Raw genomic sequence first — 72,089 nt, 5'->3', positions numbered from 1 at the left:
GTGATCAGAAAAACAGCAGCAGTATTTAAAGATTATAATGTAATCGTTGGCTCGAAGGGCTAAAAATAAATAATTTAGTTAAAAATACCCAAAGAAATATTTTAATAAGACAGCCATTGGAAATGCGTGGAGAGACAAATAATTTAAAAATCCAATCCCTTGTCTGTCAAGAAATATTATGATTGAACACAATGTATTGTTGTTAATAGGAATAACTGTGAAAAAAAAGGCTCATTTATGCTATATTTATTTTATAGCAATTTGAAATAAATGCAGCCTATAATTTCAGATCTAGGTCAGAAGACTTAAAGAAGATCACTCTGGTTGACTGTATCCTCATGACTGCCAATAACACAGATTGCTTTTAGGATCACTCAATAACCATTTCATATGGTCTCTTCCCACTTATAATGGTTTGAGTTCTTTATGTAGCCCTACAAATAAGCTACCTATGTGCCTCATTTCTTTCATATCGTGTTTCAAAATGCCTGCCAGATCTGATGCAGAAGAAATGCTACTGACCCACAGGGTAAGCTCTTCCCATTCTGATTTCAGTGCACGTGAGAAGAGGGTTTGAGCACGAGACTGTTTCTCGCGATCCTTGCACATCCACAGCAAAAGGTCTTTCGAGTTCGCCTTTTTGGACAAATGGCTGGATCGTAAGGAGTTAACATAGTTTAAGACTTGAAAGAGAAAAATGTTCCCAGCAAAAAAAAAAAAAAAAAGGCTTACAGCAAAATAATGAGTGCCAAGGTTGAAGCTGCTCTTTCTTTGCTTTAGTGCTAAAGCTGCATTATTCACAACTGCCAATCAGCTAATCTGAAAAGAATTTGTTCTTTACTGCATTTCTCCTTTATTGCTCCCACCCCACTGGTCTGGTGTACATTGCCTCCAGCTAGGAGGGTTTAGAAATAGCTCCTAAACAGACAACAAATGCGAGTCTGTGAATCGAAGGGCAGTGGACACTGTGGAGTGAAAGGGCTTTTGCTCACCCCCATTTCCTTTTCACATTTAGCCTTTGCTACTGCAGTCCTGAAAAGCTCAGGCTACCGCGAAAGGAGAAATTGTCTGTCAATTTCTGAACATTCAACACCGAGCTTTTACTGAAGATTCAGGGTGCGGGACTGGTTGCAGCTCCCTGAGATATTGGTGGTAGGGAAAAAAGAAAAAAGAAAAAAAAAAACCTTTTTAAGTCCACAGGAAATGAATTTTAACAAATTCTATGGCTACTGCCTCACCTGCACACCATTACGTGTGAAGTGAGGGAATTAGACATCATGATTTACAGTTGAAAACAAGGGCAGTACAAATGAAGGTGAGATCCGTGTTCTGCAGTGACCCCCACATACGCCCCATGTGCACATGGAGGCGTGAATGAGCAACGTTAGTAGACATATAAAAACAGATATATGTATGTATAAATCATTGGAGATGGATCTTTTAACCAAGCAAAGATAGTATCTTGGCCAATTTGATTAATGCCCCAGGGTACTTTTTCCCCTTTGGTGTATATTCATGAAGCACCAGTTAAGAATGTTGGAATTTGTGCAGGTCTACTGGGGAGTAATTATCACTCAGTGCATTAGCAGTGAAAAATCAGAGATCATTGCCAGCTTTCCTCACTTCCAAAGCAAAGCCAAACATTCTCCCAGATTGAGTTAAATGGTTTTTTGTTAATTTCTTGCACTAACTCACCAAGTATCGGTACAGGAATGACACTGGCTTCTGTTGCAGATATTTCCATACTGACAAAAACAGGGCTATGAGAGGCTCTTCACGCTGAGCCAGGAATTGCCGCGTGCTCCACACAGGTGCACACCCAGGGGGATGTCTAGCTGGCAGGCCCCCGGGGGGGATTGGGTCTGAGCCGGTTTGCTTTTGCTGCTGCTGTTGGTCCCTGAGCTGAAGTACATAGAACCAGTCAGATTATTCGGCAGGCTGAGGTGTGGATGGCCAGTACCCTTAACTCAGATGCATGGGCTAGGTCTATTCCCAATCTCACATCAATCCAAGTAGAAGCTCATCTTCACTGCCAGCCCCAGGATCGCTGTCAGCCCCTGGTGACAGACCCCGCACCCCTTCTCTCAGCACAGCCCTCTGTGTTGCCAGCTTAAGGCTGCTTTTACTCCTGCCCTGCCACATTTACTTAGGCCTCCCCATTCCCTTACCTCAAGCCCATTGATCTGCTTCCTGTCACTCCACCAATCCCTTTTCACTCCTTAGCATCTCAACCTCCTAGAAAGCAGTGGGAGCCTGAGGCCATCAGGCAGTCAGAGGCATTGCAGACCATGGGTACAAAGTGTCAGATACAACTCTGCTTCAAGTCAGCCAAACCCCACTGTAGCTCCTAGGAATGGGGCAAGAGTCAACGGGTGTGGCATCCACTTGTCCTAACAAGGAAATATAAACGAATCGTTTAACAGACCCATGGCTCCTAAAACAGTGAAGCCATTCTATTTTTTGGTCGGAGACAGTTCATTTGTCGAGACATGCTACGGAGACTCTAATGAATGCATCGTTTTATCCTTCTGGAAGAATTTGCTTCCGTTGCCACCATGACTCTGTGCATATATAATGCCATTTAAATGTGGTTTTGTTACAAATGAACTGCATCCGTGTGACTTAAGCGCAGACGCGTGTGTGTGCGTCTATAAATACAATACCTAGAGAGGTAGAGAGTGAGAAGGGAAGGGGCGGGGACGTGAGGAAAGCTTGAGAGCGCAAGCGCAGGCGCTGTACTAAAAGGGCAGGGGGAAAAAAATCCAAAGGACTCTCTGCAATGCAGTTTTACATACAGGCCTGTAGGAGCAACCGGAATGTTATTAGACCATAAAAGCACATCAGGCTGATTTATGGTTTCTGATCAAGGTTTCTGCGAAAATTACTCTGCATCACCGGCTCAAGGTGACTGCTACCATTAATGTGTGGAAAATAAATGAGATGGGGAGGCTGATAGCACAGGAAGGAAGGGAAGCGCTGAGGCAGTTTATACAGCACAGGCTCCCCATTTTGTTTTACAGTGCAGAGAAGCCTGTCATCAAAATGATTGCTGTGGGGCAGGAGAGGCAATTCTTGGTAATTAGATCTTATGGCATGTAGCTGATGCTTTCGTACAGCGAATAGATCAGGACGGTGGGAGGAACGCCTGCTCTCTGCGTGCCGCCTTTTCGGTTTTCCGTTCATATCCGGATAGCAGAGTTTAAATTTAGGAGGAAAAACATCGCCGTTACTGTTTTCCCGACTCTATTTGTTTCTACTCCTGTTCGTTGCCCCTCTCCTGTGTTCGTGACTCTTGTCTGTTTCTCATCTCCCCCGAATAAAGAATTTTCCGAATTCGAGACTTTCCGAAAGAAGTGAGGGCTGGAAACGCTTCCTATCGTATCTGATTGCCACAAAAGAGTTCCGCTGGCTTTGCATTCCTGCCCTGTTGATAATTTCTCACCAACGCGTTTCACAGATGGAATGCTCCGCTGCTGGTTTCAATGTAAACAAATACCATATATCCCAAGATTTTCATGTGAGATAGTTGCTGCAAAATGTCTAAAGGCTGCTTGCTTGGGGAAAAAAATGTCCTTCTCTTCTCCTTTTTTTTCGTTGCTCTTTTAGTCATTATGAACTCTGGTTGCGCATTTGCTTACATTGGGCATCTCTGTATTGACTTAGAGTTGGGAATTAGAATCTATTCCAGGACTTTGACTCTATATGCAAGTAGAGAACCCTGCATTTTGGAATGCCTGAGATGAAACTGAATAGATTAAAGATTTCAAAATCTGCTTTACTGCATCCCTTTCCTCAGCTCTTAAAACTTGCCCTCTGGTGCTTCTGTGTAGCATTCCACATCTGGAACGAGTTGGTATCTGTTCTCACAGCTGGCTTGTGCTGCGGCGATGGCCATTAAGAGACACAGCTTCAAGGAAACCCACAGGTCCAGAGAACACTCAGCCAACCTAGCCAGGAAAGAATGGAGACCTGTATTTCTCTTACCCTACAGTTTAAGTAAATTTTTCAATGACACTTTCCACTCTAAATGCCCAGCTTTAGATTACAGCAAGGCTAGATTGACACTTTCATCCCTGCACATGCGACACACACACACACACACACACACACACACACACACACGGGAATATTAATTGGGACAGATATTCAACACTGGTACTTCTTAGGCACGTTGTCAAGGATTCTGTTTCCAAAGCTCAAACACAGTGGCGACCCTACTCCCAAAACACAAACTATAAAAAGGTTTAAATGTGGCAAGGGATTCTAGTATCCAGAGAGCACTTCAAATTCTTCCAAAGCTTCCACCTCACATCATACCATTTGATCATCACGAGAGTGCCAAGAGATCACTAAGATTTTCGTTATGAGTTTGTTACAGACGGAGATACAAACTCGGAGAGGCGAGGTGTTTTGCCTGAGATCGTTTCATTCACGGTGCTGGATCCAGTCTTCATTTTCTTTACCTTTATCTAGACTACCATTGTGTTTTTTGTTTTGTTCCCTTTTTGTTTTTTAAATCACTGTCTTGGGAGAAAACAGACTGCTGTTCTAATAGTGACTCTGATGTGGAGGGAAGACACTAGGCGAGACTCCTACGTTGGTTTCTTTGGTTTGCTCAGAAACAAACTCCTACATTGGTTTCTTTAGTTTTCTTTATATGGACTAGAAAGTTTCTATAGCACCTTCTAGAACTTTTTTGTTCTGTTTTCAAAACCTTGCTCCTCATGAGCCACATTATTTAGGGATGAAACACCAGTCACGATCAACACCCTTGAGAGAGAGAAAGGAACTCCCTTGCCAGTTACTATATCTTTCATCTCAAATCTCAACACGTACATACACACATATATGTGCCCTCTGCCACAAACACCACATTCTTTTCAAAAGAGAAAACTTGAAGAGAGAATCTGGAAATTCTTAGGAGTATATGGACATCATAAGACACCTGATTGATTTTAAGATGAACATTTAGGTCTTAAAATAGTTACTGAACTCCATATAGAGGTAAAGGCACAACTAGAGGTTCTAGAGGGACATCTGCCAAAGTAGAGGGTCATCTGAGATGTTGTCAGATTTCTGTTGCTTGATGGCCTGGTATAAGCTGAATGGATCTAATATATCTCCCTTCATATGGGGTCATCCCCCCATCATGGAGCTTCATTTAATTTGGCAGATGCTACCTTTTACAGAAAAAGATTCTACAATTTGCTAATTTCTTCAGCTTCGAAAGAATTGCTTAGTTGATCTTTGGAAAGGTCCATTTGTAAACTCAATTATAATAGTAGGATATTAGGAATTCAGCCATCTATGAGGATATGAAAATGTTAGGGAGAAAAAGGCACTTCCTTCCTTTAAAAGAAATAATGCTTTGCTTGAGAGTTGGAGAGTTGATTGAGCACAATTCTTCCTCTTTCCAAAAAAATCTATTTCCCAAACCTGTCCCCTTCATGACCTTAATGTAATGTATTGGATTTCTGTAGCTTGTTTCAACTACAAAACTTGGTCAGTGTTTCAGTAACTATACTAGGCGTGGTAGAGAATTTTGAGTTCCATATGTGGTAAAATCTCTACCTCATTTCTATCTTCCCCGACCAAACCCTCAATATCTCCTACTTCTTCTTGCCCTCTCTTCCTCCTAGAAGATGAAGTACTTAAGGCTCAAAAAGAAACCAGGGCGCATGGGTGGCTCAGTTGGTTGAGCGTCTGATCCTTGATTTCCGCTCAGGTCTTGATGCCAGGCTTATGGGAAGGAGCCTTGTGTCAGGCTCTATGCCGAGCATGGAGGCTGCATAAGATTCTCTCTCTCTCTCTCTCTCTCTCTCTCTCTCTCTCTCTCCCTCCCTCCCTCCCTCCCTCTCTCCCTCTCTCCCTCTCTCCCTCTCTCCCTCTCTCCCTCTCTCCCTCTCTCCCTCTCTCCCTCTCCCTCTCCCTCTCTCTTCCCCACAAACAAACACACATGGATACAAAAAACAGAAACATTGAGAAAAAAGACTTTCAGTTGCACCGAAAATACTTGGAAAGGCCTAGGGTGGGATCACACTGACTCACAGTCACAGCCAGGTAGAGGGACAAATGCAATGCCACACTAGTGTCACATCCCAGTGACTAGCAATTCTGAAGTCAGCCAATTATGCTCAGGATGCTGTGTGGATTAGAATTATTACTATTTTTTTTTGGTGAAAAATAATGGACACTGAATATCTGACTTCCTACAAAAGACAGTAAAACCTTGTGCATGGCTAATAGAACCCCACATATGTCCCATAGGCACATGTGTGTGTGTTTTCGAGTATCTAGCAAGCATCAGAGGGAGACCAGCTATAGATGGGGACCACCTTTCCTTCTAACAAGACTTCAGCCATCTACTCTCATTTGCCCCAAGACAATCAGCAGAGTAGCTAAACTGCTCAAATCTTCATTCTTCTTCATGCACAGAGCAGGCATCATCTCCCTTCATAGAAACACCCTATCTTCTCTTTCAGATAATTGGCTAGAAATAAAATGCCACATTTTCTCTCCTCGAAGGAAATGCATCATGGTACACGTGTTTAAATTTAGGGCACTTGATGAAATCAATTTCCCTCTCAGTCCTTAAAGCCCAAAGCCCCAAGCCCAGTCATTTCCTCGGAGAATCAGTGCTTACACAATGGCCTTGTGTTTTGTTATTTTTTTGCTGTAAAATACCTAGCAATTTTTTTAAGTACTGTAATTTTGAAAATTTCCATTTGTTCCAGAAGACATCATCTAGTGGCCAGACAAAAGAAGCAAGCAGAATGACAAAGCCCTTCAATAAGCTGATCAGAATCTTTCCAAACTTTACATGATAAACACAGTTTACCTCAAGGAAGATTTCATTTGCCATGTGTCCCTTACTCAGTTTAGTAAACCTTTACAGAAAACTTTCGCAGCTATGCATCTCTTTTGTGTATAAGAGAACCAGCCTGATAAAGTAGAAAGACAGCTCACTGCTATTAGCCATTTTAGGACAACTAATTGTTACTTGTTATGAATGTGCAAGGCTGTTTTAATACAGAAATGAAACTTTAATTTCCTTCCTGTGTTGCATAAGTGTAAGTTTGAAATTAAGCATTCCTTGCCTTCAAAGAGAAGAAAGTCTATTTTTTCGTTAATTTTTGTTACAAAGGCTCAACAAGATTTGTTGCAAAAGAACCTGGAGAATAGCCAGGCATTATGGAGAAGGCAAAAGAGAAAGGATCCGGGTACTTACTACATATCTTAGACAAAAGCATAGAGGAAAGGACCTTTTCTGTCAACCTAGAAAGAAATTCTTCCTCGCCTTACCAGAGAGAAAGGAAGAGTGGCAGGGGTATGCCTAGGAAAATAGGCATCCTTTGTCAATGCCTATTTCACAGACATGACAACGTGACCCGTAGGGAGCATTGCATCTTCCTGACATACACTATTTGACCATCCAGAAGCTGTCTGGAAACTAGCTCAACACAGCAGATTATACAACCATCATGTGCACCAAGTGTCAAGATGGTATCCTTTCTATTATTTCTGAAGAGGATTTTCCTTTACTTCCAAACAACCACTTGCCTAGAGATGGCCTAGCTGGAGTGATGCTTATTTAGTTCTCAAATATGCTGGATCCCCATTAGACTTACCCTGTACAAACCTCACCATTCTCACACCACAAAGATCCTGACCACCTGATGGCTCAACCTGGGCATCATGGCTTAAAGGCAGCAGTGAATATAAATAGATAGAAACCCACTAACACTAAGGTAGTACTTTCACTTCTAAAGGAAATGAAATTCTTAGAATTCACAGGTAGTACAGCCCAGTTGTCAAGATAGAAGAACCAGCTGGGGCTTAAGAACCAAGAATATTCACTTGCCTTGAGATTCTGAAGTGCATATCTCCATTGAAAACCCACTGACATGAGGCTGAACCATAAAAAATGTCAAATTGTCAAACGTTCAGCCACTTTGAGCCTATTAAAATGGAAATTTTGTGTCATCTAACATAATGACAGAATATTCAGGGACTTGGGAAGCCAGCCATGATGGCTACACCATTTCTATGTAAGAAGAACTAAAGCGTATTATTCTGGTGGAGGAGGGAGGGGACATAAAAGGAATTCACAATGAAACTTCATGTGCTTAGCAAACATGCTGCTTTTACTTAGATCCCTGTCCTCCTGTTCTCACCTCACCATCCTTGCCACTGATATTGATCCTAACTACTCTAGCTCTTTCTATCACATACATAAATACATACATACATACATACATACATACATATGTGTGTGATTTTTTTAAAGACTTTGTCTTCAAGCTCTTTATTTTCCTTCTCTATTTTTTCTTGAATCACAATGGCTTTAACTATCATACCAAGATCTAAGATTCCCAAATCAACATCTACGCCTCCTATCTTCCTAAACATATGGACCCACATTCCTTCAGGTACTTTATAAATGATTTTATCTTTAAACTCAGCATATCCCATTTCAAACTCTCTAGTTTCTTACTTTATTTGAGCAGAGAGAAGTTCACTCATAGCCCCATTACACAGCTCTCAAACGTATTTTTTCTGAGCTAGGTATTGCTGATTGAATGGAGATGTGACCTGATTGCTCACATCACTCCTCTTAGTCACCCACATGTGGAACTTCAAGTCACTTGTGATTTCTCCCTACCACCCTCTGCACCTGGTTACCAAGTCCTAAATCACCCTCCATCCACAAATCTCTTATGTCTTTTTATTAATTCAGCAATAGTAAGTGCTTTCTATGTGCCACTCTCATTACTAGCTATTTTCTATCTTTTCCTTCCCCTGGATGCTGCTGCAGTTCAGGCCCTTATTGGCCTCGATTTCTGTATTGTTTTCCCAATTGTTTATATCAAATCATCCGTACACTGATGCCAAATTAATATTTATCATTTTTACATTTTAGGAATCTGACCCAAAGATGATTATTTACCCAATAAGATGGGGGGGGGGGAGGAAGAAAAATAAGAACTAGCATAAGGTTGGTCACCAAAGCAAGACAGGACACCACAGTTACTGGGAAAATCACAATGTCCATAGTATTCCAAGGGAATGTCAAGCTCAGCCAGGATTCAGGCATAGACAGCACAAGAGTTTCCAAGAGTAACAGCCAGGTTTTCAATCTGATGTATCAGAAATAAAAATGAGAATGATAGGTAACTCCAGAGGCCATGGAGGGGTAGCCAAAACTAAGCTCCCCCGGATTTTGGGGTGAAGATGCTGAGTCTGTTGAAATATTTCATACTTTTTACTTAGTCTAGTGTGAGAACTTGGGCAGGATTGTGTTTTGAGGAAGGAAGTTAAGTAGATCCAGCCTTGTGGAACTAGGGAAATAATGCAGAGGCTGATAACCCTCCTATTTTGTTGTTGTTCAAAAACACTTGCTGACTCTTTATTGCCTTTAATTGTCAATGAAATCTTCACCATGTCCCTCAACCTACCTTCCTGGCCCTGCTTTCAACAACTCCCCTACATACACCTTGTAATCCATCCAACCATAAAAATGCCTACACTTTTCCACTCCATGCCTGACTGGTTCCCTCTCCCTGATCTGCTCTTATTTCCTCACTAGTGCTATTCAGAATACAATCCGCTAGTCAATTTCTGGCTCAGATCCTACCCCCTTCCTAAAGTGTCCCTGAATCAGAAAGATAGGTGGAGCTGCTTCTTCTTCGGACTTTCCACTTCTCATGTTGCACGCCATGTTGAAGACAAATTCTAAGGATATAACTAAATACTTCTACATAATATTCAGAAAAAATATATTGATGTTATTTTGTGCTTGATATCCTACAGTGAACACTTTTTACTCATCTAGTCCATTCTATGAAATGATAAGCAATTTTCTAGACAGAGGCCATACATCAACTAATCCTTTATGGAATCTATCGTAATGCCTCCTACAAAATAGGCTTCAATCAAGATTAATTTATTAAATTGTCTAATTGCAGTTCACCCTTAATGACATGAGTTTGAACTACATAGGTCTACTTATACATGGATTTTTTTTTTTTCAGTAAAAATATTGGGAAATGTTTTGGAGAGTTTCAATAATTTGAAAAAACTCAAATGTTGCCTAAAACTATAAAAAAAAATTAGGAAAAGTATGTCATGAATGTACACATGTATACAGATACTAATTTATCATTTCCTACCACAAATAGATACAAATTTATTTTGGAAAGCTAAAATTTATCAAATCTTACACACTTACAGACTGTACATGGTGCCATTTGCAGTTGAAAGAAATGTAAACAATGTAAACATGCAGTATTAAATCCTAACTGCATAAATTGGACAAACTGTATTACTATAATAATTTTGTAGCCATCCTCTGTTGCTCTTGAGGTGAGCTCAAGTGTTGCAAATATCAGCTTAAAATGCCACGTGACACTAATCATGTCCGCATGAACAGTTCATATCTCCAGTAAATTGCATAGCACAGTAAAAAGTTCTCTCTTGTGGTTCTTCTTATTTCCATCCTGTTTAATGCAATGCAATAAACCTTGAATAATACCATGGGACCCACAGGAAGTACCACTGGTAATGTTGGAAGTACTCCCAAGAAGCAGAAGAAAGTCAAGACATTGCAAGAAAAAGTTGAATAGCTTGATATGTACCATAAATTGAGGTCTACAACCATGATTGCCTACCATTTCAAGACAAATGAAGCCATCGCAAGGATCATTTTTGAAAAAAGAAATTCATGAAGTCATCATTGCAGCTATGCCAGCAAGCACAGAAACATTGCACGTTTTGCAAAATGCCTTTTTATCATATTGAAAATAGAGCTTTTGTGGGTACAAGATTGCTATAAGAAAGGCATATCTAGGGGCGCCTGGATGGCTCAGTCAGTTAAGAGTCCAACTACGGCTCAGGTCATGATCTCACAGTTGGTGAGTTCGAGCTCCGCATCGGGCTCTGTGCTGACAGCTCAGAGCCTGGAGCCTGGTTCAGATTCTGTGTCTCCCTCTCTCTCTGCCCCTCCCCAGCTCACACTCTGTCTCTCCGTCTCAAAAATAAACAAACATTAAAAATGTTTTTAAATATATATATTAAAAAAAGGCACACCCATGGATTCACGTGACTCAAGAAAAAGCAAAGTCGTTAAATGACAAAGCAGAAGGAAAGTGAAGAATCTAAAGCTGGAGAGTTTAATGTCAGTAAAGGATGGTCTGATAATTTTAGAGAAAGGTTTAGCTTAATACTCATCAAGATAACAGGAGAGGCATCTTCTGCCAACAATAGGCAGCAGATGAGTTCCCAGACACCATTAAGAAAGTCATTGTGGAGGCCTGGGCAGGTTTTTAATGCAGATGAAAATGCCCTATTCTGTTAAACAAACAAAAATGCTACAAAGTGCATTTATTAGGAAGAGAACACCAGGATTTAAGGCAGGAAGGCATAGTCTAACTCTGTTTTGTGTAAATGCACTGAGGTTTATGATCAGGACTGCCATTATCTATAAAGCTGCCAACTCTTAAGCCTTGAAGGAAAAAGATAAACACCAGCTGTTAGATGTTTTTGGTTGGACAACAAGAGGTCTAGACAACAAGAACCCTTTCTTTGGATTTGTTCAATCAATCCTTTGTCCCTAAAATCTAGAAAGTGCCTTTCCAGTAAGAGACTGCCTTTGAAAAAGAGTTCTTTTGATACTGGACAGTGCCTCTGGCCATCCAGAAACCCATGAGTTCAACACTAAAAGTGTTGAAGTGGTCTACCTGCCCCTAAAACACTAAATTTCTGATTCAGCCTCCAGATCAGGGAGTCATAAGAACCTTTAAGGCTCATTACCCATGGTACTCTATGCAAAGGATCGTTAAAGCTATGGAAGAGAACCCCAGTGGAGAGAACATCATGAAATTCTGGGAGGATTATATCATTGAAGATGCCATTATTGTTACAGGAAGAGCTGTGAAGGCCATCAAACCTGAAACAATTAATTCCTGCTGGAGGAAACCGTGCCCAGATGTTATATATGATTTCATAGGACTTAAAACAGAGCCAGTCAAGGAAATCATGAAAGAGATTGTGGATACGGAGCATTAAAAAAAAAAAAAAGGTGAGAGGTGAAGGGTATCAAAGATACAGATGTTGGAGAAACTCAAGAGCTCAGAGACACCACACCAGAGGAATTAACAGAAGACAACCTTCTGGAGATGAGTACTTTTCAACCAGCGCCAGATGATGAGGATGAAGGCATAGAAGAAACGGTGCCAGAAAACAAGTAGACATTAAACAATCTGGAAGAGAGGTTCTGATTATCTAAGACTCCTTTTGACCCCTTTTACGACATGAGCCCTCCATGATACAGACAGTGAAACTAAAACAAACGGTGGAAAAAAGATTGGTACCTGCGGGTTCGGCTCATCATGTCAAAATCACTGATCGTGGGTTCGGCTTTTGGTTTGATCCAGCAAAGCCGAGGATGGAAGAACGGATTATTCAAGACTCCACAAGTCAGGAGAAGTGAGAGGGAGGCTAAGGGAAGTCTCCCCGAGCTGCTCTCAAGCATACATTATAGGGGAAAGGTTGTGCAATATGTCAGTGGCTAAGTGCCAGTAAGGACGTATAGAAAGCACAAAAAAAGAGCAGATGCCGAAAGCACGGTGGAGAAAAAGATGAGATATTCCATAGATAACGTGGTCTAAGGAATTCACGAGCACAGGCAGGACCCAACTCCTATATTCACGTTCATTAGATACTGGGGGTCCACTGTTTTCAGCAGGGCCAGAAAGCAGTGTAATGCACTCTCTACAATCTCCTTAACCAGGACATAGCTATTTGACTCCCCACAGTATCATATAGGAACATTTTGAGAGAAATGAAAAAGCAAAAAAGTCAGAAATGGTGAGGGATTTATGTAAAGTGACACTGAGTGTGCCAGCCTCTCCTGCCTCCCTTTCCACCTCTGCCACCCCTGAGACAGCGAGAGCAACCACTCCTTTTCCTCCCCCATCTATTCAACATGAAGACAAGGATAAAGACCTTTATGATGATCCACATCCATTTAATGAATAGTAGGTAATCATCATGCTGTACAGTTAATAAACATCTGTATGTGTGTGAGGGCCTTCAGGTGAATAATAACTTGACAGCAAGTACTCTGAGATGTTTTTGTGTCATTGCCATCATTGCCTAAGTAGTCATCATGTATAGCACCTGTAGGGAAGTGGCTATCCTATCTTGACATAGGTGTAAGGTAATATTTAATATAAAATGAATCATGTGTAGGGGTGCCTGGGTGGCTCAGTCAGTTAAGCATCTGACTTCGGCTCAGGTCATGATTTCACAGCTTGTGAGTTCGAGCTCCGCATCGGGCTCTGCGCTGACAGCTCAGAGCCTGGAGCCTCCTTCGCGTTCTGTGTCTCCCTCTCCCTCTGCCCCTCCCCTGCTCATGCTCTGTCTCTCAAAAATAAATAAATGTTAAAAAATTGTTTTTTAATTAATCATGTTTGTCTTATTATCTTTAATAACTTTGCTTTCAAAGAATTATATTACCATACAGTATGTCCCTTTTGGGTAATCGGAGAAACGATGTCAGCCTATCATCACAGGTAAATGGTTTTTTAAAAGTATAACAGTGTTTCTAATACTGTATTGTGAATATGACTATAGTACTGTATGGCACAAAATTTTATAATGATTCATTCATTAGTGTAACCCAGGCACCTGCAAAGCAGTCATATCAATTATACTAGACTACCATAAAGCTATCGTGTTGCTACGTCATTATTAATGCATGAATCGCTATACCTGTAACTAAGAATTTTCTTCACATTACCTTTTCATTTTTGATGTATAGCATTAGTGATACATATAACATTTACAGTGTTTTATGTCATATGAAATGATATTGACGTAGGAACTGACAGATTATTCCTCTTGTAAACAGATGATATAAACTTATTGATAAACACAGTAGAGTATTATAAATGTATTTTCTCTTTATGGTTTCTTAGCATTCTATTATCTCTATCTTGCTTTATTGGAATAAAACAGTGTATAATACATTTAATGTATAAAATATGTGTTAATTGACTGTTTATGTTATCAGTAAGGCTTTTGGTCAATAGTGGGTTATTAGTGGTTAAGTTTTGGGGGGGGGTTAAAAGTTATACACAGAGTTTTGACTCTAAGACAGGTCAATGCCCCTAACCCCAGTGCTGTTCAAGGGCCAACTGTATATATTAAATTGCATAGCTCAAGTATTGAGCTTTCTCTAGATGATGAGCGTAAATGTATCACCATTAATGTTCACAAATACCAGTACCCCCACCTCTTGAAGGAGGGATATTCCTTTTACAGAGAACCATTAACCAGCATTCCTGAAAATCTCCAACAGTGCCAACGTGTCCATGATTCTTGACGGTCCCTGAATGCAACGGCTTCCCAGTAAGGATCGTGCAACTCAGACACCACAGTCCTACTAAGGAGCCATTCAAGGCTTGAATCCTACTCATAACTTTGTCACCGCCACTATCATAACTGGAGATCAGAAATCCTCATCGCTGGTTTTTGAAGTGAGAAGGAGAAACCTTTTTCGGTATTATGCTTAACTGATAGTGGAGGTGGGGGTGGGGTGGGTCCTTCAATCAGGCCACAGAACTACAAAGCTTTATGGCAGCTATCAACAACTTTTGCTCACTATCACAGCTAGTGAAACCATGACGTCAGCTCAGGCTCAGTTAATTCCATAGATACATCATTCACATCTAGCCATCTGGTCTTGCTACTGCCTTTAGGTACCTGATAGCCTTACACCTCCGCACCATGGCTGCTGTCACCACTGCTCCCTCCATAGCTGTTACCCATTAGTGTCACCACAACAGTGACTGGAGCTGGTGAGTCAATGACACCACCAGCAGTCTCTGGGTCCATCTGACATGAAATAGTGCTACTTGACCAAGCTGCCTACTGTACCACTGTAATGCAGCCCTTCACTCATTGACCTGGGCAAAGACGGCATGGGGAGAAAGCTTATAATTGTTCTTTTATATTCTCTTAGAATGTGTCCCAGCAAAGTTGTCTGAGTTCCATTCAGCTCTTTCATGTTGTACATGCACATAGCTACATTCTCCCACATTTTCTCTGCACCCCTTCCTTATCCTATCTGTGGCTGAGTTGGGGTGAGTTCTGATATCAGCCACCCAGCTAAACTAAAATCAATACTACCTTTCTCCCTTTGGCCTACTCTGTCTGGCTCACTGTTTCAGTCTTCTTTTATCATTAAATTTCTCTCAGGGGCCCTATTTCCTTTCCTGAAAAGGCCTCCATTAGAGTTACAGCAGTCTATTTGATATGTGAGTATACCCTGGAACCTCATTGGTGTCCAGATCTAAGTCTTTTATTTTGTCCCATGAGAGCTCCCATCCCAATATAAATTAGTGAAGGCAAGTGATATGGGATATAGGCAGTGGCATTTGAGCCCTTTATCCTGACCGTCCAAGACATGTGTAATCACTCCCTGCAAGAAACTATTTTAAAAGTCTTCTGAATTCCCTGGAGAAGATCAAGGAACTTTAAAATTGACCATTACTATGCTTGGCTATTCAGCAGAATTCTGGTTGGTGCATGGGCAGAAGTTAACTAACTGAGGCTAGGCAAAAAAAAACCAGCCAAAGATATTAGAGGAAATAACGCAGGGTACTTTTTCAAGGAAGCAAAAACAACAAAACAACACCACCAACAACAACAAAAAAAATCCATAATGAAGAGACTATGCAATCAAAAGAAATGGACACAGAAGTAATATATATGTTAGAATTAACAGAGGACATTGAAATGGTTATTATAGCTGTATTTAATATGTTCAAAAGGTTAAGTCAAAATATGAAAAGCTAAGTAGAAATGTGAAAAAGATTCAAAAAAACTTCTATAGGTGAAAACTCTAATATCAGAGATAAAAATTACATTGAATGGGATTATATAAGATTAAATATGAAAAAGGGAAGAGTGAAAGATTAATGACCTTGAACACATACCAACCGAACTTACCCAATTAAACCAAGATAGCAAATTCAAATTGAACAGTGAGCTGTGGGAGGAGTTCAAGTGCCCTGATATGCATGCAATTAAAATTCCCCCAAAAAGGAAGAAATATTGGAAGAAATAATAGCCGATATTTCCCAATTTTGAGGGAAACTGTAAACCCACAGATCCAAGAAGCTCAATGAATCTCAAGCACAAGAAACACAGAGAAAACTATACCAAGACACATCATAGTCAAATAGGTCAAGACCAGTACTTAGTAGCCAACTTTAATTCCAACAGAAGGGAAAAGACACATTATATGAAGAGAAATCTAGAAATAATTACATTACTTTTCTAACTGAAAACGATACAAATAAAGAGAAAATGAAGTAGTATCTTTAGAGAACTAAAATTAAGAAATCACCATCATAATTGATAATCCTATACCCAGCAAACATATCTTCAAGCTAAAAGTGAAAAAAGTTTTTCAGAAATACCAAAACTGAAAAAATGTATCACCAGCAGACTCAGACTATAAAAAATCTGAAAGGCGTGAAGCTTATATAACATTGTATGTCAACTATGCCTCAATTAAAAAAACAAAAAACAAAAAACATCAGGAAGAAGTAAAATGATACCAGAGGGACATAGGGATCTACACAAAGTAATGAAGAGACTGGAAATAATAGGACAGGAGTAAATATATAAGATTTCCTTCTATTTACATATTGTTAAAAGATAATCAACTAGTTAAACCAAAAAAATAATGCAGTGTGGTATGAGTCATATGTAAAACCAAACGAAACAAAACATAGTAGCATAGAGGCTTGAGGAAAGTAACAGAATTCTACTCGTGTATGGATCTTACACTGTATGTAAAGTTGGATAACACCACTTGAAGATAATCTATGATAAGTTAAACTTGTTTGCTATAGGGGCACCTGGGTGGCTCTGTCGGTTAAGTATTAAACTTCGTCTCAGGTCATGATCTTGCGGTCAGCGGGTTTGAGTCCCGAGTCAGGCTCTGTGCTGAGAGCTCAGATTCAGATTCTGTGTCTCCCTCTCTCTCTGCCCCTCCCCCACTCATGTTCTGTCTCTCTCTCAAAAATAAAGTAACATTAAAATTTTTTTTTTACATAAAATTGTATGCTCTAAATTCTAAAACAACCACTAGAATAACAAAGCCAAAAAAAAAGTAACAAAACAACTATTACAGGTAATAATCTCAAAAAAGGAGGTAAGGTAAATTTTTAAATACTGAATTATTAAGACTGTATTTAGAGGGATCATTTCTACAGTTTGTTAAATAATGAATTATTCCAAAATAAAACAAGAACAGAAAAATAAGAACAAATAGAATAAATATAAAACAACAAAATGGTAGATTTGTACCTAGCCTTATCAATAATCTTATTAAATATACTCTGAACACCCTAAACAAAAGGCAGACAATGTCAGATTTTTTTGTATTGAAGTACAATTGACATACCATATCTTATTAGTTTCAGAGGTACATCAGAGTAATTGGATATTTTTATATATTATAAAATGATCCCTATGATAAATCTGGTTACCATTTGCTACCACACAAAGTCATTACAGCATGATTGACTATATTCATAATGCTGTACATCATATCTCCATGACTCATTTTTTTTATAATTAAAAGTTTGTATCTCATAATCCTCTTTACCTATTTTCTCTCCTCCCTGACTTGTGCCTATTCTGTGAACCAACAGGTTTTTTTTTTCTGTATCTATGAATCTGTTCCTCTTTACTTTGTTAACTTATTTTTTTGTATTCCACCTATGAGTGAAATTATATGGTATTTATCTTTCTCTTTGGGGCCTCTTTTTTGTTTTTTCTTGATGTGTCTGACTAGAGGTTTATCAATTTTGTTTACCTTTTCAAAGAATGAAGTTTTAGGCTCACTCATCTTTTCCATTGCTCTTTTAGTCTCTATTTTATTTATTTACATTCTCGTCTATATTGTTTCCTTCCTTTTATTAACTTTCAGCGGTTTTTTTTCCTATTTTTCTAGTTCCTTCAAGTATAAAATTAGATCGTTTCTTTGGGATTTTTCTTGTTTCTTGTGGTTGGCCAGTATCACTATGAACTTCCCTCCCAGAACTGCTTTTGCTATATTCCATAGATTTTGGAAAGTGTGTTTCCATTCTCATTTGTCTCAGGTATTTTATTTACTCTTTGATTTCTTTCTGACCCATTGGTTGTTTAGTAGCATGTTGTCCAGTCTCCACACACCTATATTTTGTCCAATTACTATAACAGATTTCTAATTGAAACTAGACCACATACCATTGTGGTCAGAAAAGATATGCTTGACATGATTTCAATCTTCTTAAATTTATTGACTTCGGTTAAATATATAGATGAACTTTTCTGTTGCCTAACCTATGGTCTATCCTGGAAAATGTTCCATGCACACTTGAAAAGAACGTATATTCAGTTTTTGGATGAAATGATCTATATCTAAGTGAATCTGGCCTAACGTGTGGTCCACTGTTCTTAGTTTTCTGTCCAGATGATCTATTAATGTAAGTGGGGTATTAAAATCCTCTGCTATTGTATGATTGTCAGCTTCTCCCCTTATGTTGGTTAATGTTTGTGTTATATATGTAGGTGTTTTATGTTGGGTGCATAAATACTTACAAATGCTATATCCTCTTTTTGGATAGACCTGTTCACCATTATATAATGTCCTACTTTTTCTTTTGCTACTGTCTTTGTTTTAAAGTCTCTTTCTTCTGATATGACTATTGCTGGTCCAGCTTTTTTTTCATTTCCACTTGCATTTCATATTTTTTCCCATTCTTTCACTTTTACTCCACATGTGTCTTTGGGTCTGAAATCAGTCTCTTGTAAGCATCACATAGATAGGTATGATTTTCAGCCATTCTGTCACTTTGTCTTTCGATTAGAGCATTTATACCATTTACATTTAAAATAATTACTGAAAGGCATGCACTTACTGCCATTTTGTGGCTTTCTGGTTGTTTTTGTACTTCTTCTCTGTTCCTTTCTTCTCTTTGTCTCTTCCCTTGTAGTTTAATGATTTTTTTTTTAAATTGAAGTATATTTGACAAACAATGTTACATTGGTTTCAGGTGTTCAACATGTTTATTCAGAAACTGTTATGCTCACCACACTGAAGGAACCATCAGTCACCATATAGTGCTAGTACAATACTGTTGACAATATTCCCTATACTGATTTCTTTCATAAATAAATTCATGATTTATTCATTTCATAACTGGAAGCCTGTATCTTCTACTCTTCTTCAATCATTTTGCCTATTCTCCTACTTCCCTCCCCTCCGGCAGCCACTTCTCTGTATCTATGAGTCTGTTTCTGTGTTGTTTACTTTTTTATATTTTTTATATATGTAAACTTTTTTATATTGTTTACTTTTTTATATTTATATTTACTTTTTTATATTTATATATTATAAAAATATATTTTATATTATATATAATAAAAATATTTATATTTTTATATATTGTATATATTATACAATATATAGTATACTTTTTATATTTGTTTACTTTTTTATATTCCACATATAAGTGAAATCATATGCCATTTGTCTTTGTCCAACTTACCTCACTTGATCTAATACCCTCTAGGTACATCCATGTTGTTCAAAGGGCAAGATCTCATCCTTTTTTGTGGTTGAGTAATATTCCATTGTGAGTGTGATATACGTATCTATGCATATATACATATATCACACAGTATATATATGCATAGATACATATATCACACACACAATGGAATATTGATATATATCAATATATGTGTGTATATATATATATATACATATATATATATGTATATATATATATATTCATTCCACTTCTTTATCCATTCATCTATCAATGGTTACTTGGGTTGCTTTCATATCTTGGTTATGGTAAATAATGCTGCAATAAACATGGTGCCTGTATCTGTCCCTTAACGTCTTCATTTTCTTTGGGTAAATACTCAGCAGTGAAATTACTGGATTGTGTGGTGTTTATATTTTTAATTTTTTAAGGAACCTCCATATTGGTTTCAAGAATGTACTGATTTACATGCCCCCCAACAGTGTACAAGGGTTCCTTTTTCTCCAAATCCTTGCCAACACTTGTTATTTCTTGTTTTTGTTTTTTTTTTGTTTGTTTGTTTGTTTGTTTTTGGTTCTAGACATTCTGATTGGTGTTATGTAATACCTTGTGGTTTTAATTTGCATTTTCCTGATGATTAGTGATGTTGAGCATCTCTTTTCATGTGTTTGTTGTATGTCTTCTTTGGAAAAATGTCTATCTTCTGCCCAATTTTTAATTGGATTATTTGGGGGTTTTTTGATGTTGAGTAGTGTAAATTCTTTATGTATTTTGGGTATTAACTCATTTACCCAAATGGGATATATTTTTGTAAATAACTCCTCCCATTCTTTTGATTGCCTTTGTTCATGGTTTCCTTTGTTTCACTTTTTCATGGTTTCCTTTGCTGTGCAAAACTTTTCATTTGGTGTAGTCCCAGTAGTTTATATGGACTTTTGTTCCCCTTGCCTGAGGAGACATATCTAGAAAAACATTGCTATAGCATATGTCAAAGAAATTACTATGTTTTCTTCTAGGAGTTTTATGGTTTCGTGTCTCACGTGTAAGTCTTTAAACAATTATGAGTTTATTTTTGTGTATGGTATGAGAAAGTGGTCCAATTTCATTCTTTTGCATATAGCTATCCAGTTTTCCCAGCACCATTTATTGAAGAGACAGTCTTTCCCCTATTGTATATTCTTGCCTACATGTTTTAGATTGACCATATAAGTGTGGGTTTCCTTCAGGGCTCTATATTCAGTTCCACTGACCTATGTCTCTATTTTTGTACCAGAACCATACTCTTTGATTACTATAGCTTTGTTGTATATCTTAAAATCTGAGATTGTGATACCTCCAGATTTGTTCTTCTTTCTCAAGAGTGCTTTGGTTATTAGGGGATTTTTGTGTTTCCACAGGAACTTTAGGATTATTTGTTCTAGTTCTGTGAAAAATTTTATTGATGTTTTGATAGGGATTGCAGTGAATCTATGAGATTGCTTTGGGTAATGAGGACATTTTAACAATAGTAATTCTAATCCACGAGCATAGACTATCTTTCCAATTGTTTTGTCTTCAGTTTGTTTCACCAACATTTTAAAAGTTTTCAGAGTACAGGTCTTTCACCTCCTTGGTTAAGTTTATTCCTGGGTAGTTTATTCTTATTTTGTAATTGGTACAATTGAAAATGAAATCGTAGCCTGAATTCTCTTTCTGCTACTTTGTTATTAGTGTATAGAAATGCAACTATTTCTGTGTATTTTCTCTGCCGAACTTTACTAAATTCACTAAATTCATTCATTCTAAAAGTTTTTGGTGGACTCTTTAGGATTTCCCTGTGGTAAATGATCCTGTTCATGTATTGTTGAATGTGGTTGCTAAAATTTTGTTCGGGAGTTTTGCATCTCTGTATATAGTTTTCTTTTCTTTTTTATTTATTTATTTTTTGTAGTATTCTTTGTGGTTTGGTATTGGAGTAACGCTGGCCTCATTTATTTAGAAGGTTTCCTTCCTCTTCTATTATTTTGGAGTGCTTTGAGGAAAACAGGTATCAACTCTAAATTTTGGTAGAATTCACCTCTGGATCCATCTGGTCTTGCACTTTTGTTTGTTGGGAGTTGCTTTTTTTTATTATTACAAATTCAATTTTGTTACTAGTAATTCTTCTCAGATTTTCTATTTCGTTTTGATGTTTTGGAAGACTACTGCATATGTTCCACTTGTTCTATATTGTCCAATTTCTGGCACATAATTTTTCATAGTATTCTCTTATAATTCTTTGTATGTCTGTGGTATCAGTTGTTACTGTTCTTTCATTTATGACTTTATTTGTGTCCTGCCTTTTTTTTCTTGATGAGTCTAACTGAAGGTTTATCAATTTTGTTTATGTTTTCAAAGATCCAACTCTTCGTTTCCTTAATTTTTTTTTTTTTTTTGGTTTTTGTTTTTTAAGTCTCTGTTTCTGCTCTGATCTTTATTATTCCTTTCTTCCACTGCCTCTGGGCTTTGTTTATTCTTCTTTTTCTGGTTACTTGAAATGAAAGGTTAGATTTTTTTCGGAGGTTTTTCTTATTTCTTGAGGCAGGCCTGTGTTGCTGTATAAATTTCCCACCTAGAACTGCTTTTTCTGCATCGCAAAGATTTTGGACCATTTTGTGTTTTCAGTTTAATTTGCCTCCATGTATTTTTTTTTTTATTTCTTCTTTGATTTCTTCATTGACCAATTGGCTGTTTAATAGCATGTTATTTACCTGCCACATGTTTGTGTTTTTTCCAGTTTCTTTTGTCCTTGTGATTTCTAGTTTCATCTCCTGTGGTTAGAAAAAAAGGCATGATGTTATTTCAATATTCTTCAGTTAATTGAGACATGTTTTGTGGCCTAACATGATGTATCCCAGAAAATGTTCCACATACATTGCAGAAGAATAAGTATTTTGGTTTTGGATGGAATATTCCATTTCTGTTTAGATCTGTGAAGTTCATAAGCTCTAATGTATCATTCAAAGACACTGTTTCCTTCTAATTTTCTGCCTGGATAATCTATTCACTGATATAAATGAGGTATTAGAGTCCCCTACTATTACTATATTACTATCAATTTTTCCCTTAGTCTATTAATAGACTTACTTACAATTAATAGATACTTATTAATAGATACAATTGTTATATCCTTATGTTGGACCAACTCATCATTATGTAATATCCTTTTCTTCTTATTACAGGCTTTGTTTTAAGATCTATTTTGTCTGACATAAGTACTGATACCCTAGAGTTTTGTTTGTTTGGTTTTGGTTTTGTTTTTTGTTGTTGTTGTTTTTTCTCTATGCATGGTATATCTTTTTCATCCTTTCACTTTCAGTCTGTATTTGTCTTTAGGTCTGAAATGAGTCTATTGTGTGCATCATATAGATGAGTCTTGCTATTTTTTTATTTATTTTTTAATCCATTCTACCACCTATGTCTTTTGATTGGAACACTTAGACCATAAGTATTGATACGTATGTACTTACTGCCATTTTATTAATTGTTTTCTGGTGGTTTTTGTAGTTCTTCTGTCTACCTTTTTTTTTGCTCTCTTTTCTTGCGACTGAGGACTTTCTGTAGTGTTATGCTTGGCTATCATTCTCATTTTTTTGTGAATAATTAGATTTTGGGCTTATGGTTACCATGAGGTTCATATGTAGGATCCTAATTATGTAACAGTCTGTATTGATAGTCATTTAAGTTTGAACACTTTCTAAAAGAACTTTTGTACTCCCTCCTCCACATTTTGTGTATATGTTGTCATTTTTTACATTTTTATTCATAAATTTCTTCCAATTAGGGCTTTTTTTTCCATTTAAAGAAGTCCCTTTAACATTTCTTCTAATGGTAGTTTAGTGGTGATAAACTCCTTTAACTTTTCTTTGCCTGGAAAACTCTTTACCTCTCCTTCTCTTCTGAATGATAACCTTGCTGGGTAGGGTATTCCTAGTTGTAGGTTTTTGTTTTTTTTCTTTTCAGGTCTTTGAATATATTACACTATTTCTTTCTGACCTGTAGTTTCTGCTGAGAAATCATCTGATAGACCTAAGGGTTTTCACTGTAATTTTTTGCTTCCTTCCTGCTGCTTTAGATTTTTTTTTTCTTTATCTTTTCCCTTTGACATTTTAATTATTGTGTGTCTTATGGACTTCCTTGTGTTCAGCTTGTTTGGATCTCTCTGTGCTTCCTGAACCTGGATGTCTATTTCTGTCCCCAGGTTAGAGACGTTTTAAGCTATTATTTCTCCAAATAAGTTTTCTACCCCCTTCTCTCTCTCTTTTCCTTCTGAGAATCCTATAATGCAAATGTGTCCACAAGATCCCTTAGCCTATCCTCACATTTTAAAATTATTTTTGTTGTTGTTGTTGTTGTTCAGCTTGGTTGCTTTCCATTACCCTATCTCCCATCTCACTGATCTCTTCTTCTACATCTGCTAATCCACTATTGATTCCCTCATTTTTTCATTTGCCTCATGTATTTTCATTTTTCATTTCATTCATTTCATTTTTTCATTTCCCTCATGTATTTTTCAACTCTGGTTGTTTTCTATATTTTCTCTCTTTATCAGAGTTTTCACTGAGTTCTTCCACTCCTTTCTCAAGTTTGGTAAGTATCTTTATGATTATTAAATTCTTTATCAGGCATATTGCTTATCTCTGTTTCATTTACTTCTTTCTCTGGGGTTTTGTCTTGTTCTTTCATTTGTATCATATTCCTCTATCTCTCCATTTTGCTTCACTTACTGTGTTTGTTTCCATGAATTAAGCAGAACAGCTACTTACAAACTTGAAGGAGTGCTCTTGTGTATGGTCATTCCCTGTGTAGACTCTGTGTCTGGTGACTTTGGCTGGCTGGCTGTGTCTGGCATGGGCAGGGGGTCCTGTGATACTCTGTGTTGGGGCTTCCCTAGTGGAATGACCAAAAATGAAGTGAGTGTGGGCAGGGGCAGTCCCAAGTGCCCCTGAGCAGAGGGTACCCTGGCAGGATAGCTGAAGCTAAAGGGGTACAAGCCAGGGAATTCTGGGGTTCTGCATGCAGAGAGTACCCTGGTGGGATGGCTGAAGATCACGTGGAGTGTGGACCAGCAAGTCTTGGGGTGCTCTGCATAGCGGGTACCCCGGCAATTTAGCTGTAGCTAAAGTGGGCATAGGCCAGAATAGTCCTAATACTCTTCATGAAGAAGGTGCTCTGGGAGGACAGCTGAGGCTGAAGTGTGTGGAAACCATGGTGTCCCAGGGGGACCCTGAAGGGGCAAGTAGATATGAGGCAGGGTGCCCTACCTAACTGGCTTGAACTGAAGTAGTATTAGCCAGGTGGGCCCAGAATGCTCTGTCCTGGGGGTGCCTAACAAGCTGCCTGGAGCTAAAGCAGCATACGCCTGGAGTGTCCTGGGGTGTTTTGCACCTCTGTCACCTTGGTATGATGGTAAGAACATTGACCAGGGGTATCTCAGTGTGTGCCATTGTAGGGCCACCTTGGTGGGATCTCTAGGACTAGTATAGGCTAGGGCCCCAGGGCTCACTGAGTTGGTAGGTCAGCTATGGCACCAGGACTTCTCTTCCATCCATGGTGGTGAAGGTGGTGAAGGAATATAAACCCTGGTGCTCACCAGCCCCTCAGACCCAGCGAGAATTCCAGCAGCTCTCTTGCCATTTGGCAGGGTTCTAGGGCTAGTTCCTTCATATTCTAGTCACATTTTTAAACTGCAGCTTTTTCCCCCTGTGCCCCAGGATGTCCAGAGCTGATGTGGGCTAGGGGACCAGTGCTCACTAAGGCTGTAGGCCAGCCATGGTGCCTGCAACCCTGCTCCTGTCTATGCTATCAGGGTGGAGTGGGAACAAAAATTGTGGTGCTTGGCAGCCTCTCAGATCTGAAAAGTATTCCAGAAGTTCTCCCACTACTTGGTAGAGTTCTAGGGTTGGATCTTTTATATTCTAGTTTTTCTTATAAACCGTAGCTTTATTTTTTTCTCCCTGTGCCCAAGGACAGATGAACCTGCTCAGGGTCCCTCAATACTGTCTCTTCCATTGCACTTTGCAGCATTGAGGTGGGGGTTTCCTTTGTTATTGTGTCTCCAACTCTCTTGCCATTTCTCTATGTGGTCTATTTTCTGTTGTGCAGAAGCTGTTCAATCAGCCCTCAGTGCTTCAGGAAGAAGTGCTCTGTAAATACGTATAGATTTGGTGTGTCTGTGGAGGTGAGTTCAGGGTCTTCCTACATTGCTATCTTAGACTGGAACTTCTCTAATGTGTTTTGGTTCTTTTTACATTTTTTGTGTATTTTTGTTTGTTTGTTTTAGGATTTTGGTTTTATGATTGCCATGAGGTTCATATATATCAACTTACATATGTATCGGTCCATTTGAAGCTGATAGTGACTTAGGTTCAAAAGCATTCTAAAAACACTGCAGTTTATCCCCGGACATGTTCTTTGTGTTTAGTGACTTATTTTACAGTTTTAAATTTTGTGTAACCCTTAACACAAAACCCTTGTAGTTATAGCTGATTTTATAATTTTTGTCTTTTAATGTTCTTACTAGCTTTTTAAGTGACTGGCCTACTGCCTTTACCATATGTTTACCTTTATCAGTGATATTTTTTCTTTGATATATTTTCTAATTGCTAGTTATGGCCTTTTCTTTCCCACTTAAAGACAACCCTTTAGCACTTCTTATAAGGCCAGTTTAGCAGTAATGAATTCCTTTAGTTTTTTTCTTGTCTGAGAAACTACTTCTCCTTCAATTCTGAATAATAACCTTGCTGGGTAGATTATTCTTGGTTGTAAGTTTTCCTCTTTCAGCGTTTTAAATATATCCTGCCACTCCCTTCTGGCCTGCAAAGTTTCTGCTGAAAAATCAGTTCATAATCTTACAAGGATTCCCTTGTGTGTGACTATTTGTTTCTCTTGGTACCTTTAAGATTCTATATCTATCTTTCCCATGTTAATTATAATATATATTGGTGAGGGTCTCTTGGGTTTTATCATGTTTGGGACACTGGACTTCCTAGACATGTTCTTCTTTCCCAGGTAAAGAAAGTTTTCAGCCATTAAATCTTCAAATAAGTTTTCTTACGTTTCTCTCTCCTTTGAGGAACCTTATAATACAAATGTTAGTATGCTCGATTTTGTGTTGGAAGTTTCCTAAAGTGTCCTAATTTTTTAAATCCCTTTTTCTTTCTGCTGTTCTAATTGGGTGCTTTCCACTACCCTGTATTCTAGATCACTGATCCATCCTTCTGTATCATATAATCTGCCCTTGATTCCCTTTAGCCTATGTTTCAGTTATTGTATTCTCCAGCTCTGATTTGTTCTCTCATATATATATTTTAAATTTTTGTTGAAGTTCGGTGTTTCTCCAATCTTCTGAGTTCAGTGAGCATCTCCTTGTCTGTGACTTTGAACTCTTTATCAAGTGAATTACTTATCTCCATTTCATTAGGTTTTTTTTTTTTTTTCTGAAGTTTTATCTTTCTCTCAGAACATATTTTTCTCCTCGTTTTGTTTGACTTTGTGTTTGTTTCTATGAATCAGGCAGAATCTCCTGTCCTTAAAGGCTGGCCTTCTGTAGGAACATCCCCTCTGTAGACTGTGTGTGCCTGGCAGCTTTGTTGGGATGGCTGCAGCAGGAGGGACTGCAGGCTGGGGATCCACGGAGCTCAGTTCCAGGGCACCCTAATGGGACAGATGAAACTAGAGCAGGTGGGACCTGGGCAGTGGGGAGATGGAGGGTGGGAGGTTCCCAGTATACCAATCAGGGTGTTCCAGCACATTCAATGTCAGGGCCACTCTGGTGGGATGGTTGGTGCTGGAGCAGTTGTGGACCTAAGACCCAGGACAGGCTGCCAGAGCTTTGGGAGCAACAGCTGGAGGTGGTGTGGCGTATGGACCTGGGACTCACTGGCACGGCCCTCGTAGGCCTGCTAGAGCTCCTGAACCATAGTACTATCGCTATTATCAAGGAGGAAAAGGAATGCCAAAAAAAAAAAAAAAAAATGGAAGTTGCCAGCACCTGCGATTCCAGATAAACTTGCAGCAGTTTCCTGCCAGTTGGGTGGAAGCCCCAGCGCTAGCAAATGGATTTCCTTCACTTACATTCAAATTGCCCATTTATTTTTTAATTGAATATAGTTGACATCCAATGTTAGTTTCAAGTGTATACTGTGTTGATTCAACAATTCTAAATATTACTCAGTGTTCACAAAAGTGTAGTTACCCTCTGTCACCATACCAAGTTATTATATTATTGACTATAATTCCCTATGCTATGCCTTTTATTTTTGTGACTGCTTTATTTTAAAACCGGAAGTCTATACCTCTTCATCTCTTTTATCTACTTTGCCCATTTCCCCACCACCTCCTATCTGACAACCGCCAGTTGGTTCTAAATTTTTTTTTTCCAACGTTTATTTATTTTTGGGACAGAGAGAGACAGAGCATGAACGGGGGAGGGGCAGAGAGAGAGGGAGACACAGAATCGGAAACAGGCTCCAGGCTCTGAGCCGTCAGCCCAGAGCCTGACGCGGGGCTCGAACTCACGGACCGCGAGATCGTGACCTGGCTGAAGTCGGACGCTTAACCGACTGCGCCACCCAGGCGCCCCCGCCAGTTGGTTCTAATTAAGGATGTGTTTCAAGTTAAATCATATGGTATTTGTCTTTCTCTGTCTCACTTATCTCTCTTAGCATAACACCCTCTAGGTCCATCCCTCTTGTCACAAATGGCAAGATTTCATTCTTTTTTTATGGCTGAGTAATAGACGAGTGTGTGTCTATATGTGTATCTTCTTTGATGTCTCTATCAATCAACACTTAGATTGTGTCCATATCTTTGCCATTGTAAATGTTGCAATAAACATAAGGATGCATTTAAAATTAGCATTTTCATTTTGTTTGGGAAATACCCAATAATGGAATTATCGCATCACAAGGCATTTAATTTTTTGAGAAGTCTCCGTACTGTTTTCTACAGTACTTGTATCTACTTACATTCCCCCCAACAGTGCACTAAGGGTTTCCTTTACTCCACATCCTTGCTAACACTTGTTATTTTTTTTATTCTAGACATTCTGGTTGATACTAGGTGCATGTCATTGTGATTTTTATTTGTATTTCCCTGATGATTGTGATGTTGGGCATGTTTTCACTTATCTGTTGGCCGTCTGTATGTCTTCTTTGGAAAAATGTCCATTCAGTTTCTATGCCCATTTTTAACCAGGTTATTTTTTTGGTATGTTTTTGCTGTTTAGGTGTATAAGTTCTTTATTTATTTTGGACATTAACCGCTTATTGGGTATATTATTTGCAAATATCTACTCTTTCAGTTGGTTCCCTTTTTGTTTTGTTGATGGTTTCCTTTGCTGTGCAAAAGCTTTTTGTTTTGATGTAGTCCCAGTAGTTTATTTTTGCTTGTGTTTCCCATGCCTGGGGAGACATAATCATAAATATGTTATTAAGGACAATGTCCAAAAGTTTACTGTTATGTTTTCTTTTATGAATCTTATGGTTTCATGTGTCACATTTAGGTATTTTATTTTGTGTTTATTTTTGTATATGGTGTAAGAAAGTGATCCAGTTTACCCAACATCATTTATTGAAAGACTCTTTTCCTCATTGTATATTCTTGCCTCTTTTTTCATAGATTCATTGGCCATATAGGTGAAGATTTACTTTTGGGCTATCTTGTTGCATTAATCTGTGTGTCTATTGTTGTGCCAGTATGTACTGTTTTGATTACTACAGCTTTGTAGTATATCTTGAAATCTGGGATTGTGATGCCTCCAGCTTTGTTCTTTCCAAGATTGGTTTGACTATTGGTGGTCTTTTGTGGTTCTGTACAAATCTTTGGACTATTGGTTATAGTTCTGTGGAAAATGTGAGATTTTGATAGGGATTGCTTTTAATCTGTAGATTCCTTTAGATAATATGGACATTTTAGTAATTCTTCCATGAGTATGGTATATCTTTCCATTCATGTGATTTTTAATTTCTTTTATCAATGTCTTAAAATTTTTAGAACGTAAGTCTTTTACCTTCTTAAATGCTTTCCTAGGTTTTTAAATTCTTTTGGTCACAATTGTAAATAGGATTTTCTTAATTTCTCTTTCCACTACTTCATTATTAGTGTGTAGAAACACAGCAGATTTTTGTTTATCAATTTTTGTATCCTACAATTTTACTGAATTTATTTATTCTAATAGTTTATTGGTAGAGTCTGTAGAGTTTTTTTATTTATGCTATCATGACATCTGCAAAAAATGACAGCTTTACTTCTTTTTACCAATTCAGATGCCTTTTATTGCTTGTCTGATAGCTGTGGCTAGGACTTCTAGTACTATGTTGAAAAAAGTGGCAAGAATGGACATTCTGTCTTATTCCTGATCTTAGGGTAAAAGCTGTTAGTTTCTCACCATATGGTATGATGTTAGCTGTGGATTTTTCATATTGGCTTTTATTGTGTTGAGGTATGTTTCCTGTAAACCTACTTTGTTGAGAGTTTTTGTCATGAACAGATGAGGAATTTTGTCAAATGCCTTTCCTGCATCTATTGAGATGATCATATGGTTTTTAATCCTTCCTCTTGTTAATATGCTATATCACATTGATTTGCAAATATTAAACCATGCTTGTATCACTGGAATAAATCCCACCTAATTGTGGTAATTTTTAAATGTATTTTTGAATTTGGTTTTCTAATATTTTGTTGAGGATTTTTGCGTCTGTGTTCCTCAGTGATATCAACCTGTAGTTTTCTTTTGTAGTGTCTGTGTGATTTTGGTGTCGGGGTATTGCTGGTCTCAAAATAAATTGGAAGTCTTCTTTCCTCTTCTATTTTTTTGGAATAATTTGAGGAGAAGTTGCTAACTTTTCTCTAAATGTTTGGTAGAATTCACCTGTGAAGCCATCTAGCTCTGGACTTTAGTTTATTCAGAGTTTTTTGATTACTGATTCAATTTCATTACTAGTCCTCAGCTGCTCTAATTTTCTGTTTCTCCCTGATTCATTTTTAGAAGATTGTATGTTTCTAGCAATTTATCCATTTTTTCTAGATTTTCCAGTGTGTTGGCACATAATTATTCATAATATTCTCATAATTCTTTGTATTTCTGTGGTGTCAGTTATTATTTCTTTTCCTTTATTTCTGATTTTATTTGAATCCTGTCTCTTTTTTCTTGAAGAGTCTGGCTAAAAGTTTATTGATTTTGTTTATCTTTTTTAAGACCAGATTTAGTTTTTATTGATCTTTTCCACTGTTCTTTTAGTCTCTATTTCATTTTTTCTGTTCTAATCTTTACTGTTTCTTTCTAACTTTGGGCTCTGCTTCTTCTTCTTTTCTAGTTCCGTAAGCTGTAAAGTTAGATTGTTTATTTGGGATTTTTCTTATTTTTTGAGGTTGACCTGTATCACTATAAACTTGTCTCTCAGAACTGTTTTTGTTGTATTCCTCAGGTTTTGGATGTGGGTTTCCACTTCCATTTGTCTCAAGGTAACTTTTGATTTCCTCTTTGATTTTTTCATTGATCCATTGGTTGTGTAGTAGCATGTTGTTTAGCCTCCATCTACTTGTGTTTTGTTCAGTTCTTGTAACTGATTTCTAGTTTGATAGCATTGTGGTCAGAAAAGATTCTTGATATGATTTCAGTCTTCTTAAATTTATTGAGACTTGTTTTGTGGCCTAACTCTCCTATCCTGAAGAATGTTCCGTGTACACTTGAAAAGAGCGTGTATTGCACTATTCTACATATCTGTTAAGTCGATCTGGTCTAATGTGCCATTCAAAGCCACTGTTTGCTTATTGATTTTCTGCCTTGGTGATCAGTCTATGGTGTAAGTGGGATGTTAAAGTCCCCTACTATTACTGTATTACTGTCAATTTTTCCCTTTTAGTCTGTTAACATTTGCTTTACGAACTTAGGTTCTATGTTGATATTTGCAACTGTTACATTCTTTTGTTGGATTGGATCCCTTTTTCAGTAGATGTTTTTCTCTCTTTCTACAGTCTTTGTTTTAAAGTCTTCTTGGGGCGCCTGGGTGGCGCAGTCGGTTAAGCGTCCGACTTCAGCCAGGTCACGATCTCGCGGTCCGTGAGTTCGAGCCCCGAGTCAGGCTCTGGGCTGATGGCTCGGAGCCTGGAGCCTGTTTCCGATTCTGTGTCTCCCTCTCTCTCTGCCCCTCCCCCGTTCATGCTCTGTCTCTCTGTCCCAAAAAAATAAATAAAAACCGTTGAAAAAAAAAAATTAAAAAAAAAAAAAAAAATAAAGTCTTCTTTTTTTCCTGAAATAAGAATTGCTACGCCAGCTTTTTATTTTTGCTTCTATTTACATAGAATATATTTTTCCATCCTTTTATTTTCAGACTGTGTATGTGTTCAGATCTGAAGAGAGTTTCTTGTAGGTTACATAAATGGGTCTTGTCTTCTTCTTCCATTCAGTCACCTTATATCATTTTATTGGAGCATTTAGTCCACTTATGTTTAAAGAAACTGTTGATAGGTATGTAAATCACTGCCATTTTGTTACTTGTTTTACAGTTTTTGTAATTCTTCTTTGTTCCTTCATCTCTTTCTCTCTTCCCTTGTGGTCTGAGGGCTTCTTTAATGTAATGCTTGGATTCCTTTGTCTTTATTTTTTGTGTATCTGTTACAGGTTTCAATTAGTGGTTACCAGAGGGTTTAGATATAACCACCTATGTCTATAGCAGTTTATTCAATTCATGGTTAAGTCTGACCACATCCACAAAGCACTGCACTTTATTCCCATGTCCACATTTTATGTATACATATTTTATATATTGTGTATCCCTTGACTAATTTTTACAGATATAACTGATTTTACGATTTTTATGTTTAGCTTCCATACATTTATAATTGCTCTACTTTAATATATGTTTTTCTTTGCCATTAATTCTCTTTGTTTCATAATTTCCTATTTTTACTGATGGTGGATTTTTTTTCCATTTGAATCCCTTTAACATTTCTTGTAAGACCGTTTTAGTAATGACGAGTATTAATTTTTGCTTGTCTGGGAAACTCTTTCTCTCTCCTCTATTCTGAATAGAATGCTTGGTAGAATTTTCTTGATTGTAGGTTTTTTCCTGTCAGAAGTATGAATATACCATGCCACTCCCTTTTGCCCTGTAAAGTTTCTGCTGAAAAAATATCTGATAGCATTATGAGTTTTCCTTTATGTCACTGTAGTCTTTCTTTCACTGCTTTAAAAAATCTTTATCATTACTTTTCGCCATTTTCATTGTGTGTCCAGGTATAGCTGTCCTTGGATTCATTTTGTCAGGGGCTTTCTGTGTATCCATCCTGGACCTGATGTGTTCTCTTCCCAAGCTTAGGAAAGTTTTCTGCCCCTTCTTTTTCTGGGATCCCTATAATGCAAATGTTATGCTTAATACCACAGGGTCACTGAAGCTATTTTTTTATTGTTATTATTATTACTGTTCAGTTTGGTTGCTTTTTATTACCCTGCCTTGCAGATTGCTGATCCGTTTTCCTGTATCCTGTAATCTGCTATTAATTTTAGTTATTGAATTCTTTAGCTCTAACTGGCTCCTTTTTATGTTTTGTATCTCTTTGTTAACATTCATACCGAGTTCATCCTTTTTTTTCTCTCAGGTGTGGTTGAGTATCTTTATGATCTAAATAATTTTGAATTCGTTATGAGGCATACTGCTTGCTTCCATTTCATTTAGCCCTATTAGTGTGATTTTTGTCTTGTTCTTTCATGTGGGATGTATTATGTAGGCCAGCTACATCTCCTGGTCTTGAAAGAAAAGACCTTGTGGTGCCCTATAGTGAAATCTCCCTAGTCACTAGAACCAGGCACACCAGAAGTGTCCCTTGTGAACCTTCCTGTTGTGGGAAAGCCCCTGTTGCATTGAGCCCAGCTGGCTGCAATGACCCGTTTCTTTTCTTGGATACACTGGACAGTTTGCTCCCCACACTGTTGAGAGGCCTGTAACAGCCACAAGCTCTTTGGTGGGCTATCTCAGTCTGTCTGTAGTTAGCCTTTCTGTCACTATGGCAAGTGTACCCAAGGGCAGAGCTTGCTCCCTGCATGAGCCAGCTAAGAGGCCAGGCTCTATGAACTGTGGGTGTACTGATGTATGGACTTATCTTCCCCTTTCCCCAGGGCAGGAGTCATTTTGGAGTGGCAGTGGTCCAAGCCTAGGCTGATTGCAAGGTGTTATGGGGCAGGAGCCACTTTGGATGGATGCCTATGCAGGCAGGCAGGTTAGATAGCCTGGGCCACAGAGAATGCCAGGGTGGGTCCTGTGGCGCTAGCAAGGTAGGTGGAGAGTATTCCCATTGGCTCCCACAAGTATCTGGCTCTCTAGGCCGGGGAAGGGGAAGAGAAATGGCTCCACCTTGCATTTTTTTCCCAGAGGAATCTCTTGGGGATCCTTGCCACTCCAACACATGTTCTAAGATTATTCAATGAATCTCATTCATGTATACCCCAGGATCTTTCAAACTCCTCTTCCTGTGCTGTGTCTCAGGCTGAGATATTTAGTTGCTGGATTTTCGTGTGCAGGAGCTCATTTTCATATCACCCTCCAGCTCTCCTAGAGTTTAACTGTGCTGGTTTTCAAAGCCAAATGTTGTAGAAACTGGTCCTTCCAGTGCAGGTCCCCAGTGTCTGATAGGAGTCTGATTTTCTCACTCTTCTGAGCTTGTAATGTCCCTTCTATTTGAGGTTAGTCCTACCCAGGGTTATGGTTCCCAACTCTGTCTCTGCCCCTCTTACCCGTTTTGAGGTGGCCTTCTATCTACAGTTGGCTATGGAAGGTCTGTTCTGCCAGTCTTGAGGTCATTTCAGAGTTAGTCTCACAGATGTAGCTCTTATCTTGATACTTCTATGAGAGGACCCGAGCTCAGGATTCTTCTAGTCCACCATCTTCTCAAAACTTTCACAGTCCAGTTGTCCTTTAAACCATTGTTGTTGTTTTTACTGTGCCTTAGGGTGGGCAAATCTGTGCACAGACTCCTTGATGATAGTCTTCCCTTCTGTATGTCACTGTGTCTAGCATAGGTGTTTTGTAGTTACTATGGCTTCATCTCTTCTCTATGTGATTCTGCTATCATTTGTTGTGCAGAAGCTGTTTAATCAGCCTTCAGTTCCTCCTCAGGAAAAATATGCTTTATATTGCTGTCCACAGGAGGAGGTGAGTTTAGGAATCTTTTTATGCTGCTTTCTTGGACTGCTCTGCAGAGACTGTCAGATTTGACTTAAAAAAAAAAGAAAGAAAGAAAGACCCAACTTAATATTTCATAGGCAATTGTTTTAGATTGCATAAAGAGACAAATATAAAAAATAAATGAATATAAAAAAAATGTGGCATACTAATGATGGGAGTGTCAATTCACCAAGCATAACAATCCGAAATGTGTATTTAGCCAATAACAGAGCTGAAAATACAATCAAACTCCTATTTATATAAAGAGGGTTTTTTGTTTTTAAGAATTGGCTCACACAAGTGTGGGAGCCGCTGGTGAAAACTGTAGGCAGATTAGCAAGCTTTAAATGCAGGCAGAAATTGATGTTGCAGTCTTGATTGAAATGGCTCACAATAGAATTTTCTAGGATGGCAAAATATTTTATATGTTGATTATAGTCAGATTACATGGGTGAAAATATTAAAGAGCATTAATCTATTCACTTTAAAAAGTATATTTTCTTGTATGTAAATTATATACTCTAGCAAAATTAGACTGTATTTAAAAAAAACACTCATTGTAACAATTTAAATAGACATGTATAAGTAAGTGTAACACTCCACCCCATCCAAAATCTACTTCCCTGGAGTAAACTGCAGCTAAACGACTCCTTTCTGTTAAATTCCTCCACACAACATTTTTGTTGTTTACCAGCCTTCTCCGTAGCAATTCTGAGTCTCCTGGAGCCTAAATAGCAGTGTTTTTCACTATTCTGTACCAAACCTTTCTCTTGTATAGCTCTCTATATTCCTCTTGCTTGATCTTGCATTTATTACCTCCAACCTGATCGTTTCCATCTCTGCTATCCTTGACACACACAGTCCCTAAACACTAGAGTCTCTCTTCCTGAAGGTCCCACAGGAATTCTCCCAATCTGCTCCTTGCCTGTGTTCACTTCCTTGTTGAATGACACTATTATTCATGTGACCCATTTGCCAGAAACTAGGAAGTCCATCCAGAATATGATGGGCAAAGAACAATCTTACACTACATGCTTTACCGTCTCCTTCTGGTAGCTGTTTCTTTGACCCAAAAGAAAATGAGCTAGTTAATTTTTACCTATAGTGAGGCTGCATGCCACCCACATGGTCTGTGAAAGAGAGGAAAAGAAAGAAAACTGCCATATCCTTGAATGGTCATCATGGGCTTCCACTCGCTCCCAGTCCAAGACAGTTTCCCTTGAGCCCCATCGTCTTTTACGAACCTGTTAAAATAAATTCCCAATTGCCTTCCAGGCTCTAGTGTCCAAATAGTTAATTCAGACACCTCTCCCCACCTTTCCACTAATATTCTTTCTAGAAAGGAAAAGGACCAATGATTAGGACTGTATGTGAAGCCATCCATCTAGGATTGTTGATAGATGCTCATGCCTTGTTTTTACCTTCTATTATTCTTTAAACTTGATATGCTGATTTACCCTCCAGATTTTGCTTCATTCGCTACTTCAGCCTATATACCACACTCTTCACATTCCTTCACACCAAGAAAAATTTCCATTTCTGAAGTCTGAAAACACTATCTTGTCAACAGAAAATTTCTAACAAATCTCCCCTCTCCAACCCTAGTATAATTCATCTACGTCCTCTGTACCCTAACCAGTTATTATTTTATGCTACCATATATATAAGATGTTTTTACTTTAAATGTCTTGTGCTTTATACATCTATATTCAGGGCCCACACAGGCTATCTCAAATTTGGCATGTTAGACCAGATCATTCTTTGTTGTGGGAAGCTCTCCTATGTAATGTTGGATATTGAGTAGTATCCCTGGCTTCCACCACTATGTTGTACTTTCCTCCACTAAAGTCATGACAATCAAAAAGATTTCCAGCCATTGCCAAGGCCCCCTGGCGGGGGAGGAGGGTGAATCACACTGGCTGAGAACTACTGGCCTAACACATATCTGGGCATATAAAAGCATATGAAATAAGAATATATATTGGTTTTTAGGGGTGACAAACAATGACAAGAGAGGGTAGAACTTAACACATCATCCCATAATTTGTCTTGAGAATAAAGGGGTGAAGTGGGGCAAGGTAGAGGCCACAATTTTGGAGGCTGTGGGGGAAAAGGGGACTCTGTGAGATCAAAGCACACATTGTGAATGTGTGTTTTCTTCTGTTCTCTTTACAAAAGAAATCTAAGTGAGTACACATAGAGCCAGATTTTGAACTCTGGCCTTTATCCTTAAGAAGAAGATTATTGTAGGGGTGCCTGGGTGCTCAGTCGGTTAAGCGACCGACTTCGGCTCAGGTCATGATCTCACGGTCCACGAGTTCGAGCCCTGCATCGGGCTCTGTGCTGACAGCTCAGAGCCTGGAGCCTGTTTCAGATTCTGTGTCTCCCTCTCTCTGACCCTCCCCCGTTCATGCTCTGTCTCTCTCTGTCTCAAAAATAAATAAACGTTAAAAAAAAAGAAAAAGATTATTGTAGATCCCCCCCTTATATAAACATGATTGGAGCTGACCGGTCTGAAAGTATGTACAAAATGAGGCCAGGAAGGTACTCCCACATCCTCACATAAAATACAGATAGACACAAGGGTCACCTTCATGAATCAGTGATAAATATCTCCCCCAAATTGATTACTGCCCTCCTGGAGACAGGAGAAGGAATAAAGAACATTTCATCTCAATGGAATAGAAATGAAATGGAAATTCCCATTTTACAGTTCTGGATTTGGTCATCAAGATTTAGAAGACACAGGCAGAAACAACTTCAGAAGGGTTGGTTTTAAATTAAGTTTTTTTAGGACAGGTCAAATATATTTTTGTACTGAAATAAAGAACATGTGAGAGTCATACTAGGAATGCAGAATCATAAATAGCAAAGCTAATGCCAACACAGCAGCAGTAACAAAAGATCAGCAAAGAGACATGACTGAATGTTAAAATAGGTTCTGAACAGACATGGTGAATGTAAGAATTTTTTGTTTTATGTTTTTAAAGCCACTGTAACAAATGATGGTAATAGTAACTTTGGCAGGCTGCTAAAAAAGCTAGGCATCTCAAAAAAAATTATTCTCTCTTCTGTAGCAAAAATAAAATAAAAGTGGGATATTTATTTCCCCTTTTAACACAGCAGGGATCACTTATAGCAAATAAGCTTAACAATGCTCCCATGTGGGAACCACTGTTCTGTTAAGAACTGACCATTGTCATTATCCACACAATGCAGTTTATACCCAAACTGTGCCTTACATCAGTCTTCCCACCTCTGCCTTCAAAGTGCTGTTTCTTTTCCCCATAAAATCTTAGAAGAGGTTAGTCAACAGAAAGGAAGGTCCTCTGCTATTTTCTCACCTCACACTATGCTGACCCCCAATATCAGAAACAGAGTAAATAAACCCAAAATGTAGGATAAAGATCAGACTACAGGTATGGAAGAACTTACCACTCAGGCAAGTATATTTATTCATCACCTCCATTGTGTCAAGAATTTGTATCAGATTCTGTGGGAAAAAAAAAAATTCAAATAAACATTTGAGGGTGGGTGATGGGTTGAGGATTGTTAAAAAGAACAATAGACCCATGAAGCAAATTTATGTTTACAAAGCAGGCTGCTTAGGGGCACCTGGGTGGCTCGGTGGGTTAAGTGTCCGACTTCGGCTCAGGACATGATCTCACAGTCCGTGAGTTCAAGCCCCGCGTCGGGCTCTGTGCTGACAGCTCAGAGCCTGGAGCCTGTTTCAGATTCTGTGTCTCCCTCTCTCTCTGCCCCTCCCCTGCTCATGCTCGGTCTCTCTCTGTCTCAAAAATGAATAAATAAACGTTAAAAAAAATGTAAACAAAGCAGGCTGCTTAGATCAGAGAGCAGAGGCAAAGGGAGTCCCAGAGTCTTCAAGGGGACTCAATCAATGAAGTCTTTCAAGAAGAATGTTTAATTGTTAAAGGGTGCATGACAGACACTTAAAAGCAGAACCGACCCTTTCCAACCTTAGAGAAAATTAGATTTAATAGCACTTGAAACCAGAGGGGGGAACTAAAGGGCATTAAAATATGGCTGCACTTACAGCCTTGGGAAAATGACTCAATCTCTCTGAGCCTCATTTTTCTCATTTATAAAATGCTACAGAACTAATGCCTTCTTCACAGGTTGGCTGTGAAGTTTGAATGAGATAATGCATCTTGTATGTGCATAAGCAATGTAATTGTCATTATTATTATTATTGCAACAATCTCCAGAACCATCAACTTTTAATATTGGGTGGGAGAAAACATACCAAAATGATCAACAGCGATGGTCTGTGGATATTGGGGTTAGAGGTGAAATGGTTTTCTTCTACTTTTCTGCATTTTTCTACACTTTCTATATTAAGCATATATTATTATTAATCAGTAAAACATCAGCATTTAAAACAGATTTTAAATTTAAATTTATTGAATGAATTATTTGGCAGTATAATAAATGTTAATCCAACTCACATAATCAAGTGGCTTTGGAACATACAAATCCTTGATTATACTGAATACTTAAGTTGTGCCAAACATCGTGCTTAAGTCACATACAGATTTGGGAAGACATGCTCTCGGTCTGCAGGGAGATTATTAGTTTTATGAATAAATGTGCCCTTTCCTCTCTCTACAAAAGCAGTCCAAATGAATTACTGCTGTGTACATAGACCTGCATGAAAAGGTATCAGAGTCCAGCTGTTGAAGGTTCAGGATAGGAAATTAGATGATATGATTTCAAATTCTGATTAATATTCAACAAATAGTAATTGACTGCCTACTACATGCTGGGCATTTTCTAAGTATGAGGAAAACAGCAGTGAACACACAAGTGTATGGCCTAAGATAACTTTTTTTAACCTTTTCCTTTTTTTTTTTTTTTTTTTTTTTTTTACTCACCAGAGTAAATGACATACCATAGTATGTCCAGTATAAAATGAGTACACAGAACTACTCTGTACTGAATCTTTCCCATCAGTGTTCAGACTTAATGGTTAAAGCTCTCATTTTCTAAATAATAAAAATAAAGCTTTTGTTTCCCTAGCTCCAGCCAGGTACCAACTCATTGTTCTCCTGGTTTATTGGCTCCTCTACAGGCACGCAGTGTCTCCAATTCCTTCCCCTCTCCTCTTTTGAATCCACTCCAAAAAATGCATTGATCCAGAAATTTTTTTGTCAACAGGGTCTCAGCTAGCAAACACTGTGTGCGAATTAGATAATGGTACCCCTCTGGATGGATGAATTACAGATATCTGTACCCTCCATGGAATGGAGCACAATGCAGGTAGCATTTTGCGACCACTCACCCAATTGGATGGGCGCCTTCAAACAATGCATGACCAGCACATCCACTGTGGTCTTGCTTTTCGTGATGGCCCATGGGTTCCATGTGGTTAAAGCCACTAATTTTTAGTCCTTATTTTGCCTGCATTACCCGCAACATATGCCAGAGGTAATTACTCCCTTCTCTTTGAAGCACTTTCTTCACAACACACTCCCTTTTTAATCCATTTCTCCTTGTTGGTTCCTTTCTCCCACTCCTGCTTTATTGAGATATAATTCAAATGGAACACTGTATAAGTTTAAGGTATAGAATGTGATGATTTCATACATGTATATACTGTAAAATTATTACCTCAATAAGATTAACACCTCACTTAATTATCATTTTGTGTATGGGGTGAGTACATTTTAAATCTACTCTCCCAGCAATCTCTCCTAACAGTCTTGTTAACTATCATCACTGTGCCATATATTAGACTCCCCAGAACTTATAACTAGAAGTTTGTACCCTTTGATGAACATCTTCCCATTTCTTCCAGCCCCTGACAACCACCATTCTTCTATCTCTGTGAGTAAAATACTTTGCGTTCTGACATATGTGGAATCTAAAGCAAAAAAAAAAAAAAAAAAAAATCAAACTCATAGAAACAGAGTAGAAAAGTCGTTGCTAGGGACTGGAAGGTAGAGGAAAAGGGAGAGATTGGTAAAACTTTACAAACCTTCAGCTATAAAATGAGCAAGGTCTAAAAATTTCATGTCAAACATGGTGAGTGTAGTTGATAGTACTGCATTTTTAATAGTATTTGTCTTTTTCTGACTTATTTCGTTGAGCATAATGCCTCAAGTTCCATCTACGTTATTGCAAATGGCAGGATTTCCTTCTTCATAGCCAAATAGCTTTCCACTGTGTGTATCACATATCTTTATATCCATATCACATTTTCTTTATCCATTCCTTTGTCAATGGACACTTGCACTACGGTTGCCTTTCCTCCATGGGTTTACCAACACTCATTATTTCTTGTCTTTCTACCCATTCTAACAGATATAAAGTGGTATGGTGATTTTGGTTTGCATTTTTCCTCATAATTATTAATGTTGAGCACCTTCCCATGTACCTGCTGGTCCTTTGTCTTTGGGGCTTTTGCCATTGATACCTTTGGATGTCAACTCCTTATCAAATAGACACTTGATGAAAAATTTCTTCCATTCCATAGGTTACCATTTAATTTTGCTTTCTTTGCTTGTGCTTTGGTGTCCTAGCCAAAAAAAAAAAAAAAAAAAAAAGTGACTGAGACCACTGTGAAGGAGCTTTTTCTTTTCTTTTTTTATTTGTATTTATTTTAGAGTGCTCTCTCTAGAGACAGAGTGCAAGTAGGGGAAGAGCAGAGATAGAGTGAGACACAGAATTTGAAGCAGGACCCAGGCTCTGAGATGTCAGCACAGAACCTGACTTGGGGCTCAAACTCACAAATCATGAGATCATGACCCAATCTGAAGTCCTACACTTAACTGACTGAGCTCCCATCAAGAAGCTTTTTCTATATGGTTTTCAGGAATGTTTTAATTTCTACTTTTCTGTGAATTTTCCATTTTCTTCCTGTTACTGATTCCTAGTTTTATATAATAGTGGTCAGAAAAGATACTTGCTAAGATTTCAACCTTTTAAAATTTGCTAAGACTTGTTTTATGGCCTAGCATATGATCTATCCTGGAGAATATCCCATGTGCACTTAAGAAGAATATGTATTCTGCTGTTGAATGGAATGTTCTTTATACAGGTTAGGTCTATTTGGTCTAAAGTATATTCCAAGTCCAGTGTTTCCTTATTGATTTTCTGTCTGGATGACATATCCATTCTTGAAAGTAAGGTATAAATTTCCTTGTTATTGTATAATCGTCAATTTCTCCCTTCACTATTTTGTATTTTCTTAATACATTTAGGTGCTCTGATGTTGGGTGTGCATATATTTTTACAATTTTTATGTTCTCTTGTAAATTAACCCCTTTAGCATTATATACTGACCTTCTTTGTCTCTTGTTACTTTTTTTTTTTTATTTAAGGTCTAGTGGGTCTAATAGAAATATATAGACTCCTCTCTTTTGTTTTCCATTTGCATATGATATCTTTTCCCATCTCTTTACTTTGAGCCTATGTGGGTCTCTTGTAGTCATTATATTTGGGTCTTGTTTTTATCCACTCAGCCACTCTATGCCTTTTGATTGTAGAATTTCATTTATTTTTATTTAAAGTATTGATAGGTAAAGATTTAATTGTTTTTTGGCTTTTTCTTGTAATTCTCTTGTTCCTTTCTTCCTCTTTTGCTGTCTCCCTTTATGAATTGATGATTTTATGTATGGTTTACCTCCCTTCTCTTTATTTTTTGTGTATCTACTATAGGATATTATCTTATATAAGCCTCGTGGTAACCATAAAGTATCTTATAATAGTCTATTTTACACTGATTAAAAAAAACTACTCTACTTTCCATATTGTGTATTCATGAGCAAATTGTTATAGCTAGTTATTTTTAATACTTTTAACCTCTATCCTAATGATTAAGTTATATTAGTTAAGTGGTTAATACATCATCATATTACAGTATTAGAGTATTCTGAATTTGACTATACAGTTACCAGTGTGTTGTATATTTTCATGTTACTAATTAGCATTCTTTTATTACAGCTTGAAGAACTCCTTTCAGCATTTCTTAAAAGGCCCCTCCCATGAATTCCAACTCCTGTTTCCAGCTGCCTCTGAGGCATTTGAGGTAACAGGCCAAAGACTGAGTTACCACTCTCTTCCTTATTCATCATGGTGTTTCCATCATTTTAATTTTTCACACCAAAACTTAGAGTTAACAGAATTCCTTCTTTCTCTTGTGCCCATACATAACTCTATAAGCAGAGTCATCAGCACAATCTTCAAATATTGAAGAAAATCAACATTATCTCACTACTTCTACTGCTCCTACTTTATCAAAACCACCACCATCATTCATTATTTCAATTGCTTCCTAACTATTGAATCTACTTCTGTTCTGGTCCCTTTTCAACCTACTTTCCACATAAGTCAGAGTGATCTTGATAAAATTTAATTCAGATTATATCACCTGTCTAAAACCTTCTAATGGGCTTTCATCTAGATCAGAGAAAAAGCCCAGGCATTGCAATATCAAACCAGGCTCACAAACCCCATCCCCAGTGCCTGGCTTGCATTGCTTCTCTGACCTCATCCCCAACACTCCCTGCTCCCTAACACATGCTGTTCATTCCCCTTCTGCCACATTTGCTGATTTATTCTTCCTTGAGCACATCAAGCACACATTTACCTACTGCAGGGATTCTCTACCTGTAAGTCCTGTCTCCTCAAATGTTTTCTTTTGTTTTTTTTTTCCCCTCCAAAAGCTTCCTTGTTTACTCTCTACTGTCTTCAGATGTTACTTTCTCAGTTGCGTCCATGGTTACCATTTTTAAACTGCAACCCTCCACTTTCCTTGCCAGGATTATTACCCAATGATCTACATTTTACTTATTTTTTAAGTTGTCTCCCCCCCAAATAACATAAAATTCACAGAGGTAAAAATCTTTCTCTGTATTAAAAACTTTGTCTCTGGAACCTAAACCAGAGCATGACGATTAGTAGGTGCCCAATAAATACCTTATATATAGTAATTATTAACAGAGGCACAGCCTTTTACTTCACTATTGCCAAATGACAGCACTATAGAGAATTCAGAAAGGGGACAAGTGACTCCAAGGGTTCTGGCAGTGATGGACTAAATAAGTGTCATGGTAGAACACAAGTGCTGAACAAGTAAAGGCTATAGCACTTCACATTTTTGAAATTTACCAAATGCAGATTTACTTTATCATTAAACACACAAGTCAAATTTAGGTGACTATAGAAAAGATTCCTTAAGGGACAGATTCAGTGAGATTAAAACTATACTGTAATATGCCTCTGGAGACACGTTGAGGTTCGTTGTCACCAATATATATTTTATCTTTTCCTTCCTTCTTAAACACTTGCATTTATGTGTGTTCTTTTGACCAGTTCTGGCTAATGAAATGTGAACTTCATATCAACGTGCCATGACACATGCTTAGTAGTTTTCTTTGTATTTGTCTGGTGTTTTGTTCACTGTGAATCTTGACTATGTGGGTTGATGTCTTTTATCTATTTTAGAAACCTCTCAGCAATACTGCTTCTATCCCATGCTGTGTCTCATCCTTTTTCTGATACTCTGTTTACAAACATATTAAACCACATGTCAATATCCCTGTGTTAGGTCCCATATGCTTTGTTATTGTTTTTAGTTCTTTTCTCTCTGTGCTTCCATTTGTGTTATTGACCCACCTTTGAGTTTCATACATTGTTTTGTCTTGTTCAAGCTGATGCTAAAATTCATTTAAAACCTTAGATATTTTAGGGGCGCCTGGGTGGCGCAGTCGGTTAAGCGTCCGATTTCAGCCAGGTCACGATCTCGCGGTCCGTGAGTTCGAGCCCCGCGTCAGGCTCCGGGCTGATGGCTCGGAGCCTGGAGCCTGTTTCCGATTCTGTGTCTCCCTCTCTCTCTGCCCCTCCCCCGTTCATGCTCTGTCTCTCTCTGTCCCAAAAATAAATAAACATTGAAAAAATAAATAAATAAATAAATAAAACCTTAGATATTTTAGTTATACAATCTGTACTTTTTTGTCAATATTTTCTATTTCTTTAAAATTTATGGTAGTTATTTTGTAGTTTTTGTCAATCAAGTATTTGACATATCAAGTAGATATGTGTATCTACTTCTACCGATATTTTCCTAAATTATGGGACACATTTTCTTGCCTCTTCACAGGTCTTTTCATTTTTTTTATTATGTACTAGACCTCCCATGTAAAATAACCAGTCTAAAAGCTATCTAATTTTTTTTTCCAGAAAAGGGTTTACCCTTTCCTGTTTTGAGGAGATGAGTTGAGAGGCTAATTTTAACTATCCTATTAGGAATTGAGCTTAGACAAACCAAGGTTTATAGAAAGATCTTGAACTCATCCCCTCCCACAGACACACCAAATCTTTCTTCCTCTGAAGATTTCCACCACAAAAAAGACTATGTTTGATCCCCCACATAGGACACCCCAGCCCCTGGGACTATAAGTAGAGAGGTAATTCTTCAGAGTATCTGGCTTAGAAAACAAATGGGGCTGAGGTCTAGGGGTTCAAAGTGCTATAGGAAACAGATTCACCTCTTGGGGGCCTCACATACAATGTTGTTCACCCTGAGATGTGGTGAAAAAAATAGCAATTTGAAAAGTCTAGTGGCAACCCACAAGCAGAAGGAATATCATAGAAAGTCCTCCTGAAGAATGAGGGGTTCAAGCTCCATGTTGGGAACCCCTGAACTGGGGTGTCTGTACCAGGAAAATGAGCCCCAATAACACCTGGCTTTGAAGATCAGCACGATTTTTTGGAGGAAGGAAGACCATGAACTCCTTCTGCATAACACAAGAGAAATACACGGCGATGAAAAGGAACCTCCCACCCCCAATGCTTCAAACTGCAGTGAGAAGAGATCGAACTGAGAAACCATAAGCAGATTCATCTGCCTTGGGGCAGAGGAAAAAGCCACAGTCTAAGAAACTAAGTATAAAATATCCAGCCTTAGAACAGCCACATGACAGGGGAGTTGCTTGAACTCTCCCCAGGTCAAAAGGGTTGGTGAACATATGGTTTTTGGTACCCTCCACCTTGATAGGGCAGACAAGGGCAGTGTTCCAGGTGCTTTCCTCTCACTTGGAGCGGGGGGGACGGAGGGAAGGTGTTGTTTAAAAGAGCAACTATAATACAAAGGAACTAGCCTTAGAACCCTGCCACAAGGCAGGTGAACTGCTGAAACTCTCTCTGGGATGGAGGGGCTGGAGAGTGCCATCTACCTCCTCCACCTTGATGGTATAAATAGGAGCAGGGTCCAGAGCCCTAGCCAGCCTACTGCCTCTGTAAACCTAGTGCCCTTAGCACAGCACCCTGGAAACACTCACTATAGCTCCAGACATCACACCAAGGTGACACAGACACAAAGTACCCCAGAAAACTCCATTCTCACACCACTTCAGCTTCAGATGGCTTGGTAGGGCACCCCCAGTGCAGACTGCTCTAGAATACACCCAGGGTACCCCTGTGCTGAGCACCCTGGGATGTCCCAGCTCATAACCACTTCAGCTTCAGCTGTTCCGCCAGGATACCCTCCTTGCAGAAAGCCCCAGGTCCTGCCAACTTGCACCCACTTCAGCTTCAGCCTTCCTGCAAGAGCACCGTTAGTGTAGAGAGCTCTGGGACTGTCCTGGCCATCCTACCAAGGCAGCCACAGCAAGGAGTGCCCTGGGACCCTGGCCATACCAGACACAGATCCAGACAACACGAACAGTGACAAAGCTATAATAACCAAAACAGTATGGTACTTGTACAAAAACAGATACACAGATTAATGGAACAGGATAGAGAGCCCAGAAATGAAAACCACACCTATGTGGTCAAGTAATCTGGAACAAAAGAGGCAAGAATATACAATGGGGAAAAGGCCGATTCTCCAATAAACAGTTTTGGGAAAAATGGGCAGCTACATGCAAAAAAAATAAAACTCAACCACTTTCTTATACCATACACAAAAAAAAAAAAACTGAAAAGAAATTAAAGACCTAAATGTGGGACTTGAAACTATAACGCTCCTAAAAGAAAACATAGACAGTAATCTCTTGGACACCATCTTTAATAACATTTTTATGGATAGGTACCCTCAGGCAAGGAAAACAAAAGCAAAAATAAATTATTAGAACAAAACAAAAGCTTTTTCATAGAAAAAGAACCCATCAACAAAACAAAAAAGCAACCTACTGAATTGGAGAAGATATTTGCAAATGATATACCCAATAAGGGATTAATATCCAAAGTACACAAAAAACTTATCCAACAACACTAATAAAGAAAAAAGGGGGGGGGGGAACAGGACCTGAATAAACATTTTCCCAAAGAAGATCTACAGGTGGCCAAGACACATGGAAAAATGCACATCACTAATTATCAGGGAAATGAAAATCAAAACCACAATATCACCTCAGACATGTCAGAATAGCTTAAAATATAAGTGTTGGAAAGAATGTGGAAAAAAAATAATGTTTTTGCACTGTTAGTGGGCATGTAAATTGGGGCAGCCATGGCGGAAAACAGTATAGAGGTTACTCCAAAACTTAAAAATGTAAATGTCACACAATCCGGTAATTCCACTACTGGTTGTTTACCCAAATAAAAACACTAATTTTAAAAGATACATGCACCCCTTTGTTTATTACAGCATTATTTGCAATAGCCAAGATATGGAAGCAATCTAAGTATCTATTAATAGATGAATGGATAAAGAGGTTAGGAGGTGTGTGTGTGTGTGTGTGTGATGAAATATTGGCCATAACAAATGAAATCTTGCCACTTAGGATAACATCAATGGACCTAGAGGGTATTATGCTAAGTGAAATAAATCAGACAATGATAGATATAGGATTTTACTTTTATGTGGAATCTGAGAAAAGAATCAAGAAAACAAACATATCCACAAATACAAAATAACTTGTGGTCACCAGAGAGGAGAGGGTGGATGGGCAAAATAGGCGGAGAGTGGGAGATAAAGTCACAGGTATGAAATGTACAATATTGGGAATATAGTCAATGGAGTTGTAATAGTGTTGTATGGTGACAGATGGTTAGCAACACTTGTGGTAAGCATAGCATGATGTGTAGAGCTGTTGAATCACTATGTTGTACACTTGAAACTAATGTAACTAGGTGCCAACTATGCTTCAATTAAAAAAAAAAGAAAAGAAAAGAAAACATCAGCAGGATTTAACTCCAGGGGAGCCTGAGTGCTATAGGAAATTGAGGTTCTGCTCTTAAAGGTCCTGCATATGATCTCATTCTCTCAGAACCAGCACAGAGGCAGCAGTTTGAAAGGCACCTCGGCCATAGGTTAAGATTTACTGAATAATTGTAGGGCAGATGCCAAAGGGTCAAATTCATAGGAGATTTATCAGGGAACAGGCACTGGTGGAAGCCGTCTTTCTTTCTGTCCTTCAGCCTAGCTGGCCAGTGTACCAGTTCTTCCAATCTACACTGCTAACACTATTTACCTCACCCTGGCATTCCCCTGCAGACCAACCCCATCCAACCTGCTTTCCCAGGCAGCTGCCCCCACCAAAGCAGCTTTCACCTTTACATACTTGGTAGCAGCCTCAGATGGGACTCCAAAAGGAGTTTCTGCTGGAGGAGGGAAGCTCTGGCCACTATCATGCCTGCAGGAGTCACAACTGTGCCTCAGAGACAGCTACCCTGGTTGCTAAAGCCCACGGTGACTGTAGTCAGGCCTCCCAGCCATAGGGTGGGGGAAGACCCTGTCCCTAGTATACCCACAGCAGTTGTAGCCAAGTCATAATAAGAGGGCACAGGTAGCCCACACAGAAGACAGCCCTGGAACACCTGATTTTCATAACCATAAGGAATGGCACTTTGGGGCCCCACAGGCCTTCTACCTAAAACCACTATCTTTAAGACCATATGTCACAGCTGACATACCTAATATAGAAACACAGAGTCCGACAAATGATGGAGACTGAAGAATAGGTCTGAAACAAAAGAATAAGACAAACACCTAAGAAAAAGAACAAATCAGAGATAACTAATCTACCTGATAAAGACTTCAAAGCAATGGTTATAAAGAGCTTCACTAAACATGAAAGAAAGGTGGATGAACTCGGTAAGAACTTCAAAAAAGAGAGAAAAAATAAAAATAACTAATCAGAGCTGAAGAATATAATAACTGATTTGGAAAACAAATACTTTTGATGGAATGCACAGTAGCTTTGAGGATGCGGAAAAACAGATCAGCAATTTGGAAGACAAAATACTAGAAATCACCCAATTAGAACAGCAAAAGAACTTTTAAAAGAAGATGGGTTAAGGGAACTCTGGGACATCAAACATACTAACATTCACGTTATAGGGGTACCAGAAGAAGAGTGAGAGAAAGCATATTTGAAACACTGAAAACATAATAGAAGGAATAATTCTGAAATTTCCCTAATCTGGAGAAGGAAATAGGCATAAAGGTCCAGAACACAGAGAGATCCATACCACAACACAAAATAATTAAACTGTCAAAAATTAACAATAAATGAGAAAATCTTAAAAGCAAAAGAAAAGCAACCTGTTTCATATTAGGGAACACCCATAAGACTATTAGCAAAATTTTCGGCAGAAACTTTGGCCAGATGGAGGTGACAGGATATATTTAAGCTACTGAAAGGAAAAAGCCTATAATCAAGATTATTCTCCTTGGAGGTTATCATTCAGAATTGCAGGAGAGATAAAGAGTTAGGCAAGCAAAAACTTAAGAGCTCATCACCACTAAACTGGCTTTACAAGAAATGTTAAAAAGATTATTTTAAGCAGAAAAGAAAAGGACATAAGTAGAGGAAATTTATGGAAAAAAAAAACATTCACTGGTAAAAGCAAATATATAGTAAAGGTAGTACTTCAATCCCTTCTAGAGCCAGTATGAAGGTTAAAAGACAAAAGTAGCAAAATTAACTATATCTACAACAATTAGTTAAGGGATACAGAATAAAAAGATATAAACTATGACATCCAATACATATATACTGGCGAGGGGGAGCAAAGATGTAGAGCTTTTAAAATGTGTTCAAACAGGGGCAGCTGGGTGGCTCAGTCCATTAAGCATCTGACTTCTGCTCAGGTCATGATCTCGCGGTTCGTGGGTTCATAGGCTCTGTGCTGACAGTTCAGAGCCTGGAACCTGTTTTGGATTCTATGTCTCCCTCTCTCTCTGCCCCTCTCCCCTCCCTTTCCCCCTCCCTCCTCCACCCCTCTCTTTCTCAAAAGTAAACATTTAAGGGGCGCCTGGGTGGCTCAGTCGGTTAAGCGGTTAAGCGTCCTACTTCAGCTCAGGTCACGATCTCGCGGTCCGTGAGTTCGAGCCCCACGTCGGGCTCTGGGCGGATGGCTCAGAGCCTGGAGCCTGCTTCTGATTCTGTGTCTCCCTCTCTCTCTGCTCCTCCCCCGTTCATGCTCTGTCTCTCTCTCTGTCTCAAAAATAAATAAACGTTAAAAATTTTTTTTAAAAAAAAACATTTAAAAATTTAAAAAATAAAATGTGTTCAAACATAAGTGACTGTCACCTTAAAATAGACTGCTATACACATAAGGTGTTATATGTAAACTCTGTGGTACCACAAACCAAAAACCTATAATGTATACACTAAAATAAAGAGAAAAAGTATCCAAGCGTTACACTGAAGAAAGTAAATCGCAAGGGAAGAAAACAAGAAAAAAAGAGGAAAACTACAAAAACAACTAGAGAACAATGAACAAACTGGCAGTAAGCACATACCTATCAATAATTCTTTTAAATTTAAATGGGCCAAATACTCCAAAAGACATAATAGGAGGGAGGAATTAAGATGGTGAAGTAGTAGGGGGACCCTGGGCTTGCCTCATCTCTCAAATCATTTTTTAATGTTTGTTTGTTTGTTTGTTTGTTTGTTTGAAAGAGAGAGAGAGAGAGTGCATGAGCAGGGGAGGGGTAGAGGGAGAGAGAGAAAATCCCAAGCAGGCTCCATGCTCATTGTGGAGCCTGGCCTGGGGCTCAATCTCAGGACCATGAGGTCATGACCTGAGCCAAAATCAAGAGTCAGGTGCTTACCTGACAGAGCCACCCAGATGCCCCAACATCAAATTATTTTGAACACCTAGGAAATCAATCTGAGGACTGGGAGAACAGTCTGCATAGTTACAGAAAACCTGGCACGTACAAGGTACAGAGATGTGAATTGAGAGAGAGAAAAGCCGTGTTGCCTTGGAGGATAGAGAGCACCTTTTGCGGAGAGAAGAAGAGAGGGGGGAAAGAGAGCATCGGGTTGAGTTCATGAAAGAAAAGCACTCCCCCAAAATGATTGGCTGGGCCATCAGGAGGAACTATCACAAGTTTTTGAAAACAGTGGAACTCAAATTCTGAGGTTTGAGGACTCTGCACCATTTGGCCGAATCGATCCTGATGAGCAGCAGTGCTCCTAGGGAGTGGGAGGATGAGGGCAGAGGCGCAGGAGTGGACAATGGACAACATGGTGTGGGGATCTCCTGAGGCACACTGGGAGAGAATCTCCCCCTTCCTGGAGTGCACTAGGAAGAGCGTATATTGCCTCTCCAAGCACAAAAGACCTAGCTGGTGCCTTTAAGCAGGAGACAGAGGTGTGCCCAGAGGGCATATAACCCGATGGCAGCTGTTTGCTCTGCTTCACCATAAGCCCCAGGCACCTGCGTAGCTTTTCTGGGACAGAATGGAGCCACGCACAGTGCTCCGAGGCTCTCCTCTAGAGGAGGGGAACAGATCCACACCTTACCGGGCCCTTTAAGATTTGGGGTTTTGAATCCCAGTCATGTGCCACAGATAAAACACAGGAGAGCTGTGCCACAGGGCTTGTTGACAGCCTGGGCATACACAGGTTGAGGGCAGGGATCTGATGGAAGTCTGGTGTACAGGAGGGGAGACTGTTTGCTCATCTGGGAGGGTTTCCTCAACAGTGGCTGGCGTGAACTCCCTGCCCTGGGAAGGAGACAGCGGGGGTGATGCCATCTCCCGCTGCCCACCAGCATGGTTTGACTTCAATGCCCCTGGTGGAGACTGAAGCTGCTTACACCAAACCCTGCCCCTTTGCACCCTGCAGGGACATCTTTACTAGGGCAGGTGTGGACATAGAGGACACCAAAGAAACCCTTGCCAAAGAAATAAGAGACCTAAAAACTAGTCAGGCTCAAATGAAAATTCTATAGCTCAGATGCAAAACTGACCACATGTAATCACAACAATGATAGAAGAAGAACAGGAATGAAAAGGGGATATAAAATTATGGAAAATAAGAGGGGGAAAGAAGGCAAAAAAACTATTATATTATGAACATAGACTTAGAGAACTCAGCAATTCCATAAAGCAAAATAATATTCCTATCATAGGAGTCCCACAAGAAGAGGAGCAGGAAAAAGGGGCAGAGGCTGAGAACTTCCTAATCTTGGAAAGGAAACAGACATTCAAATCCATGGGGCACAAAGAACTCCCCTAAAAATCAAAAAGTGGTCAACATCAGGATATATCATAGAGAAACTTGGAAAATACAGATAGAGAATTATGAAAGCAGCTAGGGACAAAAGATCCTTAACCTACAAGGGTAGATACATGAGATTAGCAGCATATCTGCCCACAGAAATTGGGCAGGTCAGAAGGAGTGAAATAATATATTCAATATGCTGAATGAGAAAAGTATGCAGCCAAGAATACCTTATCAAGCAAGGCTATCATTCGGAATACAAGGATAGATAGTTTCCGAGAGAAGTAAAAATTAAAGGAGTTTGTGAACACTAAACCAGTTTTGCAAGAATGATTAAAGGGAAGGGCGCCTGGGTGTCTCAGTCAGTTAAATGTCCGATTCTTGGTTTCTTTGGTCATGATCTCCTGGTTTCATAAGTTCAAGTCCTATGTTGGGCTCTGCACTGGCAGTACAAACCTGCTTGGGATTCTCTCTCTCTCTCCCTCTCCCCTCCTCCACTTGTGCTATCTCTGTCTTTTCAAAATAAGTAAATAAATAAATAATCTTTAAAAAACAAAGAATTATTAACAGGGATGGTTTGAGTGGGAGAGACCAAAAGCAACGAAGACTGGAAAGGAACAGAGGCAATCTACAGGAACAGTGACTTTATAAGTAATACAATGGCACTAAATTTACATCTATCAATAATTACTCTGAATATAAATGGACTAAATGCCCCAACAAAAATACATAGGTTATCATAATGGATAAAAACAACAAAACAAAACAAAACAAAAAACAAGACCCATCAATATGCTATTTACAAGAGACTCATTTTAGACCCAAACACACCTCCTAATTGAAAGTGAGGGGGTGTAAAACAATTTATCATGCTATTGGACATCAAAAGAAAGCTAGAATAGATACTTATATCAGACAAACTAGGTTTTAAATCAGAGACTACAATAAGAGATGAAGAAGTGCACTATATCGTAATAAAGGAGTCTATGCAATAAGATCTAACAATTGTAAATATTTATGCCCCAGACTTGGAGGAAACCAAACATATAAATCAATTGCTAACAACTCGAAGAAACTTACTGATATTAATACAATAATAGTAGGGGACTTTAACATCCTACTTACAACAATTGACAGATCATGTAAGCATAAGATCAACAAGGAAACAATGGCTTTGAATGACACACTGGACCAGGTGGACTTAACAGATATATTTAGAGCATTTCATCATAAAGCAGCAGAATACACATTCTTTTTGAATGCACATGCAGCACTCTTCAAAATAATTCACATACTGGGTTACAAATCAGGCCTCTACCAGTATAAGAAGATTGAAATCATACCATGCATATTTTCAGACCACAATGCTATGAAACTTGAAGTCAACCACAAGAAAAAAATTGGAAGAATCACAAATACATGGAGGTTAAAAAATATACTACTGAAGAATATATGGGTTAACCAGGAAATTAAAAAAGAAACAAATGGAAATGAAAACATGACAACCCAAAACCTCTGGGATACAGCAAAGGTGGCCATAAGAGGGAAGCATACAGCAATACAAGTCCTCTTCAAGAAGCAAGAAAAGTCTCAGGTCATCTGGTGGTTCACTTAGTTAAGCATCCAACTCTTGATGTCAGCTCAGGTCATGATCTTGCATTTTGTGAGACTGAGCCCTGTGTCGGGCTCTGTACTGCCAGTGCAGAGATCATCTGGTTGGGATCCAATCTCTCTCTCTCTCTTTCTCTCTCTCTCTCTCAAAATAAATAAACTTAAAAAATCAATAAAAGTCTCAAATACAGACTTAAATTTTTATGTAAAGGAGGTGGGAAAAGAATAGCAGATAAAGCCCAAAACCAGAAGAAGGGAAATAATAAGGATTAAAGGAGAAATTAATTATAAGGAAACCAAAACACACACATACACACACACACACACACAGTAGAACTGATCGATGAAACTAGGAGTTGGTTCTCTGAGAGAATCAACAAAATTGATAATCCCCTAGCAGACTAATCAAACAGAAAAGAGAAAGAATCCAAATAAATAAAATTACAAATGAAAACAGGGAGCTCACAACCAACACAGTAGAAATACAACCAATTATAAGAGGATATTATGAGCAATTACATGCCAGCATTTTGGGCAACCTGGAAGAAATGGATGAATTCCTAGAAACATAGAAGCTACCAAAGCTGAAACAGGAAGAAATAGAAATTTTGAACAAACACATAACCAGCAAAGAAATTCAAAGAGTAATAAAAAATCTCCCCAAAACAAGAGTCCAGGGCCGGATGGCTTCCAAGGGAAATTCTACCTAACATTTAAAGAAGAATTAACACCTCTTCTTCTAAAAGTGTTCCAAAAGACAGAAATGGGAGGGAAATTTTTCAAATTCATTCTATGAGGGCAACATTATCTTGATTCCAAAAAGAGACAAAGACCTCACTAAAAAGGAGAATTACAGACCCAATACCCTGATGAATATGGATGCAAAAATTGTCAACAAGATACCATCAAATCAAATCCAACAGTACATTAAAAAAGAGTTATTCATCATGATCAAGTGGGATTTACAACACGATACACCACCACATTAATAAAAGAAAGAATAAGAACCATATGATCCTCTCAATAGACTCAGAAAAAAAAAATTTGACAAAATACAGCATCCTTTCTTGATAAAAAGCCTCAATAAAGAAGAGATAGAAGGAACACATCTCAACATCATAAAGGCCATATATGAAAGACCCACAGCTGATATGATCCTCAATGGGTAAAAACTGACAGCTTTTGAGGAACACAACAAAGATGTCCACTATTACCACATTGCTCAACATAGTACTGGAAGTCCTAGCCTTAGTAATCAGACAACAAAAAGAAATAAGAGGCATCCAAATTGACAAGGAAGAAGTCAAATTTTCACTCTACACAGATGACATGATACTCTGTGTGGAAAACCCAAAAGAGACCACCAAAAAATTGCTAGAACTGATACATGAATTCAGTAAAGTTGCAAGATATAAAATCAATGTACACAAATGGTTGCATTTCTATAAAACAATAATGAAGCAGTAGAAAAAGAAATCAAGGAATCAATCCCATTTACAATTGTGCCAAAAAACATACGATACTAGAAATAAACCTAACCAAAGAGGTAAAAGATCTGTACTATGAAAATAATAAAACATTTATGAAAGAAACTGAAGAAGAGAAAGCAATGGAAAAACATTCCATGCTAATGGATTGGAAGAAAAAATACTGTTAAAATGTCAATACTACCCAAAGAAATCTACACATTCAATGCAAACCCTGTCAACATAACACTAGAATTTTTCACAGAACTAGAACAAACTATTCTAAAATGTGTATGGAACCAGAAAAGACCCTGAATAGCCAAAGTAATGTAGAAAATAAAAAGCAAAGTGGGAGGCATCACAATTCTGGACTTCAAGCTGTATTACACAAAGCTGTAATCATCAACACAGAATGGTACTGGCACAAAAACAGACACATCGATCAATGGAACAGAACAGAGAAACCAGAAGTGGACCCACAACTATATGGTCAATTAATCTTTGACAAAGCAGGAAAAAATATCCAGTGGAAAAAAGACAGTCTCTTCAACAAATGGTGTTGGGAAAACTGAACAGTGACATGAAGACTGAAACTGGACCATTTTATTACACCATAAACAAAAATAAATTCAAAATGGATGAAAAACCTAAATATGAGACAGGAAACCATCAACATCCTAGAGGGGGCAACAGACAGCAATCTCCTTGATTTTGGCCATAGCAACTTCTTACTTGACATGTCTCTGGAGATAAGAAAAACAGAAGTAAAAATGAACTATTGGCACCTCATCAAAATAAAAACCTTCTGCACAGCAAAAAAAAAAAAAAAAAAAAAAATTAAAAGGCAACCTATGGAATGGGAGATTTTTGCAAATGGCATATTGGATAGAAGGCTAGTATCCCAAATCTATAAAGAATTTACCAAACTCAACCAAAAACCAAATGATCCAGTGAAGAAATAGGTAGAAGACATGAACAGACATTTCTCCAAAGGCATACAAATGACAAGCAGACACATGAAAAAATGTTGAACATCACTCATCATCAGGGAAACACAAATCAAAACTACAATGAGATACTACTTCAAACCTGTCAGAATGGCCAAAATTAATAACTCAGGAAACAACAAATGTTGGTGAGGATGTGGAGAAAGGTGAACCCTCTTACACTTTTTGGTGAGAATGTAAACTGGTGCAGCCACTCTGGAAAACAGTACAGAGTTTCCTCAAAAAGTTAAAAATATAACTAGCCTATGAATACTACTAGGTTTTCATCCAAAGGATACAAAAATACTGATTCGAAGGAGCACATGCACCCCAATGTTTATAGCAGCACTATCAACAATAGCCAAACTATGGAATGAGCCCAAAAGTCCATTGACTGATGAATGGAAAAATAAGATGTGGTGTTTATATACAATGGAATATTCTCAGCCATCAAAAAGAATGAAATCTTGCCATTTGCAATGACATGGATGGAACCAGAGTGTATTACGCTCAGGAAAATAAATCAGTCATAGAAAGTGAAATACCATACGATTCCAGTCAAATGGGGAATTTAAGAAACAAAACAGATGAAGGGAAGGGAAGGAAAAATAAAATAAGATAAAAACAAAGAGGATGCAAACGATAAGAGACTCTTAACTACAGCAACATACAGAGGGTTCCTGGAGGGGAGATGTGTAGAGGGATGGGCTAAATGGGTGATGGGCATTAAGGAGGGCACTTGTGATGCGCACTGGGTGTTGTATGTAAGTGATGAATCACTAAATTCTACTCCTGAAACTAAGACTATACTATATCTTAACTAACTTGAATTTCAATAAAATATTGGAAGAAAAATAAAGACATAGTGTGAATGAATGGGTAAAAAGAAAAAAAAAAAAAGACCCATCTGTATGCTGCACACCTAAGAGACTCACTTCACACCTAAACATACATACAGACTAAAGTGAAGGGATGGAAAAAGATATTTTAGCCAAATGGAAAAGAGAAGTGAGCTGGAGTAGCAATATTCATATCAGACAAAATACATTTTAAAACAAAGACTATCACAAGAGACAAAGAAAGGCATTACATAATGATGAAGGTTCAATCCAACATTAGAATATATCGATTGTAAGTATTTACACACCCACCATAGGACTTAATATACAAAGGAAATATTAACAGATATTAAGGAAGAAATTTACAATAATATCAGAGGTCTTTAACACCCCACTTGTGTCAATGGATATATCATCCAGACATAAAACCAATAAGGAAACACATTATTGGTGTTAAATAACACATGACACCAGGTTTACTTAATGGATATACAAAACATTCCATCTTAAAACAATAGAATATACATTCTTTTCAAGTATACATATAACGTTCTCCAGAACAGATCACATTAAAACCACAAAAAAAGTCACTAAATTTATGTAGAGTGAAATCATATCAAGTATGTTTTTCTAGTACAATGGTATGAAACTAGAAATCAATTACAAGAACCTGGAAACAAACAACCAAACACATAGAGGCTAAGCAGCATGCTACTAACAACAAATAAGTCAATGAAGAAATAAAACAGGAAATCAAAAAATACCTTGAGGCAAGTGAAAGGGAAACACAATGTTCCAAATTCTTTGGGACACAGCAAAAGAAGTTCTAGGAGGGAAGTTTATAGCAATACAGGTCTACATTGGAAAACATGAAAAACCCAAACAATCTTATACCTAAAAGAATAAGAAAAAGAAAGCCTAAAGTTAGGAAATAATAATCAGAGTGGAAATAAAACGGGGAATGAAAAAAAATAGAAGAGATAAATGAAACCAAAATCTTGTTTAAAAAGACAAAATTAATAAACCTTTAGGCAGACTAGTCAAGAAAAGAGACAGAGTACTCAAATAACAAAAGAAGTGAAAGAGAAGTTATAGCTGACACCATAGAAATACAAAGGATTATGAGAGACTACAATTTACACCAAAAAATTGAACATAGAAGAAATGAGTAAATTCCTACAAATATGCAACCTTCCAAGACTGAATAGAAATAGAAAATATGAGGGGCGCCTGGGTGGCGCAGTCGGTTAAGCGTCCGACTTCAGCCAGGTCACGATCTCGCGGTCCGTGAGTTCGAGCCCCGCATCGGGCTCTGGGCTGATGGCTCAAAGCCTGGAGCCTGTTTCCGATTCTGTGTCTCCCTCTCTCTCTGCCCCTCCCCCATTCATGCTCTGTCTCTCTCTGTCCCAAAAATAAATAAACGTTGAAAAAAAAAAAAGAAATAGAAAATATGAGCAAACCTATTACTAGTAACGAAATTAATCAGTAATAAAAAAAAAAAAATACAGGGGCACCTGGGTGGCTCAGTTGGTTAAGCAACTGACTTCAGCTCAGGTCATGATCTCACAGTTCATGTCTTGAAGCCCCGCATCAGGCTCTGTGCTGACAGCTCAGAGCCTGGAGCCTACTTCGGATTCTGTGTCTTCCTCTCTCTCTCTGCTCTTCCCCATGCTTGCAGCCTGTCTGTCTCTCTCAAAAATAAACATTAAAAAATTTATTTAAAAAATACTGCTAACAAAGGTCCAAGGCCAATGGCTTCACAGGAAAATTCTACCAAACATTTAAAGAAGAGCTAGTACCTATCCTTATCAAACTATTAGAAAAAAATACAAGAGGAAACATTTCCAAATTCATCCTACCATGTCAGCATTACCCTGACACTAATAGTAAACAATGACACTACAATAAAACAGAATTAAAAGCCAATTTCTCTGATGAACACTGATGGAAAAATCATCAAAGGAAAAATAAACTAGCAAACCTAATTCAACAACACATTAAAGGATCATTCATCACAATCATGGGATTTTTCCAGGGATGCAAGGATGATTCAACACCTGTAAATCAATCAACATGATACATCACATTTATAAAATGAAGAATAAAAATCATATGACCATCTCAATAGATACAGAGAAAGCATATTACAATATTCAACAGTCATTCATGATAAAAACTCTCAACAAAGGGGGTTGAAAGGGAACAAACATCAACATAATAAAGGCTATATATGAAAAATCTACACTATCAGCATACTCAGTGGTGAAAGATGAAAGCTTTTCCTCTAAGATCAGGAAAAAGTCAAGGTTGGCCACTCTCATCACTTTTATTCAACATAATACAGAAGTCCTAGCCACAGCAATCACACAAGACCATATAAGAAAAAGGAATCAAGATTGGCAAGAAAGAAATAAAACTGTCACTAAAAACTCTACCAAAGACCTGTTAGAATTAGTAAATTCAGTAAAGTTGTAGGACACAAAATTAATATACAGAAATATGTTGCATGTCCATACACTAATGACAAAACAGCAGAAAGAGAAATTAAGAAAGAATCTCATTTACAATTGCAACAAAAATAATAAAATAAAATACCTAGGAATAAATTAAGCCAAAGAGGTGAAAGTTATGTACTCTGAAAGGTATAAGACATTGACAAATGAATTCATGATGACAGAAATAAATGGAAAGAAACACCGTGCTCACAGATTAGAGGAATGAATGTCGTTAAAATGCTGACACTTCTCAAAGCAATCTATGAATTCAAAGGAAACTCTATCATAATAACATAGCATAATTTACAGAATTGTAACAATCCTAAATTTGTATGGAACATAAAAGACCCCTATAACCAAGGCACTCTTGAGAAAGAGGAACAAAGCTGGATGTATCACACTCCCAGATTTCAAACTCTATTACAAAGCTATAGTAATCAAAACAGTATGGTTCTAGTAGAAAATACACATAGATCAATAGAACAGGATAGAGAATCCAGAAATAAACCCACACTTACATGTGAATTGATCTATGACAAAGATGGCAAGACTATACAATGGGAAAAAAATTCTTTAATAAATGGTGTTAGGTGTCTCAGAGGCAAGGGAAACAAAAGCAAAAATGAACTACTGGGACCTCATCAAAATAAAAAGCTTCTGCAAAGAAAAGGAAACAATCAGCAAAACTAAAAGGAAACTGACAGAATGGGAGAAGATTTTTGCAAATTACATATCAGATAAAGGGTTAGTATCCAAAATCTATAAAGAATTTATCAAACTCAACACCCAAAAAACAAATAATCCAGTGAAGAAATGGGAAAAAGACATGAATAGACACTTCTCCAAAGAAGATATCCAGATGGCCAACTGACACAAGAAAAAATGCTCAGTCACTCATCATCAGGAAAATACAAATCAAAACCACAATGAGATACCACCTCACACCAGTCAGAATGGCTAATATTAACAATTCAGGCAACAACACATATTGGTGAGGATGCGGAGAAAGAGGATCTCTTTTGCACTGTTTGTGGGAATGCAAGTTGGTGAAGCCACTCTGGAAAATAGTATGGTGGTTCCTCAAAAAATTAAAAATAGAACTACCCTACGACCCAGCAATTGCACCACTAAATATTTACCCAAGGGATACAGGTGTGCTGTTTCGAAGGGGCACATGCACCCCAATGTTTATAGCAGCGCTATCAACAATAGCCAAAGTATGGAAGGAGCCCAAATGCCCATCGATGGATGAATGGATAAAGAAGATGTGGTGTGTATACACAAATACACACAGAGAAAATGGAGTATTACTCAGCAATCAAAAAGAATGAAATCTTGGGGCGCCTGGGTGGCACAGTCGGTTAAGCGTCCGACTTCAGCCAGGTCATGATCTCGCGGTCCGTGAGTTTGAGCCCCGCGTCAGGCTCTGGGCTGATGGCTCAGAGCCTGGAGCCTGTTTCCGATTCTGTGTCTCCCTCTCTCTCTGCCCCTCCCCCGTTCATGCTCTGTCTCTCTCTGTCCCAAAAATAAATAAACGTTGAAAAAAAAAATTTTAAAAAAAGAATGAAATCTTGCCTTTTGCAACTACGTGGATGGAACTAGAGGGTATTATGTTAAGCGAAATTAGAGAAAGACAAATATTCTATGATTTCACTCATATGAGGAATTTAGGATACTAAACAGAAGAACATAAGGAAAGGGAAGCAAAAATGATATAAAAACAGGGAGGGGGACAAAACATAAGAGACTCCTAAATATAGAGAAGAAACAGAGGGTTGCTGGAGGGGCTGAGGGAAGGCGGATGGGCTAAATGGGTAAGCGGCATTAAGGAATCTACTCCTAAAATCATTGTTGCACTATATGCTAAGTAACTTGGATGTAAATTAAACAGTCAATTAATTAATTAAAAAAATAAATGGTGTTAGGAATACTGGACAGCTACATATTAGAAAATGATACTCAATCACATTCTCACATCCTATACAAAAATAAACTCAAAATTGATTAAACCTAAATGTGAGACCTGAAATCATAAAACTCCTAAATGAAACATAGGCAATAAACTGTTGGATATTGGTCTTAACAATATCTTTTTGAGCTGTCTCTTCAGGCAAGGGCAATAAAAGCCAAAATATGTAATGGGGACTATATCAAACTAAAACTTTTTGCACAGTGAAGGAAACCATTCATGGAACAAAAAAGCAACCTACTGAATGAGAGAAGGTATTTGAAAATGGTATATCCAATAAAGAGTTAGTATCCAAAATACGTAAAGAACTCATACAGCTCAATGCATGCACACACCCACACGTGCACACACAAAATCTAATTGATAAATAGGCAGAGGACCTGAATAGACCTTTTTCCAAAAAACACATACAAAGAGCCAACAGACTCATGAAAAAAAAATTGTTCAACATCACTAATCATCATGGGAATGCAAATCAAAACCATAATGAAATATCACCTCAAATGAGTCAGAATAACTAAGATAACTAATCAAAAAGACAAGAAATAATAGATGTTGGCAAGGATGTAGAGAAAAGGGAACCCTTGTCCACTCTTCTTGGGAATGTAAATTGGTGCAGCCAATATGTAAAGTGATATTGAAGTTCCTCAAAAAATTAAAAATAAAAATACCATACTCCAGCAACTCCATTGCTGGGTATTCACCTGAAAGAAAACAAAACATTACTTTGAAAAGATACATACACACCTACATTCACTGCAGCATTATTTGCACTAGCCAAGCTATGGAAGCAACCTAAGTGTTCATTCATAGATAAAGAAGATAGTGTGTGTGTGTGTGTGTGTGTGTGTGTGTGTGTGTGTGTGTACACACACATGAATGTTTCTCAGCCATGAAATCATTCCATTTACAACAACATAGACATACCCAGAGGGTATTATGCTAAGTGCAATAAGTCAGAGAAAGATAAATGCTCTATGATTTCACTCATATGTAGAATCTGAAAACAAAAACAAAACAAACAAAAGAGAAAAAGGCTCATAAATTCAGAGAACAGACTAGTGGTTGCCAGGAGGGCTGGGGCTGCAGGGATGGGTGACATAGGAGAAAGGGATCAAGAGGTACAAATTTCCAGTTATAAAAAAAGTGAGATATGGGGCTGTGAAGTACAGTATAGGGAATATAGTTAAAATATTTTAAAACATTGTATGATGATAGGTATCAACTACTCTTCTCACAATAATCATTTTGTAATGTATATAAATGTCAAATCATTACGTGGTGCCCTTGAAATTAATATAATATTGTATGCCAATGACATTTCAATTAAAAATGAAATAAAAACTGGGGTTTGCTTTAATTAAAGTCATTCTACCTCTATTTTCAAGTGTCTCCACGAAACGTTTCATCATCTCTATATTGTTGCAGACCCCTCCCTCTAGTGGGACTTTCTTTTAAAGTACCATGAATTTGTGGGACATTTTACTCTCTCTAATCCAGCCCTCCAATGTCCCAATTATCCAATCGCTCAAATATCCTGTAGAGAAAACATGCTAGGAGTTTGGGATCCCCCTAGATTTTAATCTTTCCCATCAGCTTGCAACCATCAAAAGCTCTGCTGGTTTCTGTTTTCCCTTGTTGAATGCTTCTCCCATATGGCAAGCACATCCTCAGCCCATCTCCAGACGTGGTAAATATCCCATGTAAGAAAATATCTGGTGAGCTAAATTTACCAAAGAAAGTTCATGTATCTATAGAATTTTAGTTCACTTTTTTTTCTTATAAATTTCTCCTATGTCTGTGAAAATATAAATTCTATCAGTACTCTGATAAAGTATAGAGTACTGATAAAGTATTTTTATGGTTTTTCTTTTATTAGTTGTCATAACAGGAATTAGAGCTTGCCACTACCTGTTACATCACAACCATCAGTGAAATCAAATTCTGTATTTAGGTTTTAATTAGTTAAACCTAGCACTTTATCACAAAGCTTTACATTTATTGCTCACACTTTAAAATATGTTATTCAAAACTTCAAAAATCATTTCCAGTTTTGTCCCACCTAATACTTGCTTACCACATCATCTATATCTCTGATCAATAAATTAACTAGGAATAAGTTACTCTGACTAGGATAACTATAAATCTTTCTAGTGAAATGTTAGAAAACTTTGCTTGAACTAATAACTTCACCAATTAACATTCCTTAAGCACTTATTCAAGTAGATGTTAGATCATGCTTTTAAAATTTTTTTAATGTTTATTCATTTTTGAAAGACAGAGAAAGAGAGAATGAGCAGAGGAGGGGCAAAGAGAGATAGAGACATAGAATACAAAGCAGGCTCCAGGCTCTGAGCTGTCAGCACCCAGCCTGACACAGAGTTCAAACCCATGAACTGTGAGATCGTGACCTGAGCCAAAGTCGGATGCTTAACTGACTGAGCCACCCAGGAGCCCGTAGATCATTCTTCATTAATGCTCTGGCCATTTCTTCACCAAGAAAAGAAATTGTCAGTGGAAGCTCAAGAAAGGAAGATACCCTAAAGTAATTGTGGAAGTCTTGCTTAATTTTTCTAGAATACCTAAAGTAGTAACATTCAGTTGTTTTGAAGTTGATAATATAAGTTAAATTTATAACTGTTTATAGCTGTTATAGTAGCTTAGAAGTAGTAATACATCATTCAGAATATTTATAAGCACTGCAAACTGAATAAATAGGGTTCTATCTAAATTTAAAAGTGTAAGTCACTGAAGAAAATAAAAGTTGCAAATCTGAATAATAAGAATAATTCTAAAAAATAACAAAATAAAGATGCCCTGGAAGCAGTATTTTGTTGCAGCAAATTATATACTGATTTTTTTTCATTTTTATTTATTTTATCTCAAAATAAACACTTTGGGCTTTTTAGGGGTTTTTGTTTTGTGTTCTGCTATTCTACCCAAAAATGCAGAGATTTCAACAGTGATTTTGTATTAGAATCACTAGGGTGCTTTTGTTTTCATGTCCATGTGGGGTCTCAGCATTAGTATTTTTTAAAGCACTAATATCAGACTTCTGGCAAAGGAGCCTAGGCAATGTAACTTTTAAAAACAGTCTAAGTTTTACAATAAAATCAAGAAGATGATATAGAGACTTCTGATATATCTACGGCCTCCCCACATGCATATGCTTCCTTATTATCAAGATCATTCACTAGAACATAGTTTTGGTGATAATAGGGCACCACAGGACCTCTTCCACATAAGGCCACTACTTTCAAGACTAGGATACACAGCTGACCTACCTAGTACATAGACACAAACACAGAGAGTTAGACAAAACCAGGAGACAGAGGAATACATCCCAAATGAAAGAACAAAACAAATTTGCAGAAAAAAAGGAGCTAAATAATACAGATATAAGAAACATGCCTGATAAAGAATTCAAAATAGTGGTCTTAAAAATACTCACTGGACTTAGAATAGTAGATGAACCAGTGATATCTTCAAAGAAAGAGATGGAAAATATAAAAAATAATCAGAGCAGAAAAATAGGACAAATGAAATGAAATATACACTAGAGGGAAATTAAAAGATACAAAAGAATGGATCTGCAAACAAGAAGGGTAGGAAACAACAAGAGAAAAGCAAACAGTTACATATAAGGGAAACTCCATTAGTCTATTAGCTGATTTTTCAGCAGAAACCTTGAAGGCCAGAAGCGACTGACATGATGTATTCAATGTGTTGAAGGGGAAAATAATCTACAACCCAGAATATTCTACATGACAAGATTATCATTCAGAATAAAAGGAGATGAAGAGTTTGCCAGACAATAAAAGTTAAAGGAGTTCATCACCACTAAGCAAGTCTTACAAAATGTTAAATGATATGCTTCAAGTGGGGGAAAAAAGCCATAACAAGAAGGAAATTATAAAAAGGAAAATATTCATTGGTAAAGGCAATCATAGAGTGAAGGTAGTAGGTTTATCACATAAAGCCAGAATAGAAGTTAAACACGAAAGTAGTAAAATCAATTATATCTACAAAAATTAGTCAAGGGGTATACAAAATCAAAACATGTAACATATGACTACATATATATAATGTGGAATGTGGAGTAAAAATGTAGCCATTTTAGAATGTGTTCAAACTTTAGGGACCATCAAATTAGTATATAATGCTATAAACATACGATGTTATATATAAACCCAATGACAACCACAAATCAAAAAGTATCATAAATATACACAAAGCAAACAGGAAAAAAAATCAGTGTAACACTAACAAAAGCCATCAAACACAAGGAAAGAGAGCAAGAGAAGGACTGTGTGCCAGTTTAAAGACAGGGTAACTGAATGGATAGACCTATCCACATGCTGCCTACAGGAGACTCATTTCAGACCTACAAAAACATACAGATTAGAAGTGAAGAGATGGAATAAGATATTCCATGCAAATCAAGCTGGGGGAAAAAAGCTAAAGTAGCAATACTTAGATCACACAAAATTAACTTTAAAACAACGGGCAGTAACAAAAGGCACAGAAGGGCATTACAAAATGATAAAAGGATCAATTCAACCAGAGGATATAACAATTGTAAATACCTATGCATTCACCATAGAAGCACCTAAATATTGAAAGCAAATATTAACAGATATTAAGGAAGAAGTTGACTCTAACACAATAATATTAGGGGACTTTAACACCTCACTTACACCAATGGATAGAATATACAGACAGAAAATCTATAAGTAAACAGTGGCTTTAAAACAACATTAGACCAAATGGACTTAACAGATTGTATGTATGTATGTATGTATGTATGTATGTATATACATACATACCCAGAGAGAGAGAGAGAACATTCCATCCAAAACCAGAAGAATACACAATCTTTTCAAGTGCACATGGAACATTCCCCAGGACAGATCACATGTTAGGCCACAAAACAAGTGTCAATAAACTCAAAAATTTTGAAACTGTATCTACCATCTTTTCCAACCACAATGGCATAAAATTAGAATTACAAGAAAAGAAAAAAAAACTGGAAAAAAACACAAATACGTGGAGGCTAAAAAATCTACTACTGAGCACCCAATGTGTCAATGAATAAGTCAAAGAGGAAATAAAAAAATACATGGAGATGAATGAAAATGGAAACACAATGGCCCAAAATTTGGGGGGAGAAGAAAAAGCAGTGTGAAGAGGGAAGTTTAGTGATGTAGGCCTCTATCAAGAAACAAGAAAAATCCCAAATAAACAGTTTAACCTTATACCCAAAGAGACTAGAAAAAAAAAAAAAAAAGAAAGAAAGAAAGCCCAAAGTTAGAAGAAATAAAATAATAAAGATTAGAGCAGATATAGAGATTAAAAAATAGAAAATAAAAATGAAACCAAAAACTGATTTTTTAATAAAGTTGATAAATCTTTAGCTAGACTCATCAACATAAAAAGAGGACTGTACAAAATCATAGATTAAAGAGGGAAAATAACAACTGCCACCACAGAAATACAAAGGGATTATAAGTAAGCACTGTGAAAAATTATGTGCCAATAAATTGGACAATCTAGAGCCAAAAGATAAGTTTCTAGAAACAAAATATACAAAACTGAATCAGGAAGAAATAGAAAATCTGAATAGACTAATTATTAGTAGTGAAATTGAATAGGTAATCAAAAAACTCCCAAGAAACAAAAGTCCAGAACCAGAGGGCTTCACAAGTGAGTTCTATCAAACATTTTGAAAAAGAGTTAATGCTTATTCTCCTCAAACTATTCCAAATAATAGAAGAGGAACATAAAGCTTCCAAATTCATTCTACAAGGCATTAACCTGATCCCAAAGTTAGACAAAAGCACTTCAAAAAAAGAGAGAGAAAGAAAGAAAATTGAAGGCCAATATCCCCGATAAGCATCAATGCAAAAATCCTCAATATTTTTGAGTTTATTGACACTTGTTTTGTGGCCTAACATGTGATCTGTCCTGGAAAATGTTCCACGTGCACTTCAAAATATAGCAAACTGAATTCAACAATACATTAAAAGAATTACTTACCAGGGGTGCCTGGGTGGCTCAGTCAGTTAAACATCTGACTCCTGATTTTGGCTAAGGTCATGATCTCACAGTTTATGAGTTCAAGCCCTACATCAGGCTCTGTGTTGACAGCACAGAACCTGCTTGGAATTTTCTCTGTCTCCCTCTTCCCGCCCCTCCCCTAACTCATGCACCCTCTCTCAAAAATAAATAATAAACATTTCAAAAAAAGAGTTAATTACCATGAACAAGTTGAATTTATTCCAGGGATCCAAGCATGGTTCAGTATTTGCAAAATAATCAATGTGATAGGTCACTTTAACTAGAAAAAGGGTGAAAACTCTATGATTATCTCAGCAGACGCAGAAAAAGTACTTGACATTAATGCAACCCTAATAATAAAAACTCTCAAAAAATGGATCTGTAGGAAACATATTGCAACATAATAAAGGTTATATGTGATACAGTCACTACCACATCATTCTCAATGGTGAAAACCTAAAAGGTTTTCCTCTAAGATCAGAACAAGACAAGGATGTCCACTCTCACCACTTTTCTACAACATGTTACTGGAAGTTCTAGGTGCAGCAATCACTCAAGAAAAAGAAATAAAAAGCATATAAATTGGTACTCAAGAAGTAAACCTGTCACTATTTGCAGATGACATCATACTATATACAGAAAATCTGAAACACTCCACCAAAAACCTTTTAGGATAAATGAATTCAGTAAAGTTTTAAGATGAAAAATTAATATACAGAGGTATGTTGCATTTCCATATGCTGATAATGAAGTAGCAGAAAAAGAAATTAAGAAAACAATCCCATTTGTAACTGCAGCAAAAAAAAGTACTAGAAATGAATTTAACCAAGATGTGAAAGACCTATAGTCTGACAACTGTAAGTGATTGATAAAAGAAATTGAAGATGATACAAACAAATGAAATGATATACCATGCTCATGAATTGGAAAAATTAATCCTGTTAAAATATCCATTCTATCCAAAGCAACCTACAGATCCAATATAATCCTTATAAAAATACCAATAGCATTTTTCACAGAACTAGATAAAATAATCTTAAAGTTTCTATGGAAACACAAAGCTCTCAGAGAATCAAAGCAATCCTGAGAAAGAACAGCTGGATGTGTCACACTCTCAGATTTCAAGATATACTACAAAGCTAAAGTAATCAAAATAGTATGGCACTGGAACAAAAATAGACACAGATCAATGAAACAGGATAGAAATCCAGGAAATAAATCCACACGCTTATGTGTCAATGAATCTACAATAGAGGAGGCAAGAATGTACAATGGGGAAAAGACAGTCTCTTCAATAAATAGCATTGGGAAACAGGGCAGTTAACATACATAAGAATGAAACTGGACCACTTTCTTACACCACATACAAAAACGAACTTAAAATAGTCTGAAGACTTAAAAGTAAAACCTGAAACCATAAAATTCCTAAAAAGAAACATACACAAACAGTAATTTCTTGGCCATTGGCATTAGCGACATGTGTATGGATATGTCTTCTCAGGGAAGGGAAACAAAAGCAAAATACACCAACCAAAAGGGCTACATCAAAATAAAATCTTTTGCACAGCAAAGGAAACCATCAGCCATACAAAAAGGAAACCTACTGAATATGAGAAGATATTTGAAAATCATATATCCAATAAGGATTTAATATCCAAAATATGTTTAAAATTATACAACTGAACACTGGGGGAAAATAATCAAATTATATCTTGGCAGAAGACCTGGATAGATATTTTTCCAAGGGAGACATAATGGATGACCAACAGATATAGGAAAAGATGCTAAAAATCTCTAATCATCAGGAAAATGCAAATCAAAACCACAATGAGTTATCATATATCTGCAGAATGGCTAGTGTCCAAAAGGCAAGAAAAACAAGTGTTTCTGAGGATGTGGAAAAAAGGAACCTTTATGCAATGTTAATGGGAATTTAAATTTGTGCAGCCACCGTGAAGATAGTATAGGGGTGCCTCTAAAATTAAAAAATTGAGAAGTACATATAATCCACTAATTCTACCCTTAGCCATGTACCTAAAGAACAAAAACACTATTTATAACAGATATATATATATATATATATATATATATATATATATATACACCTTACTGTTTATTGCAGCATTGTGTCCAAAAGCCAAGACAGAGAGGCAACCTAAATGTCCATTGGTAGATGAATGGATGCAATGGAATATTACTCAGCCATAAAAGGAATGAAATCTTATTATTTGTGACAACAGGGATGACATAGAGGATATTATACTAAGTGCAATAAATCAGATGAAGACAGACAAGAACCGCATGATTTCATCTATATGTGGAATCTGAAAAAATAAACAGAACAGACTATATAATATTATATAACTTCTATAACAAACTGTTATATAATATTATATAACATAACAAACTGATGGTTGCCAGAGAGAAGGAATTAGGGGGAGGGGCAAAATACATAAAGGTGATTGAGAGGTATAAACTTCCAGTTATAAAATAATAAGGAAGAGAGGTGAAAAGTACAACATAGAGATTAAAGTCAATAAATTATAATGATGTTGTATGTTAACAGCTGGTGACTATACTTCTTGGTGTGCACTGAGTATAGAATTGTCAAACTTCTGTGTTGTACACATGAAACTAATATAACACTATATGTCAACTACGCTTCCATAATAAAAATAAAGAAATAAAAATACTTATCTCAAAGAGTTATTTAAAAAAAGAATGTTATCTCACATTTTAAACTTTAGAAATGAGAGACTTTAATCAACTAGAAATTGAAAAGTCTGTATGTGTTACAAATGATGAATAAGTGATAAATATTGTAATGATTAAAACAGTTTCTCAAAAAGAAATAGTCCTCACAGAAATGGTACATTTTTTAACAGGGACATACCTGTATTACATACTATAATCATCCAAAGTCCATAATTAATCTTAGGTTCCCTCTCCGGTATTACACATTCTATGGGTTTGGACAAATGTATAATGACTAGTATGGTCCATCATTATATCCATATAGAGTATCCATATATCCATAACGAGATTTTCACTGTCCTAAAAAAAATCCTCTGTGGTCTGCCTTCATCTCTTCTCCCTCATCTCATCCCTGGCAACCACTGATCTTTTTGTCTCCCCAGTTTTGCCTTTTCCAAAATATCAAAAAGTTGAAATCATGCAGTTTGCAGCTTCTCAGACTGGCTTCTTTTACATACCAAAAATACATGTAAGGTTCTCCCAAAAAGTCTTTTTCATGGCTTTATATAATTATTTATAAAGCTGTTAGGAAACATCTGTTTACAGTTTGTGTGTGTGTTATGTGTGGACATAAGTGTTCAACTCTTGAGTAAATGCCAGGGAAAGCAATTGCTAGATTATATGGTAACAGTACGTTTACTTTGTAAGAAATTGCCAAACTCTTCCAAAGTATCTGTGCCATCAGCAGTGGCGTTCCATCAGCAGTGCTGGAGAATTTCTTTTGTTTCTTATCCTTGTCAGCATTTGGTATTATCGTGTTCTAGAAATGGCCATTTTTGTTGATGTGTAGTGTTCTCCGTTTTAATTTGCATTTCCCAGATGATATATGATGTGGAGCATCTTTTCATACACTTATTTGCCATCTGCACATATTCTTTGGTGAACTCTCTCAGACTTTGGACCACTTTGAGTTGGGTTGTTTATTTTCTATTGTTGAATTTTATGAGTTCTTTGTATACTTTTTAAACAGTCTTTTATCAGATGCATCTTTTACAAATATTTCTCTCCCAGATAATGGCTTGTCGTCTAATTCTCTTCATACTATCTTTAACAGAAAAGATTTTAATTTTAATGAAGTCTAGCTTATCAATTATTTCCTTCATAGATCATGTCTACCACCAGTGTTTTTTAAAATTACAGATGTTTTTTGGGGCGCCTGGGTGGCTTGGTCGGTTGAGTGTCTGACTTCAGCTCAGGTCATGATCTCACTGTCTGTGAGTTCGAGCCCCGCGTCAGGCTCTGTGCTGACAGCTAAGAGCCTGGCACCTGTTTCAGATTCTGTGTCTCCTTCTCTCTCTGCCCCTCCCCTGTTCATGCTCTGTCTCTCTCTGTCTCAAAAATAAATAAACGTTAAAAAAATTTTTAAAAAATAAAATAAAATTACAGATGTTTTACACTAGTGGATATTGAAATCATTTATTAAATCACAGTAAGAATCTAAAAAGAAAAACATTAGATATATCAAATAATTTCTTGTAAAAATGGTAAGCACTGTTTTGGGAAACTTACTTTTATTATATATGGATATAGATATATACATATACACACATCCCTACCAAAGAAAGGTATGATGAAGTATAGAAAATATAGTGTTTACTATAGGTTGCAGGTGAAATATTTGAAAACATATCTCAGCATTCACAGGCAAAACATAGATGTTTATTCACAGCAAGGCATAATATGGGGCCTGGCACTGA

This window comes from Lynx canadensis, chromosome B3, assembly GCF_007474595.2.
Source record: "Lynx canadensis isolate LIC74 chromosome B3, mLynCan4.pri.v2, whole genome shotgun sequence".
NCBI classification, from domain to species: domain Eukaryota; kingdom Metazoa; phylum Chordata; class Mammalia; order Carnivora; family Felidae; genus Lynx; species Lynx canadensis.
Note: the sequence above shows the minus strand (reverse complement) of the source record.